The sequence below is a fragment of the Carassius carassius genome, chromosome 5, assembly GCF_963082965.1.
Source record: "Carassius carassius chromosome 5, fCarCar2.1, whole genome shotgun sequence".
Taxonomy (NCBI): Eukaryota; Metazoa; Chordata; class Actinopteri; order Cypriniformes; family Cyprinidae; genus Carassius; species Carassius carassius.
This window is the reverse complement of record NC_081759.1, coordinates 40538509-40594131: the sequence shown is the minus strand read 5'-3', so window position 1 is coordinate 40594131 and position 55623 is coordinate 40538509. Positions and strand designations below refer to the sequence as shown.

The 55623-nt window shown below is 38.2% G+C and overlaps 2 protein-coding genes across 2 annotated transcripts; both read left to right on the top strand.

The window, feature by feature from the left end:
* The first annotated feature begins 6605 nt into the window (after nucleotides 1–6605).
* LOC132140529 (serine/arginine repetitive matrix protein 4-like) lies at nucleotides 6606–35048 on the top strand. The gene is made up of 12 exons (XM_059549299.1): nucleotides 6606–6745; nucleotides 19748–19837; nucleotides 21190–21264; nucleotides 21702–21728; nucleotides 22149–22199; nucleotides 24079–24153; nucleotides 27499–27637; nucleotides 29519–29847; nucleotides 31054–31239; nucleotides 31353–31457; nucleotides 31569–31697; nucleotides 34814–35048. The coding sequence occupies exons 6-12, from the start codon at nucleotides 24143–24145 to the stop codon at nucleotides 35046–35048; spliced, it is 1134 nt and encodes a 377-aa protein (XP_059405282.1). The 5' UTR covers nucleotides 6606–6745; nucleotides 19748–19837; nucleotides 21190–21264; nucleotides 21702–21728; nucleotides 22149–22199; nucleotides 24079–24142.
* Nucleotides 35049–37969: 2921 nt separating this feature from the next.
* LOC132141614 (heat shock protein beta-8-like) lies at nucleotides 37970–46855 on the top strand. The gene is made up of 3 exons (XM_059551297.1): nucleotides 37970–38520; nucleotides 42872–42935; nucleotides 46490–46855. The coding sequence occupies exons 1-3, from the start codon at nucleotides 38151–38153 to the stop codon at nucleotides 46683–46685; spliced, it is 630 nt and encodes a 209-aa protein (XP_059407280.1). The 5' UTR covers nucleotides 37970–38150; the 3' UTR covers nucleotides 46686–46855.
* The last annotated feature ends 8768 nt before the right edge of the window (nucleotides 46856–55623 follow it).

Below are 55623 nucleotides of genomic sequence, written 5' to 3'. Positions count from 1 at the left end.
AGGAAAGCGTGGAGGGCTGCGTGCTAAGCTAAGGCTAAACCCACATCGACCAGCTCTGCCCAGCATCTTCCTTGCCAATGTACGGTCTCTGATGAACAAGATGGACGAACTAAAGATCTGGACCCTCACACAGAAATGGCTTAGGCCTAAAAAAAAAATTTGTTTGGTTCCGGTTTCCGACCGACCCTGTCAATTTATGTGCGACCCAAATTTATTTTATGAGACTGGGGAAGAACGGTCTTTCACACATCGTTAATTAAATTACAGTTTCCTTTAAATGCTGTTTTACACTTAAGTAATCCGTTAAAAACCATTAAGTATTGCATCAAAACCCTTTAACTGTCAATTCCTAAAGTGAGCTATAACTTAAGGTTTGGAAATCGTAACATTAAGAGAAACACGGGGGGGTCAACAATATATCGCGGAACAGAGAGGGCACTGACAACATGCTGACAGACAGGACATTAACATTACCAGCTTACTTTTAATATGAAACAAAGTCTCATTTGGTTATTTCACCTTTCAAATGTGGTCATTTTTTAAAGAAATGTAAACAATAAATACCGTTTTGTGGCTCTTGAATGTGTCGAACAGATCGCTGTAAGTTAGATCATCAGTTAAAACTAACTGATCGTCTCTTGCTTCTAGTTAATTTATAGCATCAAAATCAAATAAACCACATAAATGAACATCATAAAGAATGTTGTTTGACTACAAAAGATGTCTGTACACTCCGTTTTTCAAGTTCAAATCCTCCATGTTAATCTACTATGAGATCGCCTGTCAAACTCCCGCAAAGGCTTTTTGTGTGTGTGTGTGCATTTTGCGTGTCTATGGCAACAACAGACTTTAAACGGGAATACAGAATCACTGTCGTAAAAGTACCGGTACACACATTTAAAATCAGCGCGTGTGTGTGTGTGTGTGTAAAACTGCCACTGGAGAAAAAAATAAATTAATTAAAAAAAAAAAAAAAATCCCTACCGACCAATGACCTCAACTGACAACCAACCGGAACCAAACTTTTTTTTTTTAGGCCTTATGGACTATTATGTTTTTCACTGAAACATGGCTCTGCTACGATGTCCCAAACAGCGTGGTGCATATGGATGGACGCTCTTTCTTCAGGGCTGACAGAGTAGCAGCAACCTCTGGTAAAAACAAAGGTGATGGAGTATGCATTTATGTAAACAAATCATGGTGTAAAGACTCTGTCATTGTTGATACCTACTGCTCTGCTGATCTGGAGTTCCGGATTATCAAGTGCAGGCCATTCTATCTACCACGTGAGTTTACTTGCATTGTTGCTGCTGCAGTTTATGTAGCTCCGGACGCTAATGCTAACGGTGCTATGAAAGAACTTTGTGCTGCTATTAGCAAATTACAAACCCTGCACCCGGATGGAGACTTTATTGTTGCTGGGGACTTCAATCACTGCACTTTAAGATCTGTTCTCCCTCAATTTCATCAAAATGTCTCCTGCACTACAAGGGGACATAAAACACTGGACCACGTTTATACTAAAGTGACTGATGCCTACAAAGCCACACCCCTCCCCCATCTGGGTCAGTCTGACCACCTCTCTTTGTTCCTGCTCCCCAAGTATACCCCAGTCATCAAATGTGTGAAACCTACAATGAGAACTGTTAAAATCTGGCTGGAAGGTGCTGACTCCTAGCCTGGTTCTACCAGACTCTCGTACATTTCATTTGTACAGAGAGTCTGGCCTCGCTCCATTGAGAAACGTTTACTTCCTTGTAGGCGGGTTCTCTGTTAAAGTTCTAAACTATTGGATCTGCCCAGAGTCACTCAGGATCTGCCATAGCCAATCGCTAACGTGTGGTCGTGACGTATGTCATGCGCCGAAACCGGCCGGAAACAACAAGTCCGTTGGATAAGATAAGATGTCTGTCAACGAGAGCTGCAGGTTTTGTGCATTGAATTTAAGAGTTCAAGGAGCAATTAAACATTCTAAATGTATATTTGACAAAAAGGATAGTGGTGTATTCAGTCAATTGTCGAAGCTGGGTGTAATCATTAATAATACGCCGCTGCGGTCGTTTCGGATCTGCAGCAAATGCTGTACAGTCATCACCAGGCTACTGTGCGATACCGAAACATTTCAAAGGTGGAAGAACGAGGAGACGAAGGAGACATGCCAGGGGGGAGATGCCAGTTCCACTGACAAGAGAGACAGAGACCCCACACCCTCTAAAATTATTGAAATAACATCTGTACACTAAGTGTCCCTGTATATAATGATTTTATTTTATAATAGTTTAAATAATTTGCAGTGCATACTCTCTATCTGCAGATGTGTAATAAACAAAAGATTTTCATATTATGTCTTATTTTTCTTAATTACCTTATTTAACTAGGGTATTCAAAGTTTTGTACATATTCATGACATTTAGTTTTTTAAAACAAATTAAATATTTACAACAAGTAAAACTGAAAATGAAACACAAATTAGTCTTCAGAGTATGTGTTTTCACATGTTTATTTATGACATGCAACAGCATCATCATCATCATCGTCAAAGTAGTTACTGTAATAAAGATCTTGATCAGTTAAATACCCCCCTGAATCATCTTGCAGATCCACATCAATATCACCAAAAACATCATTAATGATGATTAAAATCTCTCTCGCATGGTCCAATCTAAACACAGGAAGGTTAGCAGTAATGTATGTCAGGTCAAATATGTGTTGACAATGGTCCAAAATGGTTCCTAAGTTCCTAAGACATGTGTTTTTTCCAAGATCAAGCAGTTGTTTTAATTCTTCATCCATCTTGAAATACCGTCCGGTGTTGTAGATGATGGCATGTGCTAGTTGACCATGTCTTCCTGCCCTGCCGACCTGTTGTAAAATTGCCTCTATGTCCCCTGGAGCCCCATACATTACCACATGTGAAACATTAGGGAAATTCAACCCCATCCCCAAAGCTGTAGTTGCAACAACTACACGGCACTTCCCTTCCCCCCTCAGTGAAGCCAACATTCTCTGCTTGTTTTGGGGTAGGGTTTTGCTGTCGAAAATGCCAATGAGGAGGTTTTCACTTGTACAGGACGGATCACAGTCTTCCCAGGCATGTCCTTGCAGTTCAGCCTTTAGGTATGAGAATACTCTCCCCACTGATTTAAGTGTTTGACAGTAAATTAAAACAGGTTGCATGGTTGAGCCCTTGTTTTTAGCATGTTGAAACTATCCAGTCTAGGCAGGTCATGTTATGGCTGGGCACCTTGCACAATCCAAGACGGATGTTTGTCTTGTTGGGACTAGCAATGATTTGTACGGCATTGTCCATATGGAGTAATCTGATGACTCTGCTTCTGGACTTGATGTCAGCTGAGGCAGTCAGAGCCAAAACAGGTGTACCTGGGAGAATTAAAAATACAAGATAAACACACTTGCACAATTTTATAACGTACCAAACAATTTGGCAGGTGTGTTTGTGTTATAGGCTATGGCAGGGAGGACTTAATGAACATCACTATGAACAGTACTGCATTAAATCCATGTAATCACGCAATCCTTTTTTATTACAGGGAAAGTAATTAATCTGTGCAATTAGAGATTATACATAAACTAACTATTGTAACTACGTTACAATAGCCAACAAATGAGATATTCCACAACAACTTGGGCAGAAGCAACACAGGGGTCAGTGCATTTAACTTACCCTCCTTGATGATAGATCTCAGCTCTCCGAGCTTGGCAAAACTTTCTCTGAATGCCAACTCGCCTTTGGAAGCCTCGCCCCTGAGGTAAACGAAATAGAGAGTGCAACATTTCTCATGAATCTTGTATCATATTCTCAAATTACAACATTGTCTAAGCTATCGATTATGCAAAAAACAGCCCTTATGTTGTTTAAATGTATTTAAGTGTTAACTTACCATTTGTATGTAACGTGGACCTCATCCACAACGATGCCAACGAGGTTGTCCTGGTATATTGTCGAGGCTAGCATTTGACGCCACTTGTTGTTTAGCAGCCAGGACTCGGGGCTTCCGAACACCAGGTTAAAGCGTCCATCCAAAATGTCACGGTCATCGTGCACGCTGAGCTGCCCAGCACTAACTCCTAACTTTTCTGCCTCCTTCACTTGGTCCTCCATTAGTGCAACAAGCGGGGAGACGACAACAACTATCAGCTTTGCATCCCTATCGTTCGTCTTAGCTAACTTAACTCACTCACCACTAGCGGAGTGAGCTGGAAAATCAAACTTTTCCCGAACCCTGTGGGAAGGAGGGCCACAACATCATGGCCACCAATAAAACTTTGCAAACATTGTTCTTGCTCCGGCTTTAACTTCTGTATATTCGGCAGTTTTGCAACAACGGACCAAATAGCATTACTCACGTTTATCTCCGCTGCCATTACTCCAACTCAAACTGACGCACTACATCAACGTCATCGTTCTCAGCCACTCCCTCTGTTCGCTGATTGGTCCTACAAAAAATTTGGTTCTGGAAACCTAAGGATATACTGCAAACCCAGACGGAGTACTGAAGGGAAATGAAATTGAGCGGAAGTACGTAGGAGGGCGGAGCCAGGCTAGCTGACTCCACTCTTCAACATCAATTCCAGCACACAGACTGGAGTGAGTTTGCTGCCCAGGCCACCACAAACTCTCAGATCAACATTGACAATAACACCAACTCTGTCCTGGAGCACATCAACAGATGTGTGAGCAGAGTGACCACACACAAAAAAATATAAATGCTGCCCAGGCAACCACAAACTCTCAGATCAACATTGACAATAACACCAACTCTGTCCTGGAGCACATCAACAGATGTGTGAGCAGAGTGACCACACACAAAAAAATATAAATTTTCCCCAATCAGAAGCCCTGGATGAACAGAGAGGTTCGCCTCCTGCTCAAAGCAAGCGATGCATCCTTCGAGTCTGGAGACCGGGAGGCTTAGAGCTCAGCCAGAGCCAACCTGAGGAAGGGTATCTGCCAGGCCAAACTCAAACATAAACAGAGGATTGAAGAACACACTCCTGTACTCCCTATTCACCCATGACTGTGTTCCTGTTTATGGCTCCAGAACAATGCATTTCATTATTGAGCTACTTATAATTATTTAAGATCATTGCATAACTGCTCAAACTTTACAAAAGGGAAACACAAAAAAGTCATATGTGACCTTGGGCCACAAAATCAGTCATTAGGGTCAATTATTATTATTATTATTATTATTTTTATTATTATTATTATTATTATTATTATTATTATTGAGATTTATAAATCATCTGAAAACTGAAAAAATGTAACTTTCCACTGATGTTTGGATTGTTTTAAGTACAATATCTATCCAAGATACGACTACAGTATTTGAAAATCTGCTAAAATAAAATAAAATGATCTAAATATTGAAAAAATTGGCTTTAACGTTGTCTTAGCTTGAAGTTCTTAGCAATGCATATTATTAAACAATATATATATATATATCAGGGACGTGCGGTCAGGGTAGGCAGTGCCTCACCAAAGGAAATGTTGACATTACATTTATTAATTCCAAGAGCTTTATTAATTCACCACATTATTAATTGCATTAATTTTATTCCAAATATTATTTTTTGTAACAAAAATGTTCAGGAATACACATAATATACTCATTTTGCCATTGTTTGCTCCTAAAAACCGTTGTTTCATGCAGGAAATTCAAAAGCCATGGCCATTGAGGCAGAGGTGAGCGGTGCCTCTTTGGTCCATAGAACGTAGTTTATGTAGATTTGCGCATGCGCAGTCAGTTCTCATGCTGTCTTGAATTATCAACATTGAGGCAGAGACCGATCTTGCTTCGTGTCACGTGATCTACTCGCTCTCACTCAATCCGCGCGCTTCCCGAATACTAGCATCTAGTATACTTGCGTGTCGGTGTGTGCGCCTAGCAGTTTGTAGGAGCGAATAAGCTGTTTTTGTACTTTAAAGCTGTACTGCTGACGCAATGTTTTCTGACTGTAGCCTGGTGCGCCGTCACCAGACCAAAAGTGTGTGTGTGTGTGTGTGTGTGTGTGTGTGCCGTGGCTGTCTGTGCGCGTTTGCGCATTTTGATGGAGTGACTAGGCTGCCGCGCCGCCTCCTTCTCTGTGTCCCGCACAAAACATTTGTTTGTTGTATAAGTCATAAGATAGATGTGTCCATTAATTTGATTATTATATTTGATTGTGCATTAGCCTCACATGACTGACTTTGCTGAATGCAGGCAGCGATCTGATGATGCCTAAAATGAACTTGGTTTGCTAAATTAACTGAATGAATATATGAACATATATTCCACACATTGATAGGTCACAGCCTACCCATGACAAGATTTCACCGCACGTTACTGATATATATATATATATATATATATATATATATATATTTACGGCAGGACATTCACAAAATATCTTCATGAAACATCATCTTTACTTAGTATCCTAATGATTATTGGCATAAAAGAAAAAAATATAATTTTGACCCATACAATGTATTTTTGACTATTGCTACATATATACCCCAGCGACTTAAGACTGCTTTTGTGGTCCTGTCACATATTATTTAACAACCTGTTGACTAATTCATGTCATTCTGTTCTTCCAGATTGGAGACAGCAGTCAGCCTAGCACCTAAAGACGTTGAGGAGAAAGCAAAAACGAAAGATGCAGTTGCAAAAACTCATGAGAAAAGTGGACACGTGAAGCGCAGAGGACGTAAACGCCACAGTCACCGTCGAGCTCGCAGGTCTGTATCTTCTAAAGCTGTGCCTCATACACACATCTTCATCAAAGATGGCTCTGTGCTTAGGAGTGAACACTTCAATGTAAAGAATGCATTTGCCGTTCTAGAAAAGAACCTATTTGTCTCTGAAGGTGAAATAGTTGCTTTCCACTGCTTTTGAAGCACTTGAAAACAGCATGTGCATTTAAAAATGTACAATTCAACCACAGAACCTTTGTATAGATAAATCTATTCAAATGTGAATTTTATTTTTATTTCTGACCCCAGAGAAGATCAAACACATGAAAATATGAAGAACTGAATCCACTTCTAAGCCACATCCGCACTCTGAGCATGAATTAGAAACCCCAAACTTTAAAGCAAGGCAGGCACAACACTCTTATCTCCTCGCCACAGTGTAAACATTCAGGTGTTGCTGGAAATTTTAACACGGGTGTCTTTTATGGGGTCCTCTTTCTTCCCATCCACCAAAATTCTAACTCCAGCTGGTGAATGAAATTGATTCAGCATTTGATTCTTAACACCGTAATTCCACTGATACCTTCAAAGTGTTGGTGATAACGCAGAGCACAAGCAATGCATCAGTATGTAAAACAGGGAGGATGCCAGCTCAAGCGTTATCTTAAACATGCTAATCTCTGGGTGAGTTCATGATGTGTTTTCTGCCAGAGAACGGCAGATGCAAAGGTATTTTTATTTTTATTGAGATTTTATAATCAAGCATACAACAATGCAAGATCAAAGAGCGATTAAGTCAGATCAATCTAAAGCTCCGAAATCCACAAACAGCTTTCTTTCCTTCATCACAACACCTGAAGAATCCTAAATCATGTACATAAACTGTTGTTTTCATATGCAAATAAAAGAAACATCTCAAATGTGGAAAGTCTTATTGTGTAGTGTCAATTTCAGTGTCCTTCTGCGAAGACCCTTCTGTTTAAAGTCTTTTATTACTTCTGACAGTGCTTTGGCATTGCAGGTTTGACATCCTTTGGAGTGTGTCAGTAGTCAAAAGCTCTCTGTGCTGTCTTATGCTTGCACACTTTTCCTTTCACTGCATTGACAACAAGCTCAAGCCTCTGTATTTTGGTTTTGAGAGTCATGGTTGCATTTTTTTGCCAAAGCAGAAAGGTACGTACAGCAGTGCAGGCAATGTAAACAGTGCTGAAACCCTTAGTAAAATGTCAGTTATCAATGTTGACAGCCTTTTAACTCTCTAACCTTGTCTATTCTCCTGAGTGTGTCAGTGTTCGGTCTAACTCACAAAACGACCCTCTCCGCGCTGTTCCTTCTGACAGCTGAAGTGATGGTGGCCATTAGGGGTGTGTTCGTTACCTGTGCGCATTCAAGGTCAACTGAAACTGACGGAAAGACTTTAAAAGCTGGAGAGAAAACCAACAAGCTGAATAAAAAGCATAGCATTAAAAACATTAGTCAATGGATCAAACAGTGTTGCAAAAAAGGTTTTGTGGTCGATTTCGTGATATCATGGCTATCGTGATATCATATTTATGACCAAAAGAATTTACGAAAACGATATTAGCCCCATAACTATAAAAAAAGTAGATCGGTCAAATTTATATTTAACCTGTTAACCAGACCCCCCATTATGACACTCAAAGCTGAAAGTGCCCTACCTAATTTAAAATTGCAACAGTTCCTTACTTAACAGACCAAGATGGCGGCGCGATCACATCGCGAGGCTCAGCGTCTTACCAGATTTCGGAAATTAGTGTTAATCTACCTGGTTATTTCATTCTTGTTCGCGCGATTCAGTTATGCAAACTAAAGCTATACTAAACAGTCACTTTTGGACATCAACAAACGGTGTTCCAACATAGTTTTAGATCATCCTTTCGACTTCAGCGAACTCCCGCCGGAGCTACTGAGATCACCGCAGACAAGCGGATCACTCGTACCGACCGGAAGTGATCGGCGTCGGCATCGAGACCGTAAACCAAGACGAGGAAAGCGTGGAGGGCTGCGTGCTAAGCTAAGGCTAAACCCACATCGACCAGCTCTGCCCAGCATCTTCCTTGCCAATGTACGGTCTCTGATGAACAAGATGGACGAACTAAAGATCTGGACCCTCACACAGAAATGGCTTAGGCCTAAAAAAAAAATTTGTTTGGTTCCGGTTTCCGACCGACCCTGTCAATTTATGTGCGACCCAAATTTATTTTATGAGACTGGGGAAGAACGGTCTTTCACACATCGTTAATTAAATTACAGTTTCCTTTAAATGCTGTTTTACACTTAAGTAATCCGTTAAAAACCATTAAGTATTGCATCAAAACCCTTTAACTGTCAATTCCTAAAGTGAGCTATAACTTAAGGTTTGGAAATCGTAACATTAAGAGAAACACGGGGGGGTCAACAATATATCGCGGAACAGAGAGGGCACTGACAACATGCTGACAGACAGGACATTAACATTACCAGCTTACTTTTAATATGAAACAAAGTCTCATTTGGTTATTTCACCTTTCAAATGTGGTCATTTTTTAAAGAAATGTAAACAATAAATACCGTTTTGTGGCTCTTGAATGTGTCGAACAGATCGCTGTAAGTTAGATCATCAGTTAAAACTAACTGATCGTCTCTTGCTTCTAGTTAATTTATAGCATCAAAATCAAATAAACCACATAAATGAACATCATAAAGAATGTTGTTTGACTACAAAAGATGTCTGTACACTCCGTTTTTCAAGTTCAAATCCTCCATGTTAATCTACTATGAGATCGCCTGTCAAACTCCCGCAAAGGCTTTTTGTGTGTGTGTGTGCATTTTGCGTGTCTATGGCAACAACAGACTTTAAACGGGAATACAGAATCACTGTCGTAAAAGTACCGGTACACACATTTAAAATCAGCGCGTGTGTGTGTGTGTGTGTAAAACTGCCACTGGAGAAAAAAATAAATTAATTAAAAAAAAAAAAAAAATCCCTACCGACCAATGACCTCAACTGACAACCAACCGGAACCAAACTTTTTTTTTTTAGGCCTTATGGACTATTATGTTTTTCACTGAAACATGGCTCTGCTACGATGTCCCAAACAGCGTGGTGCATATGGATGGACGCTCTTTCTTCAGGGCTGACAGAGTAGCAGCAACCTCTGGTAAAAACAAAGGTGATGGAGTATGCATTTATGTAAACAAATCATGGTGTAAAGACTCTGTCATTGTTGATACCTACTGCTCTGCTGATCTGGAGTTCCGGATTATCAAGTGCAGGCCATTCTATCTACCACGTGAGTTTACTTGCATTGTTGCTGCTGCAGTTTATGTAGCTCCGGACGCTAATGCTAACGGTGCTATGAAAGAACTTTGTGCTGCTATTAGCAAATTACAAACCCTGCACCCGGATGGAGACTTTATTGTTGCTGGGGACTTCAATCACTGCACTTTAAGATCTGTTCTCCCTCAATTTCATCAAAATGTCTCCTGCACTACAAGGGGACATAAAACACTGGACCACGTTTATACTAAAGTGACTGATGCCTACAAAGCCACACCCCTCCCCCATCTGGGTCAGTCTGACCACCTCTCTTTGTTCCTGCTCCCCAAGTATACCCCAGTCATCAAATGTGTGAAACCTACAATGAGAACTGTTAAAATCTGGCTGGAAGGTGCTGACTCCTAGCCTGGTTCTACCAGACTCTCGTACATTTCATTTGTACAGAGAGTCTGGCCTCGCTCCATTGAGAAACGTTTACTTCCTTGTAGGCGGGTTCTCTGTTAAAGTTCTAAACTATTGGATCTGCCCAGAGTCACTCAGGATCTGCCATAGCCAATCGCTAACGTGTGGTCGTGACGTATGTCATGCGCCGAAACCGGCCGGAAACAACAAGTCCGTTGGATAAGATAAGATGTCTGTCAACGAGAGCTGCAGGTTTTGTGCATTGAATTTAAGAGTTCAAGGAGCAATTAAACATTCTAAATGTATATTTGACAAAAAGGATAGTGGTGTATTCAGTCAATTGTCGAAGCTGGGTGTAATCATTAATAATACGCCGCTGCGGTCGTTTCGGATCTGCAGCAAATGCTGTACAGTCATCACCAGGCTACTGTGCGATACCGAAACATTTCAAAGGTGGAAGAACGAGGAGACGAAGGAGACATGCCAGGGGGGAGATGCCAGTTCCACTGACAAGAGAGACAGAGACCCCACACCCTCTAAAATTATTGAAATAACATCTGTACACTAAGTGTCCCTGTATATAATGATTTTATTTTATAATAGTTTAAATAATTTGCAGTGCATACTCTCTATCTGCAGATGTGTAATAAACAAAAGATTTTCATATTATGTCTTATTTTTCTTAATTACCTTATTTAACTAGGGTATTCAAAGTTTTGTACATATTCATGACATTTAGTTTTTTAAAACAAATTAAATATTTACAACAAGTAAAACTGAAAATGAAACACAAATTAGTCTTCAGAGTATGTGTTTTCACATGTTTATTTATGACATGCAACAGCATCATCATCATCATCGTCAAAGTAGTTACTGTAATAAAGATCTTGATCAGTTAAATACCCCCCTGAATCATCTTGCAGATCCACATCAATATCACCAAAAACATCATTAATGATGATTAAAATCTCTCTCGCATGGTCCAATCTAAACACAGGAAGGTTAGCAGTAATGTATGTCAGGTCAAATATGTGTTGACAATGGTCCAAAATGGTTCCTAAGTTCCTAAGACATGTGTTTTTTCCAAGATCAAGCAGTTGTTTTAATTCTTCATCCATCTTGAAATACCGTCCGGTGTTGTAGATGATGGCATGTGCTAGTTGACCATGTCTTCCTGCCCTGCCGACCTGTTGTAAAATTGCCTCTATGTCCCCTGGAGCCCCATACATTACCACATGTGAAACATTAGGGAAATTCAACCCCATCCCCAAAGCTGTAGTTGCAACAACTACACGGCACTTCCCTTCCCCCCTCAGTGAAGCCAACATTCTCTGCTTGTTTTGGGGTAGGGTTTTGCTGTCGAAAATGCCAATGAGGAGGTTTTCACTTGTACAGGACGGATCACAGTCTTCCCAGGCATGTCCTTGCAGTTCAGCCTTTAGGTATGAGAATACTCTCCCCACTGATTTAAGTGTTTGACAGTAAATTAAAACAGGTTGCATGGTTGAGCCCTTGTTTTTAGCATGTTGAAACTATCCAGTCTAGGCAGGTCATGTTATGGCTGGGCACCTTGCACAATCCAAGACGGATGTTTGTCTTGTTGGGACTAGCAATGATTTGTACGGCATTGTCCATATGGAGTAATCTGATGACTCTGCTTCTGGACTTGATGTCAGCTGAGGCAGTCAGAGCCAAAACAGGTGTACCTGGGAGAATTAAAAATACAAGATAAACACACTTGCACAATTTTATAACGTACCAAACAATTTGGCAGGTGTGTTTGTGTTATAGGCTATGGCAGGGAGGACTTAATGAACATCACTATGAACAGTACTGCATTAAATCCATGTAATCACGCAATCCTTTTTTATTACAGGGAAAGTAATTAATCTGTGCAATTAGAGATTATACATAAACTAACTATTGTAACTACGTTACAATAGCCAACAAATGAGATATTCCACAACAACTTGGGCAGAAGCAACACAGGGGTCAGTGCATTTAACTTACCCTCCTTGATGATAGATCTCAGCTCTCCGAGCTTGGCAAAACTTTCTCTGAATGCCAACTCGCCTTTGGAAGCCTCGCCCCTGAGGTAAACGAAATAGAGAGTGCAACATTTCTCATGAATCTTGTATCATATTCTCAAATTACAACATTGTCTAAGCTATCGATTATGCAAAAAACAGCCCTTATGTTGTTTAAATGTATTTAAGTGTTAACTTACCATTTGTATGTAACGTGGACCTCATCCACAACGATGCCAACGAGGTTGTCCTGGTATATTGTCGAGGCTAGCATTTGACGCCACTTGTTGTTTAGCAGCCAGGACTCGGGGCTTCCGAACACCAGGTTAAAGCGTCCATCCAAAATGTCACGGTCATCGTGCACGCTGAGCTGCCCAGCACTAACTCCTAACTTTTCTGCCTCCTTCACTTGGTCCTCCATTAGTGCAACAAGCGGGGAGACGACAACAACTATCAGCTTTGCATCCCTATCGTTCGTCTTAGCTAACTTAACTCACTCACCACTAGCGGAGTGAGCTGGAAAATCAAACTTTTCCCGAACCCTGTGGGAAGGAGGGCCACAACATCATGGCCACCAATAAAACTTTGCAAACATTGTTCTTGCTCCGGCTTTAACTTCTGTATATTCGGCAGTTTTGCAACAACGGACCAAATAGCATTACTCACGTTTATCTCCGCTGCCATTACTCCAACTCAAACTGACGCACTACATCAACGTCATCGTTCTCAGCCACTCCCTCTGTTCGCTGATTGGTCCTACAAAAAATTTGGTTCTGGAAACCTAAGGATATACTGCAAACCCAGACGGAGTACTGAAGGGAAATGAAATTGAGCGGAAGTACGTAGGAGGGCGGAGCCAGGCTAGCTGACTCCACTCTTCAACATCAATTCCAGCACACAGACTGGAGTGAGTTTGCTGCCCAGGCCACCACAAACTCTCAGATCAACATTGACAATAACACCAACTCTGTCCTGGAGCACATCAACAGATGTGTGAGCAGAGTGACCACACACAAAAAAATATAAATGCTGCCCAGGCAACCACAAACTCTCAGATCAACATTGACAATAACACCAACTCTGTCCTGGAGCACATCAACAGATGTGTGAGCAGAGTGACCACACACAAAAAAATATAAATTTTCCCCAATCAGAAGCCCTGGATGAACAGAGAGGTTCGCCTCCTGCTCAAAGCAAGCGATGCATCCTTCGAGTCTGGAGACCGGGAGGCTTAGAGCTCAGCCAGAGCCAACCTGAGGAAGGGTATCTGCCAGGCCAAACTCAAACATAAACAGAGGATTGAAGAACACACTCCTGTACTCCCTATTCACCCATGACTGTGTTCCTGTTTATGGCTCCAACACCATAATCAAATTTGCAGATTACACCACGGTGGTAGGTCTGATCAAGGATGACGATGAGTCAGCCTACAGGGATGAGGTGCAGCACCTGGCTGAGTGATGTGCCACCAACAACCTGGAACTAAACACCCAGAAGACAAAGGAGATCACTGTGGACTTCAGGCGGACTAGGAATCATGCACACACACCCATCTACATCAACGGAGCTGCAGTGGAGCGTGTGTCGAGTTTCATGTTCCTTGGCATCCACATCTCAGATGACCTCACCTGGTCCCTAAACACCTCCACCCTGGTCAAAAAAGCACAGCAATGCCTTTACTTCTTACGAAGCCTTAAAAAAGTTCACCTCAGTCCCAGGATCCTTGCTGAATTCTACCGCTGTACCATTGAGAGCATACTCACGAACTGCATCTCAGTATGGTACAGCAATTGCTCTGCATCTGACCGCACTCCAGCGGGTGGTGAAAACTGCTCAATGGATCACCGGCACCCAGTTAACTTCCATTTAGAACATTTATCACAAGCGCTGTCTGGGCAGGGCAAGGAACATCATCAAGGATGCCTCTCACCCTAACCATGGACTTTTCACTCTCCATCCATCCGGCAGGCGTTACAGGAGCCTACGCTCTCAAACTAGTAGGCTCAGGAAGAGCTTCTTCCCCAAGGCTGTGACACTTCTGAACGCCACACCACCAATCTAACCTGCACCTGCTCTTTTACTGCACTGGTCACAGTACTTTACATACTGCAGACTGCACATGGTTAAAGCTATTACACTATAAACTGTCTAAAGTTGTTACTGTACAAGCACAGTAAACTATTTCTACAAAAAATATCATTGCACTACTGTTATTTTGCATGTAATACATTGTTCAACAATACTTTTGCACACTCATCCAACTGTATTTATTACCACTGTTCTCACGTTCCTGCTATTCATACTGTATATATAATCCTTCATTGCTCTGTTCATAATGTATATACAATCCCTACATTGCATTTATATTTATATTCTGTATATACTCTGATCAATATTGTATATAACAACTCCACTGTACATTCTGTATATCATAGCTTTACTTACTCTGCACTTTTATGTATATAAAACACTATATTCTTGCACTTCTGGTTAGATGCTAACTGCATTTCATTAGCTCTGTACTTGTACTCTGCATAATGACAATAGAGTTGAATCTAATCTAATCTAATCTTAAATTTGTTATAATTTTGGTGTCTTTGGAAAGAAGACCCTTTGGGCTTTACATTTTAGCAACCAGTTGATAATGCAGCAGAGTTGATAATGTTGATAAAAGTTGTAGACACTAAAGTGCCTTGAACATTTTTTTTACAACACTAATTTTTCTTTTTTATTTGATATAAAAATACATGAAATCAGTCCTGGAGTAATCTCAAAAAGAAGTGGGCTGAAAGGCACATGTCTCATGATTTTCTATTTCAAATCTGAAGAAGATACCATGAAAAATGAGATTCCTGCAACCATTTTTCAGAGTTATTCCATAACAGACACAAACAATACTGTCCCTGAAGAACTGAAACGTAAACAAAGGAATTATGATCCATATTACAACGTTATTGCTTCATTGGACTAAACGTGCTCAATGAGATTTCATTCAGTGGACCCTTACCTTTCTAACTAAACCGGGATTTACAGCTGTGGATGTGTTTATGACTCCGTATTACGATAAATCTTGTATGTACTGCATTTTTATTCTTCATGTTTTGATGTGTATTGCTTACACAAATTTAGCAAATACAGTCTTTATAAGCTTTCCATTGAAAACAGAGATCTGTTGTTGATGCTTGAGGCTTAGATCTTTATAATTATATATAGTTTGTCAAGATAAATTTTGTCGCGTTTCATTTAATCTATTCGTAAACATTGACATGTGCAAACAAAGAGTGTTCAGTACGCTGGCATCCAGGTGCAGGTTAACAGGTTTTAACAGGTTTTGTGTTTTTTTTTTTTCGTTTTTGACCAATAAATCAGTCAGTGACAAAAACTACTTTTTTCAAGAGTGTCTTGCTTGGTGCTGGATTATTTACGCTGTTATAATATATGTAGTATTTACATAATATCAATGTTTATTTTATTTTTTTTATATCATTGTATTGATATGTTATTATCAGTACTGGTATATTGAGATCCCCTAATTGTAACTGATCTAAAATGCACCGTAAACTGACAGCAGTTCTTAAAAAGAGCTTTTTTGTCATAACTGGTAAATTTTTTTAGGATAGTTTATTTAAAGCTGCAGTCCGTAAATTTTGCCTCTTTGTCGCCATCTCTGTTTGATTACCTGCAATTGCAGCAGAATTATTTTCCTTGTGTAGGTTGTGCGCCGGTGTTGTGCCCATTTTCAACCCCATGCCAAATTATTACCCCTCTGGTTGAAATTTCCAAAATATTTGAAGATTGAAATATCTGATTGCCTTATCCTAACCCCCACCCCCCACCCCCCAAAGATAATAAAAAAGCTACGGACAGTGAAAAAAAGTTAAGTGACATTCAGCCAAGTATGGTGACCCATACTCAGAATTTGTGCTCTGCATTTAACCCATCCGAAATGCACACACACAGAGCAGTGAACACACACACACTGTGAGCACACACCCGGGGAGCAGTTGGGGTTTCGATGCCTTGCTCAAGGGCACCTAAGTCGTGGTATTGAAGGTGGAGAGAGAACTGTACATGCACTCCCCCCACCCACAATTCCTGCCGGCCCGGGACTCGAACCCTTTCGATTGGGAGTCCGACTCTCTAACCATTAGGCCACGACTTCCCACAAAGGCTTCCCACAGCAGCTCTATCTTAATTTAAATCAAATGCAACTGGGACAATAATAAAAACTTTCTATGTTTTTTTTTTAGTTATCATCAAAACTCAAGAAGTTTATAGAAAGGTTAATGTAAATTCATTTCTAATGTAAATTCATTTCTAAATTCATTGAAAGGTTAATGTAAACACCACAACTGGTGAAAACATATATGACTGTTGTAATATATATGATATATATGAATTGTGTATTGCACTTATATATATAAAGTCTGTTTGATATGTGAGTGAGACAAATATTGTTTAAAAAAAATAACTCTATCCATCGTGATTTATTATATTTTGTTATTTGAAATAAAACAAACTTTATTAATAAAATATAATACTAAAATATGTATTCGGTTTTTAATCAGTTTGAACTTTAGCAAACTAAAACCCAAATACAATTTTATAACAACTATATAGACATAAAAAAATTATATTAAGTGGTCATAAGTACTATGTACTTACTTTTTAAATTAATCAAAATGTTTTTACATTGACTACCCATACCACCAAAACTGTTCCTAACCTACCTGTATCCCACCTCAACAGCAGTATATATATATATATATATATATATATATATATATATATATATATATATATATATATATATATATATATATACATATATATAATTAATGTAAAGCAGGACCAAAACAATGACTAAAAAATGAATAGTGTATCTCAATGATGTGATCCACTGTGATTATTATGGTGTAGATTAAGTTACTTCTCTATATTTTGCAACCAACCAAATCTCATTTACTCTGCCAGAAAAAGGGCCAAAATTAACCGTACAAATCCTGAACTATTGTAGTGTTTATGTGTGTTTGTGAGTGAGTGTGTGCCTTTGTGTCGACGGTGTAATGTGAGACAAAGGTTCCTAATTTAGCAGAAATGTCACCTGCTTTTAATGCATTTCAGACTTGCTTATGCAACAATGGCTGGATGAACTCTTCCTATATCAGACCAAACCGCCTTTTCCACCCTCAGAGAGCGAGTAAGCAGCCCGATCCCCCGCGAGCACATCCAGCCTGGCTCTCCGTCTGTGTTTTGATGCATTTAAATGGTTTCCTCTCAGTGCTCATATTGAATCACTGACTGGCTGGGCAAAGCAGTCTGACTGTAATTCATCGACTGTCACGGACAGCACTCCCCTGTGTCTATGAAATATCATTATGTGTCTATGAAATATCTCCCACGCTTTATATTTTCATAGCTGCCTGTCAGATGCATGTCATTGTGATGTTTTGATGTGTATATGTACAGTATAAAGAGCTATTTAGTGTACACATACCTCCATAGAGGAAAAAGCATTACATTTTCAGTGTTCAATCCCTCCTACCTCCACACTGCTAATTCTAACGAGACAAGCTCTTTCGGTCACAGAGCATTTTAAGCTTAATATAGCGAGCTAAAATGAGTCTCTTTGATATAAATAGGGTCAGTATCAGAAAATCTGCCTTTGAAAATATTATAGAGGTCAGCATTTCCGTTTCATGGGCTTTATCAGTGTTTGAATGGTACAGATTGGGGATTTTGTAGCTTCTAATGGATTTTTTTTTTTTGGGGTGGGGGGTTTTCAAAGGATTAAAAGAAGTGGAAGGACATACAGTAGTTGATGTGGCTAAATAAGATAAGATAAGGGCAGCGTGAATATCGTTTGCTCATTCCAGAATTCTGGTCTTTTTATTTGATAAATCCCCTTTGTTTCGAGAGTCGGAAATGTAACCTTTGCAATTAGCTTGAAAAATGTGTGTAACTCATTCAGCTTGGGTTTGAATCTGCATTATTGGTGGTTTGGGTAAAGCGTTTCACGCCCACCTTTGATTGAATCTTCTGCCGTTCCTGATGGAATGAGAGTGGTGTGCCATCGCTGCAATCAAAATAATAACAGTTGCGCCCCGTGCTTTAGTAAACATTGCAAACGTGTGATATAAATGTCTGCTGTCTCTCTGTTGATGATTGCACTTGAATTGCTTTCCCGAGGAATCGAGACTCTCAGTAGTAGATGCAGTGTGGCATCTCTCTGTTAAGCTTCAAATCCTTCCTTGCACTCGATGTTATTGCCTTTGAAAGATGCTTTTGAGGTGACACCTCGGTGCTTTTGAAACGGCACACATGTCCCGCTCAATCAGGACATGCTGTCCATTCTCTCTTATCTTCTGCTTTGTTGTTGCAGAAGTGTTGCTGCTTAAAGTAATTTGATTTTAAAAGCTACCTGTCCGGGCATGCAGCTTTCTATTTGTATCTCTCCTCTCTTCTGTCTTTGATGCGTCCTTCCTATTAAACCTCTATTTTAACAAGAGCCTTTTCTGGTCTTAAGAATTTAGATGTTTTGGGTAATGAATATAGGTTGATTGAAAGAAATGTTCCTCTACCTACATTTTTGTAAAACTCCCATAACTATGTATTTAATTCACTGCAGTTAGATGCTGAAATGAACACTAGTGGCAATAAAACACTAATTATGGATTAATAAAGATGCAATTCCTTGCACTGCAATATGTTATGACAGTAGAACACTTTTTTCCAATAGTGCATGATTTGTAAACGAATGCATTTTGAGGTTTGCATTTGCTTAGTTAACATCTGTATCACTTAGGTTTGGCATATGGCATATTTATGTAGTACATTATTTTCAAACATTACAGAACACAGGATGTTAGATTCACGAACAGCCATGAAGCAGCTAACGTAATAAAATATTGCTAGATTCAAATTCATCAGTTTCGGGTTAAAGACAACACACTGTAAGTGCCACTCATTGGACATTTCACTTTGAAGGTGTAGAGAAAAGTGTGTAAGAAGCAATGTTTTTTTTTTTTCCTCAATAAGCTTGTGTTGCTAAAACAGTGGATCCAGTACATACAAGAACATTAGTTTGGTGCCTCAAGAAATAATTTTATGAACTGTCAGCAGTCTATTTCTTCCATTTCAGAAATGTTCTGTCTTTTTTATGGTTAGAAATGAATCAGCTTTTGATTTACTTAACCCTGACCTTTTCTTAGAGTGGTTAACTGGTCATTCATCAAGCTCCGACTATTGAATAATTGTCTTTGCATGACCTACTGTACAGAATGAAATAGCAGAAACAGATTGTGAAAAATGTGTTCTCTCTTGTGTTTGCTTTCCCAGTGTCTCTTTTGATTCTGATCTTTCACCTCGGCCGGTGCCTAAAGCAAAGAAAAAGAAGAAGAAGTCACAGAGAAAGAGGAGGAGACACAGGTCAGCCAAAAAAAGAAAGAATGAAATCATATGACAACAATAATCATTTATACAGCACTCAACAAAACTGAGCTTTTAATTTTCACACAGTTCACAAAGTACAACAATAAATAGTGTGTTTGTGTCATAAAGTATCCAAGCACATGATGAACGTAATCACAATAATTCTCAATCTTTTTTCAGCTTGTTATGCTTTTAAAAAAGGCTTTTACATTTCTTTACATTTTAGACATTGTTTTCTTGCTGCTTTTGGGTTTTGTGTGCGAGCAGATTCTCATTAATTGAATCTCATTCACTTTTAAAGTCTCTCCAATCGGCAAAACATACTGTATGTCTTCAATGCATATGTCTTCAATTCCTTATTATTTACTTCCTTATCACACGCTACTGTAACTGTATCATATATCATATCATTACTGTTAAGAAGTTTAGGTCTATTATTTTAACCCTTTAACTGTCACCATGTTCCGTATACGGGACACCTACATTTACTTCACTATGTTACAATCAAATCTAATCTAATCTTGACAAACTATATATCGTTGGAAAGGTCTAAGACTCCCAAATATATATTTTACCATTGTTTTTTGTTAAAAATTACGAAGGAAAAGTAATAGATTAATTTATGACAAGATTGCACCCTCAAAAATCTACATTATTACAGGAGTTTTGACCTTTGTTTAAAAAAAGACTTCTTCGTAGCCTTTTTCACATTTTAGAAATCATCAGAAATTATATATCAACTGAAAACTTAACATCTCAAAATTCATCAAAAATCAGACATTGCATTACAATGTAAATGGTACATCAATATGATGTTACAAAATGTTTTCATTCATGAATTATAAAAAATGAAGTTTGAATCGTGCTCTATAAAGTCTGTGTTCAAAAATGTGAGTGACAGTTAAGAGGATTTATCCAAAGCTTATTTAATTGATCAAAAATACAGTGAAATAATATTGTTAAATATTCTAACAGTCTGAAATAGCTTTCTATTTTAATGCATATTGAAATTTAATTTATATTCCTATGGTGGCAAAGCTGACATTCTGGCAGCCTTATCCACTTGGTCCTTCAGGATTTATTTCTTTTTTATAAATGATGAAAACAGTTGTAATGCGTTAAAGTTGTGTACATTGTTTCTATTTGAAAATAATTTATTTGAAACAACAACAAAAAAAATGTTTTTATTAATCTTTTGAACTATATTTAAAATTATTTGAAAGTATACTCAATTATATAAAAGCCTTTGGAACACATTTTCATATATGGGCTAAATATTCCCTTCCCTTTCCTATTACACATAATGCTGTATGTGTTTTCGCTACATGTGACCATATTTGATCTTCCAGATCTCCCTCCTGCAGTCCATCACCTGTGAGGAAGAAGAAGAAAAAGAAGAGCTCAAAGAAAAGGAAGCGACATAGGTAGAGATTGATTTTCAGATCAGATCATGTTTAGAGGTTTGCTTTCAGTACACTTTGCTGGTGTGTGTGTGTGTGCTTTTGTTTTTGTGACATACCAGGACACAACTCTGTATAATGACATGGGTATGACACAGGTATTACAAGGAGAGGGTGACTTATGAGGACATAACCCATGTCCCCATTTTTCAAAACGCTTATAAATTATACAGAATGAGTTTTTTTGAGAAAGTAAAAATGCACAAAGTTTCCTGTGAGGGTTAGGGTTAGGTGTAGGGTTGGTGTAGGGCCATAGAATATACAGTTTGTACAGAATAAAAACCATTACACCTATGGGATGAACACACTTTTCACAAAAGAAAATGTGTGTGTGTGTGTGTGTGTGTGTGTGTCTGTTTTTGTCACGACTGCCTTTAAAGTCAGCTCCTCTCTGCCTCCAGGTCTGCCTCAAGGAAGGGACGTCACAGGTACATTTTATATTTATTTAATGTTTGTTTTTAGTGTTCTTTCCTAGAATAAAGGGCACAGTGATTTTACAGAGTACAGATAATACCTGATGATTATTGTGATTATTGTGCCCTTAAGTAGTTTATGGCTCCCCGGAGGAAGATTTTATTGCTCAGAGTTCCTCTTTCACAGCTCAGGAGATTGAAATTATGTATCATTTAAGTATTCACTTTGTCCCAGATGTTTCTCCTAAATTTCTTTAAGAGATAAAAAAGGTGCAATTACTCACATACTGTAAGACTATGGGGATCTGTACATACAGAATCCATTTAATTTTAATGTTTTCTAGCAGAAACAGCAGAGAGATCTCATTTGTTCGCTTTCTCTCCTGTGGGATCTTTAATGTAAACCTAATCAATAGTTTTTCTCCCATTTTACAGTGGCTCAAGTCCCAGACGTAAAAGAAAGGAGGACAAAAAGCATAAAAAGAGGTTGGTGAATTTAAAATTAATAATTTAAAATCCATTAGCTCACACTTCAGTTGAAAGTATTCAAGCACTTTTAGTTTATTGAGTTATATTCAAGTTCCTCTGTGGTTTATCATTTAGTGTCAAAAGCTTAATGCATTCCAGAGTATAAGGCACCTGCATGACCTCTTATGCACGAGAATCACATACTCTAGATTAGATTACGATGTATTGCCCGCCGCAGTGTAGTGCACCTCAGCTCCTCTCAGAGACTGCTGTTACTGGCTCTCAAACTGAAGGAGGCCAGTGCAGTCTGAGAGCAAGCAGTCAGAGAGACAGAAACATGAACCCAATTTCACAGCGCTAGTCTGTTGCACACACAGCAAGAGAAGAAGTACCTCGCTGGGCTTCTGATCCTCAAAACGAGTGAGTTTTGTGAGTGAGTTAAATCAGTGGATCTCAAGTGGTTTTGCTTTACGACCCAGGACTCTAAATTATTTGTCCTTTGCAACTGAATTGCACATGTACTGAAACGTTTTACGTGGGCTTTAATTCATTTCTGTGTTTTCTTGATTTATATGACATTTTATGATATACTGATGCTGAGGATGATTTAGGAAGTAGTCAGGACATGAGAATCTTTTCTGCACAAATCGATTTATTCCATCTGATATTCATATTCCACCCCAGAAAATAATTTATGTTTATTAATGTTTTTCTCATAAAGTATTCTTATACACAAAGAAATCAGGGCTCGCAAAATTTCTGAATCTCTGGTAGCCCTTCGTCCAGGCACTCTTCAGATTTTGATAGCCGGAAATTGATTTAACTTGCCTGAACATAAATTGCTGATGGGCTTACTGACAATGCAAATCACCGATCTGTATAATTATCAATAATGCACGTTCATTCTCTGCCAGCAGGTGGCACTTTTGGAATGAAAGAAATATAGTGGTTTCCACAGTAAAAAAAATAAATGCCAGCACACAAAGCAGTTTTATGCTCATAAATGCTGCTTTATCAGCCATTATAAGAAAGATTAAATAAATGCCGGAAATAAACGCCATCAAAACTCTTCAGAGATTCATAAATATAAAATGAATTTAATTGCACTAAATTTAAGACTTTTTAAGGCCTGGTTGGAACATTGTAATTAAGATATAGGGTGGTGATATATTTGGTAGCCCGACTGGAAGAAACAATAGCCCTTTGACTTTAAAGTAAAAAAAAAAAAAAAAACGAGATAACCCAGAAAGTTGTGAAAACTGCATATTAAGATCCTTATCTCTGTCCTCAAAACATAGAATAAGTAATGGCATTAATTCATGCAGATAATATAAATATAAATTAAAAAAACAGTACTCAAAAACAACACCTTAATGTTTATCTCTTAATCGAATATATTAGCTGTAAAAGCTGCTTTTTAATGTGTAATCATTTTACATCAATCTATTTAACATGTTCTGCTCTTTCATAATGTAAAGTTTGTTGAGCAGCTGAATTCAATTTTAAACTTTAATTGAAATCACTCAGCAATCTCGTGTCATTCTGCACTCAACTACTGAATGTGCAACTAAACTGTCTCAATTTCAGACTCAATTAACACTGATTTACGTGAGCTACATTAAATTATAACACTTCAGAGACATTCACAAAAAAAGCTCTGACTCTTGCTAGGGTGTTGTGTCATGTTTTTTTTATTGTCTTATGGCATTGTAATTAATCTTACACTCACTGAGTGCTCTCTCTTTCTCTCTCTATCACTGCAATAATAAGATAAGAGGTGTAATGGGAATGTAATGTAAATTTGAGTCTTGATGTTGCTCTCTCAGCACAACATAGTAGAATATGCGGGTAAGATAGTTAATTCCCTGCATGCATGTCTCTGTTGGTTACCCTTCAGGGCAAGGAGCCACTCTCATCGCAGACACCGGCGCCGGAAAGCTGAAATTAGGAGTTCTTCCTGCATGGAAAACAGGTACAATGGTGACCTTCCGACAGTTTAAAACAAAAGCAGCTGCTACATTGTCCTGTCTATCAGTGACATTATAATATCACATTTAATGATTTAAAACAAATTCAAGTTAGAATAGACTAGACTAGACTAGACTAGAATAGAATAGAATAGAATAGAATAGAATAGAATAGAATAGAGCGTCTAAAACTGAAGGCAGCTGCTATGTTGTCCAGTCTATCGGTGGCATTATAACATCACATTTAATGGTGTAAAACAAATTCTAGTTAGAATAGAATAGAATATAATGGAGCAAAATAGAGCAGAATAGAATAGAGAGTGTAAAACTGAAGTTAGCTGGTATGTTGTCGAGTCTATCAGTGGCATTATAACATCACATTTAATGATTTAAAACAAATTCAAGTAAGAATAGAATAGAGTAGAATAGAATAGAGAGTCTAAATCTGAGGACATCTGCTGTGTTGTCCAGTCTATCAGTGGCATTATAACATCAAATTTAACGATCTAAAACAAATTCAAGTAAGAATAGAATAGAATAGAATAGAATAGAATACAATAGAATAGAGAGTCTAAAACTGAAGTTAGCTGGTATGTTGTCCAGTCTATCAGTGGCATTATAACATCACATTTAACGATCTAAAACAAATTCAAGTAAGAATAGAATAGAATAGAATAGAGAAGAATAGAATAGAGTCTAAAACTGAGGACAACTGCTATGTTGTCCTGTCTATCAGTGACATTTAATATCACATATAATGATCTAAAACAAATTTAAGTAAGAGTAAAATAGAATAGAGTAGAATCGAATAGAGAGTCTAAAACTGAGGACAACTGCTGTGTTGCCCTGTCTATCAGTGACATAATAATATCACATTTAATGATCTAAAACAAGTTCAAGTAAGAATAGAATAGAATAGAATAGAATAGAATAGAATAGAATAGAGAGTCTAAAACTGAAGTTAGCTACTATGTTGTCCAGTCTATCAGTGGCATTATAACATCACATTTAATTTTGTAAAATATTCTGGTAAGAGTAGTATAGAATATAATAGAGAGCAGAATAGAATAGAGAGTCTAAAACTGAAGTTAGCTGCTATGTTGTCCAGTCTATCAGTGGCATTATAACATCACATTTAATGATTTAAAACAAATTAAAGTAAGAATAGAATAGAATAGAATAGAATAGAGAGTCTAAAACTGAGGACAACTGCTATGTTGTCCTGTCTATCAGTGACATTATATCACATTTAATAATCTAAAACAAATTCAGGTAAGAATATAATAGAATAGAGTATAATATAATATAATAGAGCAGAATAGTATAGAGAGTCTAAAACTGAAGTTCACTGAAATCCACAGCTATGTTGTCCAGTCTATCAGTGGCATTATAACATCACATTTAATGATTTAAAACAAATTTAAGTAAGAATAGAATAGAATAGAATAGAATAGAATAGAATAGAATAGAATAGAGAGTCTAAAACTGAGGACAACTGCTATGTTGTCCTATCTATCAGTGGCATTATATCATCACATTTAATGATTTAAAGCACATTTAAGTAAGAATAGAATAGAATAGAATAGATCCGAATATAATAGATTCTAAAACCGATGTTAGCTGCTTTGTTTTCCAGTCTATAAGTTGTATTATAATATCACATTTATTGATCTAAGTCAAATTCAAGTAAGAATAGAATAGAATAGAATAGAATATAATAGAATAGAATATAATAGAATAGAACAGAATAGAATGGAATAGAAGTTTCTAAGCACACTCATTCACCTGCACATTCCCACATTCATACAGATTAGAACGTTCATATTCAGAACATTTTAAATGAACGTTCCAAACATTTTAAAACTTTTTCAGGGTTTTTTGGACGGCCAGAGATATTTATGGCTTAACGCTGGCCAGTCAGGTTTTTATCTTATCAGTGAGCATCCAGTGGCACTGTGGCGATGACTGATAAAGGTAGAGGTGACACAGAGGAAACTCTTTTATCTGCCTCTCACAGCTGATGTCCAACATTTGGCGTGTAGATCAATCGAAATGGGAAAGGGAATGAAATTTGAGATCTCGCCCCCGTGGAGGGTTGCACCTCTTTGGAGTGGGTTGTGGGGTGATGGGGTTCAGGAACTGTAGAGATGAAGCACTACAGGGAATAGTGTTGAAATAAAGTTTCAAGTTTAAATCTGTTTCCTTTGATAGAAGGTGTCAGTGAAGATTCCCTGTAAAGCATATAAATGTCAATCTCTATCATTGCCCATGTACAGAGATTATGTTAAATCCACAAACAAGTTAGGATGTTGAAGTACATGCTTCATCATTGCACAAACTAGTGTAGTTTATGAGATGTAAAATAAGACCCTTCTGTACTGGGTCAAAGGTGTATTTTTTAAATACTTTTTTAATTAGATGAATGCATCAGAGTAATCACAGACACAGTTTTTCATGCATTAAATTGGCTTCAAACGCTCTCCCAGGTGTCACTGCTCTGATTACTTCATCAGTCCTTCATACAAAAGCTGCTTTCATTCATTTATCACAGAATTTCTGCCATTTTCAAGACCAGAGAAAAACGCACTCAGGTTTCAGAATTGAAATAATCTTGAGCTGGAGATGATTGCTTCTAAATCCCTAACTGATCTCTCCATTATTTTGAATTTCGTAGGGATATTCAAAAGACGAAATCATTATAGAGAGCGACCACAGTGAAGCTTTACATGGTTTCAGGAGTTGAAAAGGCACAGAGAGCACACTCAAGCCACACAACAGGAACAATGGCCGTCAGTTCCCATTCCGGTGAATCCTCATTCACTTCACAAAGACCTATTACAGATAATCTATGTCCTGAGCTGGTATAATTGGCACGTCCTTTCATAGGAAACCATTTTATTCCACCTTAAGCGCGTGCAGATCAGAGGAACTAGCCGATCATGGAAGACAATGAAATAGAAGTCTGCATGTCTTGCATTGTTTTAGTAAATGGACATTAGCTGGATCTCTCTTCAATTGCTATTTCAGCAGAAATATAATATCAGTTTGCTTAATGGATTCCTTTGACAAAAGTGCTTCCTTTTTTATACTTTTTGCCATTTTCTTTGATGCTTCTCCCTGCAATGACATTTTCCATATGTTAACCTGTGGAGGATTCACCTTTCCATCTCTCTGCCCAGATACTGTAGAAACTGATGAATGACTGTTTTACCTTCGCTGTCCCACATTATGAAATGGTGAAATGGTTCTACTTACAGTATTATGTATATTTACTGTGAATATAAATATTTTAATTTCTCCTTGACCTGAAGGGGCCATTAACAATGATTTCAATTGCATTGTGTATGTAGATATGAAGATTGTGGAAAATCTGGTTTGCAAGACGGTGGCCATTCATCAGCTGTCCGTGGAGGCAACTCATGCAGGTCGGCAATCAAGCTGACCAGTAAAATCTCCTCTAAGTGCTGCTGCCACTTTTCTGAAAGCACCGTAAGTGTTTCTGATGGCTACCTGATTCGCTTTCAGCGACAAACTCTTGCTCAGTTTAAGGCACTTGTGAATCCATTGATTCTTTTTGCTTAATAGGTGTCAAGGTGTCAATGGAAAAGTATTTTATTTTTTGTGTTTTTTGCATGTTTTTTTAGTTCTTTTACAATAACAGTGGGTAAGATTTGAATTGAAGCTAGCCATAGTTAAGCATAAAGGTATAGCATTTTTAATTCTCACAGATGAAGTTTTTCTACAGTCCTTTTTGTTTTGAAAATTAGCAAATATTGCATTGCCATTTCCTTTTTTAATGGGAACAATAATCACCATTGTAGCAATGCCTTTGAGTGAGGATATTTTTGTGGGTGTAATTTTTACCAACATGAGATTTGCATATTGCACACATGCTTGACACACAATTTAAACTTCAGTTAATTAACTTTTGAATGAGAGTGCTTTTCGAGTGTTTTCCGACTTAACATAAACCTGTATAGTGCATTGTGGGTTGTCTAACATTACTTTCATTAAGGTTTAGATAAGCTTTTGTATCATAGCTTTGCAGCCCTTGGTGATGGTCAGTATGCACAGAAGATAAATCACTTTTCCTGACATGATCATTATAGTTACACTAAATGCATTCTATAATCTTTTAATCACTGCTAATATTTTTGTCTTGATGCATTTTATTGCACTGTTGGTTAGCAGTGGCCTATTTCTGTTTGTATAAAGCATGCTTTGCTCTGGTGCGGTTTGTTTCATATATTGAAGCTTGTAAAAAGCTGATGATCTATACATAACCTGCACATAATTGTTTCAGTCTCACTTCACAGCTAAATCCTTACAAACAACCACAGGGCTCTGTCAGAGTCGTGCAAATTCTACCACAAACCAGAGTTTGACTGTTTTTTGCGTCATTGTAGCAAACTAGAACTTGTTTGAAGTTTAGCAGCTTCTTTCCAATTTCCACGAAGGATGTTTGAATTTGTTCCATCAGTCCCACAACAGAAAATGAGAACTCATGTAACACAAAAAAAAACAGGTGCACAACAAAAGTAAAGAAAAGGCTCATGCCCCGGTATGTGGCAGAGCGGAGTTGGATTTAAAGAAGAGAGGGTTATTGTCTTTTTCTTGCACTTTATCACTCTAATGATGCACTTATGTCACCCGCTCTTCCCTTTTTCTTACACCTTACCTACTTAAGGAGGAAGTCTTGATTGGTAAGTCGATGCTATCCGCAGATTTAGGGACTTATTGTAGGCCGCTGGTGGACTGTAAAATCTCTTCCGACAGGGGACTAAAGCAGAACCATGTTCTTTTGTTTTTCTCAAGGATTTTACCTAGTTAGAGTGATGGAGATATTTCTTTTGTCTGCAACCCTTTTAATATGATTACATATATTATTCTTTTTACTTAAGCCCATTCTGTGATGTCTGTTCAGTGTTCTTTAAAGGAAAAGTGCTTTCAAATTGGGGATTTCTGTTTTTCTTTTTTTTCCTTTAACTCTCTCTTTCTTCTAACATAAAAGTAGCCAGAAGTTTATTCATGTAGGTTCTTTTCTCTTTTTTCTGATCTGTCTCTCTCATTAGCATCAGTTCATTGTTTATTTTCTCTCTTCAGTCTCTATTTCATTAGTTTCTTTTGTAAGAGTTCTTGCTTTGTTCTTCTCCTTTCTTTTCAAATTTCTCGCATGTGACAGATCTGCATGGCATTTTTAATCTTTTAGTTTCTGTCCCCCCCCCAAAAAAAACTTGATTCATCCTCTCTGTGCTCTGTAGGGACGTATGTAGGGACGTACTCAAACTACATCATGCAGGTTGCAGATTATTAACGCTGCCTTGATTTTCTTTGGAAAAATAACAACAACTTTGCTTTGTCTGCTCGCAGGTCTCGCCATCACGTCCTGGGGTTGAGGGTTTAAACCAAATGGTGATCGTCCAGGACTCGATGTCCAATAAGGGAAAAGGACATGCAGATTATGATTCAGGAAATGACACGTCCTCTCCATTGTCAAGTAAAACAGGTATCCCAAAGTCAAAGGTGTCCGTTAACGGAAAGTTCAGATGTCAGGGTCTGGCATCTCCTGAGAAGCTTAGGCTGAACGACGGGGACAATGCTTCAGATTCAGGCAACTCTCTAACCAGCTATGACTCTTTGGGTAAACCAGTGCTCAAAGAAAACACACTTCACAGCTCTGTCTTCAACAAGTTCAAAGGGTGAGGCTGCTTCAAATGCATTTTACATCAGCTTTACATCTTTCTGAATTCATTATATTACAGTTACAGTAATAGTAAGTAAACAGAATATATGTGTCCCTGGACATAAGGGTCAATTTATCAATAGATCTGAATAAACAAGATTTCCATTGATGTATGGTTTGTTAGGTCGACAATATTTGGCCGAGACACAACTATTTGAAAATTTAGATTGCAAAAAAAAATCTTAATATTGAGTAAATCACCTTTAAAGCTGTCCAAATTAAGTTCTTAGCAATGCATATTACTAATCAAAAATTAGGTTTTTATATATTTACAGTAGACAATTGACTAAATATATTCATGGAACATGATCTTTTCCTGATGTCCTAATAATTTGGGGGATAAAAGAAAAATCAATCATTTTAACCCATACAATGTGTTGTTGGCTGTTTCTACAAATATACCCCAGAGACTTAAAACTGCTTGTGTGCTCCAGGGACATATATGTATCACTAGCTGCGTTTATATTGACACTTCTAATCCGATCAAATAAAAATGTCACATGTAAACACGTCAATCGGATTGAATTGGCTCGATCAGACTAAAATTTTGATCGGATTGTAAGGGGTGTTTTATCCCTTTTGTTATCCGAGCGAGAAGACATGTAAACATGATCGGATTGAAAACCGAAACTGGAAACTACTGCGCATGCGCTGTGACGTAGAAATAGCGTAATGACGTATGACGCGCGGAACGAGCTGTTCTTCCTGGTGAATAAAGCGTCATAAATAAGTGTCCTGTCGTTATAAATCTCCCCTTTCACTCAGTGTATGTGAAGTGGAACACGATCACGTCCCACCACAGTCCTTGTTTAAGATTCTCATCAACAGACGACTAGTTTTGAGTGTGAGAAGAGGCACTTTTACAATTTTTTTTTTTTTTTTTTTTTGCTAAAGTAAAGTTAAGCAACACAACAGTTCATGTGCTGGTCGTCGCCTAATTAGGACCCGAAGTAGATAAATATAATGTGTGCTTTTTAAAACGGCAGCAGAAACTATATTCATGCAGTGTGCGCATGTCAAAAGAGTAAATCAGATCAGAAACTTGTGACATGTAAAAAGTGTCCATGTAAATGCACCTACTGTCTAAAATACCATTAAAATATGACATAAACATTAACAATATCTTTTCAGTGTAATTAATAATTCCCTCTTATAATTGCAGTGAAGAAGCGGGCCGGTGCTCTGATTTGGAGAAGACACAGCCCCTGGGTGTCGTCACTGATAGGAATCGGAGTCCGTCTTATGATAGATATCAGGATCGAGCGAGGGCCCACAGCAGAAGCATATCATCCCAAAGCAGATACTCAGGGCGCTATTCCAGAAGCCGGTCCCTGTCCCTCGGGAGGAGGTGGGTCACACAGCTGCTATTCACTATAGAAAACACAACTCTTTGATTTGACGCTTTCGATTTAGTTGCAAACTGACAATCTGACAATATCCTCTCCCTCGGCTCATTTACAGATCATATTCCCGTTCATCCAGTTATTCCCTGGATTCTAGGAAAGACAGTCTGTCTAGTGCGAGCAGTCTGCGCAGTTTAAATCACTCACGGTGCACGCTAGACAGGTGAATTTCAGCTAAAAGAATAAGTGTTTTATCTAAAATAATGGTTTGGCGATCACCGTGACATTAATTAACACATATATGTATATATCTCTTTCATGTGTGGATGAAAAGGTTTCGAGAGCGGAAAAGAGACTGCAGTTCCTGCAAGAGTAGAAAGCACAGCAGAAGAAGACCTTGCTCTCCAATGAGGAAGAGAAGAAGAGATTCCCCCAGTCACCTGGAAGCCCGGCGAATTACAAGGTCTGTTCTTACAGAGCTACTGGTGTTACAATACAAGCTAACAACCTACTGTATGAATCACAAATGGAAACTGCTCTGCTGATCTTTCTTTGGAGATGGGTTTACTGATTGAGCGGGAAAACTGTAGAATGGATTTAAATGTTTAAACTGAGCTAATAATATACTGGTAGAATTCGGAAGGCAATTCTGGAAGCTGAAGGCATCTTCAAACTAGCAAAAATATTTAACAAATTAAAATGCAAGTTGCAGGAATGTCAGCATTCCAGGAATGTCAGCATCATATATATATATACAGGTCCTTCTCAAAAAATTAGCATATTGTGATAAAGTTAATAATTTTCCATAATGTAATGATAAAAATTTTACTTTCATATATTTTAGATTCATTGCACACCAACTGAAATATTTCAGGTCTTTTATTGTTTTAATACTGATGATTTTGGCATACAGCTCATGAAAACCCAAAATTCCTATCTCAAAAAATTAGCATATCATGAAAAGGTTATCTAAACAAGCTATTAACCTAATCATCTAAATCAACTAATTAACTCTAAACCTGCAACACCTGCAAAAGATTCCTGAGGCTTTTAAAAACTCCCAGCCTGGTTCATTACTCAAAACCGCAATCATGGGTAAGACTGCTGACCAGAAGGCCATCATTGACACCCTCAAGCGAGAGGGTAAGACACAGAAAGAAATTTCTGAACGAACAGGCTGTTCCCAGAGTGCTGTATCAAGGCACCTCAGTGGGAAGTCTGTGGGAAGGAAAAAGTGTGGCAAAAAAACGCTGCACAACGAGAAGAGGTGACTGGACCCTGAGGAAGATTGTGGAGAAGGACCGATTCCAGACCTTGGGGGACCTACGGAAGCAGTGGACTGAGTCTGGAGTAGAAACATCCAGAGCCACCATGCACCATGCACCATGCACAGGTGCCGCATTCCCCAGGTCAAGCCACTTTTGAACCAGAAACAGCGGCAGAAGCGCCTGACCTGGGCTACAGAGAAGCAGCACTGGTCTTTTGGACAAATTTTGCATGTCATTCGGAAATCAAGGTGCCAGAATCTGGAGGTAGACTGGGGAGAAGGAAATGCCAAAATACCTGAAGTCCAGTGTCAAGTACCCACAGTAAGTGATGGTCTGGGGTGCCATGTCAGCTGCTGGTGTTGGTCCACTGTGTTTTATCAAGGGCAGGGTCAATGCAGCTAACTATCAGGAGATTTTGGAGCACTTCATGCTTCCATCTGCTGAAAAGCTTTATGGCGATGAAGATTTCATTTTTCAACACGACCTGGCACCTGCTCACAGTGCCAAAACCACTGGTAAATGGTTTACTGACCATGGTATTACTGTGCTCAATTGGCCTGCCAACTCTCCTGACCTGAACCCCATAGAGAATCTGTGGGATATTGTGAAGAGAAAGTTGAGAGACGCAAGACCCAACACTCTGGATGAGCTTAAGGCCGCTATTGAAGTATCCTGGGCCTCCATAACACCTCAGCAGTGCCCCAGGCTGATTGCCTCCATGCCACGCCGCATTGAAGCAGTCATTTCTGCAAAAGGATTCCCGACCAAGTATTGAGTGCATAACTGAACATAATTATTTGAAGGTTGACTTTTTTTGTATTAAAAACACTTTTCTTTTATTTCGTTTATTCGGATGAAATATGCTAATTTTTTGAGACAGGCATTTTGGGTTTTCATGAGCTGTATGCCAAAATCATCAGTATTAAAACATTAAAAGACCTAAAATATTTCAGTTGGTGTGCAATGAATCTAAAATATATGAAAGTTTAATTTTTATCATTACATTATGGAAAATAATGAACTTTATCACATTATGCTAATTTTTTGAGAAGGACCTGTATATATATAGATATAGTTTCATCAGTCATTGCTCCAGTCTTCAGTGTCACATGATCCTTCAGAAATCATTCTAATGTGCTGATTTGCTGCTCAAGAAATATTTCTCTTTTTAGTGGTAAACATTTTGCCAAAAAAACATTAGCATGCATTGGAAAGGAATAAAAAACATTACAAAGTATAAAGATAAACAACTATACAACAAAGTCGCAAAGAAAGAGGGAAAATGTCATTACAATAGTAAAATGGAGTGATATTTCTTAATATTATTACAAATAATAGATATAGAAATCTTTTTATAGAATTTTTTATCTTTCATAAAATAGTCCTTTCTTTCACTTTTGATAAATTTTATGCAACTTTTTTTTAACATAAGTATTCATTCCTTCAAAAAAATCTAACATCTAATATCTAATTATTATTTTGATTTTATATCCCTTAATCTATGTAACTTCTGTAGTATTATTATTATTATTATTATTATTATTATTAATTGTGTGCACTCAAAAAAAAAGAAAAAAAAAGGAATAGTCAGGTGTGTAAACAAAAGAGAAGTTCAGTCTGAAGTTGAGAATCACACTGATCAAATAAGGAATATTAAAAATATACAGTATATATACATTTTCCAAATGCAAAAGTGAAAATGCGACAAAAGTGCAAAGTGTCTCAAAAACAGCCCATGCTTTCTTCAGTGCTCATGAAATATGTGACCCTGGAGCACAGTCTTACTATAAGTCTCTTGGAGTATATTTGTGGCAATAGCCAAAAAAAAAAAAAACACTTTGCATGTGTCAAAATTTTTTATGCAAAACATTATTAGGATTTATAAGTAAATATCATGTCCCATGAAGATATTTTTTAAATTTCCTAACATAAATATTTTAAAACTTAATTTTTGAAAACTTTAAAGGCTTTAAACTCTTAACATTTAGAATTTTTGCACCCGATTCCAGATTTTTTTTAAATAGTCGTATCTCAGCCAAATATTGTCCTCCTAACAAACCAGACATCAATGAAATGTTTATTTATTCGGTTTTCAGATGATGAATTAATCTCACTTATGACTGGTTTTTATTGACTAAAATACTTTGCACTTTTGCACATGGAAAATAAAATATATTTTCGATAGTCCTTTGTTGGTCTGATTATATGTTCTCAATGTGTGGACCCAATGTGTTCAGCTTCTTTGTGACTTTTATTCCCCATTCAGAATGATGTATGAACATGTCATTGTTTGTATCTCTTTCCTGCACAGTGCCAGAAAGAGGCCGATCCCATATTACCGTCCCAGTCCCTCCGTCAGCAGCCGATCCTCCAGCATCTTGTCCTGGCGTCTGTTTTCTCTCAGTCGCAGCCGTTCACGCAGTCGCAGTCACACTTACTCGTCGTACAGGAGTTACAGTCGCAGCTCGTCGTGGAACTCTATGTACAGCAGACGCAGTCGCAGTCGGAGCAGAAGCTATGAGTCATCTCACTGTAACTGGAAGTGAAATGGAGCGGCGCTGAGAACCTGCTGTGCTTAGATGTGGAACACCAGGCAGTGACAGGATCATCTGTTCAGTGTCAGATAAGACTGAAGCTTTCCATATTGTTGTGTACTAAACTGTGTGCTTTCATCCATCCCGCTCAAAGGAAAACTTGTCTATCAATCACAAAGCCTGCTGTTGTAGAAAAGACCGGACCGGGAAATTCAATCTGTGAGTTCTGCCATACCTTGTTTTGCTCATAGGTGTGAGAATACTGTTAGTCGTTTATCAAAGGAAGTGCAGGGTCACTCACCAGACGCTCGACCGTAAAAGCCCATGTATGAATCTAATGTATTTGTTTCATAGGAGATGTCAGAAGCACTTGAGGAGACAGATTTATTGCTTCCATAACAGCTGCTTCTGTGTTGCCCACACCTTCGCTTTGAAATATGTGCCATCCGAATCGGCCCCATTGGCAAACGCACGCCCCATCAGCACAAATGCCAGCTTTATTTATCTTCTGTTGAACTGGAAAACAGTTCAAATGTCATTGGCTGTGATGGAGATGCTGGACAATCAAAATGCAGCGGATGTGCTCCACTGGCGGGAAACATTTTCCGGGTTTTTACCAAATGCATAAACATACATATTAATCTCACAGACCTATTTTTATCCGTAGTATCCGAGGCTGCGTTTGAATGGTACATGTTCTATGTCCTGTTGTTTATGAGGTACAAAGCACTGCTATAATTAATTATTAGGATTATTATTATGTAAATTTCGAGATGCACAACACTTGAGCCGTGTTAAATTGTATATTATTTTCAAATAATATTATTCTTTTTTAATCTGTGATAATTTCTTAGTGCCGTTCGGATATTTATTATTTAGATCGCTTGAATTATTTATAAGGTGAGACCTTTGATATTCACATAGAAAAAGTTTTTTGCTCGTATCATTTATCGTATCGTATCATTCATTTCTGACTTGTTTCCGTTTGTTTTCCTCAGTTTAAAGATCCAGTCCTGCATTAATTAAATCACACACAATGATGTTTATAAATATGAATGATTTATAAAGCATATTTATTGGTTGCACATTGGTTGAAACTATTACAGACCTGGAGAAATGAAGATGGCTGTCATAAGAAATCAGTCAGAGTGACTAGACCAAGGACTTTTCTCAAAGGATCAAAGATATATATATATATATATATTTGCTGTGCCATAACGCTTGATGAAGCGGCGTGTAAAAATCATCACCTTCATCATGACAGATAGATGATGGCAGCTTCTTTGTTTCTGTGTCATAAAGTCTAACGAAGGCATGGTGATCTCTATGCACTGTACATTATTAGATGTCTGACTGTTGTGAATTCTGACTTTTGTACAGATAATAAGTCGTAGAAGAAAGATGAAAAACGTGAAAGTGTATCGCAAATGTTTTATGTTCCTGAATTCATCTTGTTCTCAAACCGTAAATGAGATTAGTAAATGATTATGTAAATCCGTTGTGTAAATATGCCAACGTTTAGTGCGGCAATATTAGGCATGGGCTTTATTTATTGAGATGGAGTAGTAATGCTGACTGTTGACAAGGCTGGCTTTGTAATTTACATAATTTGCATTCCCTCAAAAAAAAAAAAACACACATGCTGAAATGTTGCCATGAATCCAACCGATTTCACCAAATCTGGCTTCTGTGATTGCAAAAAATATTGCAAACACCTGTAATATGAGTAATTTATGTATTTTTGAACAGAATAAAATAAACGAGCAAGTCTGTGTTTTAGCGCAAAGTTAAAATTCTCAATGCAGGACGCCAGGCTTGAAGATTGTGTCAAGAACATTCCCCAATTTCACTTATTCCCCAATGTATATACACTGTTGTCTATGTGCACAAGAATATCAGTGTCTCCCTTGCTAAAGTAAATTAATGACTAGTTCTCTGTGGTCTGATTATGTAATGATATTCAAAGATTTCTAAATAAATTATTCATCTAATAATTTCACGCAGTGTCTTGCTTCTTTATTCACATTGAAGTTGTATTCGTGATTGGTTTAGTGAAAAAAAGGTGATTGGGGTAAGATGAGTCAGCCAGAGTGGATAAAATAATTGTGCTATTTAAGATTTGAGATTCTGAGCATTTATTATCAAGTGAGGAAAAACTAGTTTCGTTGTACAATTAAATTATTTATTTCCTGTCCACAGTGAATGAAGAGACAACTGCAAACTATGTAAAAAGTAAGAACACACAAAGATAATAAAAGTACAGCTATGTTGCAGAAACAAATATATAGACTATGCACATCTGTATGTCCAAGTGCAATATTGACTCATGTGCAACTACTTAATAATAATAATAGCAGTAAGAGTAACAATGTGCAAATTGAGATGGTAGAGGTAACATTAACAAATGTGTATGTTGAAATTATTTTTTTTTTTGACAGAAAAGTGCTGTTCGATAAAATAATTATCAGTTGGTTTTATATCTGAAATCACATTTAAAGTGAGCTTTTTGGGCCAGTGCATACCTCATACATCATGAAATAGCTATATCTTGTTGCATTTTTTCTTGCTCATCTTTCAGCTTTACTCTTCATGACATATGCAATGACTCATCTGAAGAAGGAGAAGCAGATACCGCATGCCTCTGTTGCATTTCGTCACATCTCATGTTTAGAACATTATTAGCGTTCTTCATACGAGTGTGTGATTGCTCTCCGGCCTTGAGGAGTGAGTAGTTTTCTATTATGAAGTGAATGAGTCACCTGGGGGAGGGTGAGATTGGACCAGTCTCTGTCCGGTGGAGCCAGTCACAGCCTGTGGTCTAAACTTGGAAAGGGAGGGTCTTCGATCAGCTGTCGTGTGCCGCCGAGCACTTTCTGGACTTTGTTGACTGGTAAATCACATATAAACCAGTGGAAAGAGCTTACATCGTCAGTAAACTTCTCGTAAACTCGTACGTGAGCGCAGTTTTACGCGTTAACTTGGCTGCGTAATACGCGCCTGGAGACTTTTTCCAAACTACGCTCTTTTTGATAATTGATTGATCTCGGACTCACAGGAACGCGTTTTTTTTTAACAAGAAAAGTTCTTTAAAGTCACTTTTTTTTTAGTTTCACCATGGCAGAAGGGGATTACTACACTATGGGGAATCGACAGAGGATTCCAAGGGATCCGTTTGGTGAACAGTCGCTCGCATCTCGATTTATGGACGATGACTTTGGACTGCCACCGTTTCACGACGAGTTATCTATGGATTGGCCCGGCTGGGCACGACCTCGATTGAGCACGCGCCTCGACGCGCCGTGGACGGGCCCGGTGAGCTCGAGCTTCCCGCGGGGTTTCAGCACCAGATACAGCGAGGGTCCACGCCGATCCAGCGCTCCTCTGACCGACCCTGACCAGCCGTGGAAAGTGTGCGTGAACGTGCACAGCTTCAGACCCGAGGAGCTTAATGTCAAAACTAAAGACGGTTTTGTAGAGGTGTCAGGTGAGAAAACACAATGATGGGGACTTGATAATAAATGTGACCCTGGAGCACAAAAGCAGTCATTGGTACCATGGGTTTATTGGTTGCATTAGCCAACAATACATTGTATGGGTCAAATTTATTAAGTTTTCTTTAATGCTAAATTTCCTACTGTAAAAATATAAAAAGTTTGTTTTTATTTTTTATTTTTATTAGTAGCATGCATGGCTAAGAACTTAATTTGGACAACTTTAAAGGCAATTCTTTCAATATTTTAAATGTTTTATTTATTTATTGCACCTTCAGATTTTCAAATAGCTGTATCTCGGCCAAATATTGTCCTCCTAACAAACCACACATCAATGGAAAGCCATTTAATGGAAATGGAAAGGATAAGATGTCTCAGTTTGACCCTTGTGACTGGTTTTGTGGTGCAGGGTCACATATTTTACAGCCTATTTTAATAAATCATGGAATAACATGTAATGTTATATACAATACAACCAAAAAAGCTGATTATGAGATGATATGAAACATTTATTGCCACAAATATTATCTATATACCTCTTTTCACAAAACAAAACAAATAAATACATTTTGGCAAGTATTTATTTATTTATTTGCATAAAGCATAACACTCCTTTAGTATGTTTTTTATTTATTTTTCTATGTTCTCTTCGTTTTTTGTTTGTTTATTTATTTATTTGCAAAGCATACAACTCGTTTAGTATGAGTTTTATTTTCGTAATTTAGAAAAGTATTCATTTATTTCCTCATTTGTTTGTTTGCACAGAGCACACAACTCCTTTAGTATGAGTTTTACTTTTCTGATTTGTTTTTCTAATTTAATACAAATTGTCACTTTAAATAATTTCATCAACACAACAATTAAATATAAAAATAAAATGACATTTTATTTGACTTAATTTTTATATGCAACTTTTCTTTTGCTTTAAAAAGAAAATCCCACCAGGTTTTCAGAAATGCCCTTTTGGGCTCCATATGCTTATTCTGTACATCACGGTTTGAGAATGGAAGGACTTTGGCATACTTTGTATTTCTCTTTGGAGAAATACTATATATTTGTTGACTGTGATGGCAGGACAGAAGTTCAGAGTTCAGGAGAGAGCTGGATTTTTATAAACACTGTTCTGGTATGCCAGCTGGGTCTCTCAGTCACAGTGTGAGGAGGACTCGACGTCACACAACCTCAATCTAAAAGTGTCACACACAGATATCAAAGTGAACTAACATATGCTCTGTTTTGCCTAACACCTTTTCACAGACCTCAGATTCTCATGATCAACTTTGTCCTGAAGGAAAGCATTGTCAAACAAATGCCACAGACATGTTGAAACATAGTTTACATCTTGCAAATCTGATTTTGTTTCTTCCAGAATCTTCTTACACAACTGTTAGATGTCAACAGAATTAGGAGGGGGAAAAATTGCGACAACTTGCAATTACGAGTTTATAACTTGCAGTTCTAAAATATAAACTCACTCGGAATTATGAAATAAACTCTAAAATCCAGAGAAAGATGCCGGAATTGTAAGATGTAAGATAGAATTCCAAGAAGAAATCCACAATTGTGAGAAAAAAAAAGTCAGAACTGCGAGATGAAAACTCTGAGTTTTGTAAAAGGTTTAAAAACTGTTAAATGTAAACTCAGAATTATGAGGGAAAAAGTCTGAATTGTGACTTGTGATAACTTGCAATTCTAAGATATAAACTCGCAATTATGAGAATTTAGAAATGTGGCAGAAATAAAATTCCATATATATATATATATATATATATATATATTTACATTGAGAAATGTAGCTTTTCAGACATATACATGTTAAACTGTTAGGTAAAATGATGTTAGCTACAGAGCATGAGCACATTGACAGGAGGATAATCAATCAAATGTGTTTGTGCTCATAGTGTTCTCTAAAGAGCCAGTTATTGTAGATATGTAGGCCACGGCGAGACACAGTGTGGCATTACTGGCATTTAGTGACCAACAGCTGCAGAGAATGAGGCCAAGAGGCTTTTAAAGGAGTCATACCCTCGTATTACCTTGGATACCTACTGCTGTATTATAGTCTTTCAGGCCCTTCTAAAAAAGAAAAGTGGAAAAAAAATAAACACAGAGCTCCTCAGACCCTTATCTCTGTAGGCATTATTGTCTCGCGAGATCTGATGCCATATTTTGGCTGTCGTGGACGGTCATTATAATAATGCAAATGAGGGGCACGTTGATTGGTTGCAGGAAGGAGGGGGGTTGACACCTCAGGTAACGCTTTAGCATATCATTACAAACTGACATCATGGCGCAAGTTGTGAATGAACGCGACCGGTGTTCTGTCGATTTGTGCTGCCTTGTCGAAAAATGCTACCTCCTATTAAAACCAATGGTAGCATAATTCGATAGCGAAAAGTGTTACCTATCAGATTTTGCTTCATGCATGATATTAATAAGGTGTGAGGCTTTATTAACATGTACACCTACCCCAACCCTAAACCTACCCTTACAGTATGATAAATACAGTGTTGGTAGCATAATCTGATAGGTAGCATTATTTGTCAGAACACCGGCTTCCCGGCCAGTGTGTAAGTATGAGGCGCCGTTTAGGGCTTAAATCAAACTTCATTCACGCACAGATATGAAACACGCTTGCATATATACTAAGTACTAGTCACACATACATGTATATGAACTATCTACGCACATAAAGTTACTCATATGAGACGTGAGCACAGCACACACACACAAATATAAGACGTGAGCACACACACACACAAACTAGACGGGGCCTCATGTAAGCGTTAGGCAATAAACAATAACCGAATTCATGATGATCTCAGTCATTTGTTTTTTGCAAAGTACGTTAGCAGCCATTCCCCATACCTCGAAGCTAATACTCCTGCCAGTGTTGTGCCTGAACGCGTTCATTGAACGATAATTCATGAACTCGTTTATGTTTTGGACTGAACTGAACGTAATTATTACTTAGTATTATTATTGCATTACTGCCTGATGAACGTTACTGTGAAGTCGTTCATTCTGGTGTCTGTGAACGCCACGCTCTCTCAGTTTAACTTTGTTCAGTAGGATGCCAGATTTCTATAAAGCCTTCCAGGCAAAAACCCACCGTAAACCGGCCTTAATATGTAGCGGAAAAAACACCCAATCTGGCAACGCCAGACTCTCTTGTTCAAACTCGCTCATCAAAATAAACAAATCTTTTTTCGAGTCATTTCGTTCATTTAAGGGGCTTTAAATGTTACTATTAACTGGCAAATTCCCCGAACACATCAACCTACGCAATCTTGATCATATTCTGAATTAAGAAATCATTATAATGCAGTCAAAAGTCCGTTTTTGCAGTCCGTTTACAGGGAACATAAATAATTACTTCACCTCCAGTCTTTCGTTTATTTGTCTAGTGACAGACGCAATAGCATACAATAGCCGCATTAGCAGTTATGCTGTTTGTTACACACAGTAGAGCAATAAAAACACAGTCTTACCGTTTCAAATTGCAGGCAATTTTGTTGGAATGGCGCTTTTCCCGAGCTTCGATGCCAACTTCGCCTGATATTGCCCCAAATTTGTGAAGGATTTCGGCGTACAATGTTTAGCACAAACACGTAACGATAAACCAGTGGAAGGGTTGAAGGAACCGCGTCATTAAAAATTAATTTAATCCACTGGTCTCTGATAGCTAGGTCCGTTCTTGGTAGAGAAAACACATTTACATGTTGATTCTGGCAGTCAACCACAGAGCAACTCACGTGTGCACTAGTTCCAGCGTCTTTCTCGACTGAACATGAGGGGGAGAGGGGAAGGGCGAGCTTCCTGCTGCGGTGTCCATATATGGTATATCCTGCCCCGTCTTGACGTCAAGACGGGGAAGAAATCAAAATCTCGTATTTGAGTGCGCGTGCACGTGGGCTATTTTACAAACCTTGAGGTAAACAAACGCTTCACTTTTAAATATCGGCTTCCCGGCCAGTGTATAATCGTTAGGCAATCATAACATACATTAATTCTCGTGGAAAAGTGAAAATTGTGGGTCATGACTCCTTTAAACAGACCGTCTCGATTAGAAGTAGCACAAAATATAGTGTTGCTTTCACAATGACTGTAAAACGGGAAGGGACTTCAACAACAACACAAAACATCCTCATATGGACAGAAACCTGTCCGAGTCTAATTTAATGTCAGTGTGGTAAAGGTTACACTTCTGTACACTTGATGTTGTAGTTAAATTAAAAGCAGTTCTCTACACCTCTTATTTAAAAGCTGATAACTGCAGAATGTCATAAGTGTCATATCGATCCTCTCGCTGCTTTAACACCTGCCTTTATGTCTTTTCACCAGGGAAGCATGAGGAAAAGCAAGACGAGGGCGGAATTGTTACCAAAAACTTCACAAAGAAAATTCAGTAAGTTTCATGACTGTATCAAAAGTTTCCGGAGGCTTCTGATTTGGAACCTTCTAGAACGATGAAGCAGCTTTCCGAGGAACGTCACTCGGAGTTATTAAAGCAACACAAAGCATTCCCACTCCACCAGCCAAATCAACCTCTCTGCTTTCTTCTCGCTCTTCAGAGTCGAATTGGATGGTAGAGACAGAGGAAAAGAATCCACGTTAGGAGATAAAATAGAAAAGGGAAAACTCTTGTTAGACTCAGACAACATATCATATGGCTCTGATGTCTGCGGTAATTAAGCGACACAGCGATTTGACGTTTTTTCTTTTTTGTCACCATGCTGTTTCTCTGTCAGAGACCAAGAAAGAGACTCTAAGAAAGAAAAAGAATTAAAATAATGAACAAATGCAGCACTATTTTAGTATTCTAACACACTATCATTCAAAAGTTTGGGGAACAGAAAGTTTGTTTTATTCACTTCTTCAAGTTTGACATGGATGCATTAAATTTATCAAAAGTGACAGTAAAGATATTTTTAATGCTTTGAAAGATTTCTGTTTCAGAAAATGTTCATCTCCGTATTTCTGTTGACCAAGAATCTTAAATATATCACAGCTACACAAAAATATAAAAATAAGAAATGGAGCAGCATAATATAATATGATTAGAATATCATAAGAATCTCGAGCATGTGATCATGTGATACTGAAGACTGGAGTAATGATGCAGAAAATTCTGCTTTGCATCACAGGAATAAATTAAATTTTAAAACATATTCAAATTTAAAAACAGTTATTTTACATTGTAATAATATTTCACAATATAACTGTTTTTACTGTATTTTTTATCAAATAAATGCTAAGTCTAAATGCAGTCTAAACTGCTTGTTTTATCTGATGTTGACAGACCATGTTAGTGATGCGAAATGTTAGAAACAGTGTTTTAACATTAGCATTCTGCTGAGCTAAGAACACAAGACTCTGATAGAAGATACAGTTATGCATAAGTATTGGGTAGAATAATAAAGAGTTTTTACTGATAGCTTTCAGTATTGAATGAAATCTCAGTCTTTGTTGGAGTCACAGCGCAGGATGGCTGTAGCATTGCTGTGCTAATTGAACAGCGTCAGGTCACTGAAGGCAGCTTCATGATAAGGTTTATATAAACTCCACAGAAGCTTGGCAACAAGCATGGAACCTTCCAGCCTTATTTGGCCATGATGACAGACACAGCTCAGAGTCTCTCTGTCTCTCTCGCTTTGTCTCTGTATCTCTGTAACTCTCTTTCTAAAGGCAGAGATTAAAAAACAACAATGAAACATGACAGTAGCTCTGTTCTAAACCTTAGTGAGCTCTAACTAAAGGCACCATAGGTGTAAAATGCTGATCCAAACCGGACCAAAGACCAAAATTAAGTAGTATTAAATATTGTTTTGTATGATGTACCATTCAAAATGATTTGGGATTAATATTTTATTCAGTAAGAATACACACAGTTCATCAAAAGATTTCATTTTCAAATAAATGCTGTTTTTCTAAGTTTATCAAATAAATTCAGAGGAAAAAATTTATTGTGGTTTGCTCAGAAATATTAAGCAGTGATTTATTTTTTTATTTATTAATTTTTGTTTGTAAGCTAATAAGCCTATTACAATGAAGGAATCTTGAGACATTGACAACTGGAGTAATGATTGTGAAATTACATATATTTATTTATAAAAAATATTTTATATTTTCTTGGTGCAAATAAATCTTTGGTGCACATAAAACACTTTTCACTAACATTAAAATTCTTACAGACTCCAAACCTTTGAACAACGGTATTCAGTGAAAACCAAATTTTTTGATAATGATAATATATTGAAAAGTATATGTTGAAAAAGTAAATCTACTTAAAAATGGTCCGGTTTTGTGTGCTTTGTATATTTTTATGCTTGTTAGAGTATTGCATCTCATCATTAGTTTTGAAGCTTCATTTTTTTCAAACTCTATAACTAATCGCGAGTGCTTCACATGAAGGTTTCTTATTTTATCACTATGTGTGGAGTTTCTGCCTATGCAAAGCATTACAAGAAAGGTTTGGATGTTAACTTTTGCAGTGCATTTAGTTATGTATTGCTGACCGTGGAAATGCATTTATTTCCATACACTGCATTAAGTACAATTATTTTATCTAGCATTACCCAAACACTGAATCCGCCTTTCAAATCTCTAAAGCGGCCCTAAAAGTTCACCACCTCTGTACTTTTGCAGCAAAAGACCAGCAGGAAGTGACTTTGTATGATATCACCATCCATTCATGTTCAAAACAAGTTCCACCCTTTCTCTGTAGAGCAGATATGAATTTATGGCAATCCAGGCTTATAGGCATCACAATTCAAACAGACAGTAAGAACTCCTCTCATTAAAACCGCTGCAGTCAGTCTGCCTGCCGGATAATAAGACAAGTGTGGAGATGGAAATTTCTGGTGATAAACTTTGCATCAGGAGGCGATTTGTAATAATTGGCAACAGACTCTATTTCTGAGCCCAGCTCCTGGAGGGAGCAGGACTCGCTCACTTTCTCTCTTTTTCACTCATTGCAAGTGATGGCAGGCAGAACATTTAAATGAAAACCACGAAATGCACTGGGAATTATCTTCTAGCCACAAGCTGCCACACAGAAAATGAAGTTTGTTGGAAATTAAACCAAAATGAGAATATACTGAGTACACATTGGGGATAGTTTGAGCAACTTGCTCAATTCTGGGTTAAAATCAACATTAGACTCGAGTTAAAACTCAAATAGTCTTGGTTTGTTAGGTTCAGGCAATACTGTGTAGTTGTTCATATTTAACCTATCTTTGTCAGATTGTAATATTTGATTTAAAGCTTTAGTGCAACTGCAGAGTGCAAAACAAAAGTGCTTTTTAATGTGAAAAATTATGGTATGCATTTACAGTAGATATAAGACCATGGATCACAAAACCAATCATAAGGGTCAGATTTTTTTAAACTAATCAAAAAGCTGAATAAATATATATTTATATTTGGCTTAGATACAACTATTTGAAAATCTGGAATCTGAGGGTGCAAAAAAAACGCCTTTAAAGTTGTCCAAATTAAGTTCTCAGCAATGCATATTACTAATCAAAAATTACGTTTAATATTTTACGGGAGTAAATTTACAAAATATCTTCATGGAACATGTTCTTTACTTAATAACCTAATGATTTTTTTGCATAAAATAAAAATTATTTTGACCCAAACAATGTATTTGTTTCCTATTGCTTTTGTGGGCATATTAGCTTTCAGTCCAATGAAAATGTATAATGGCCTCTGGTTCAGTCTGTATCAAAGAGGTGTATCTTCATTGGCATTGATGGTTATGTGTAGAAACTTTAACATCCATTGATACATTTAATTCCACAAAAGTTCTTTAGATTATTTAAAGGTTCTTCACCCTAAGATAAAGGGTTCTTTTAAGAACTGCTTACTGAAAGATCTCTGAGGAACCCACAGTGGTCCTTTAATGGCATTGATGTGAAAACCCCTTTTGTAATCGTTCTACTCTTTCTTCTTTCACAGAATCCCATCCGATGTGGACCCAATCACTGTGTTCGCCTCTCTGTCTCCAGAAGGGGTTCTCATCATTGAAGCGCGGCAGACCCCTCCGTACTACCTCTACAGCAACGAAATGCCCACAGAACCCATGGAAGAACACGAGGCCAGACCTCAGGAACCCAGCATGGCTTCAGCCGAAGTCTATGCATCCAGGGAGTGAATGCAAGCTGACATGCCCTTGGTATTTGTTCCAAGCCAGTGCCAAAATCTAGTTGTATCAGTTTCATAAATGAACTTAAATCAAAGGTCCTTAATCTGCTAGTGAGTAGTCCATAAATCAAATGTTACTCTACATAAACTACTTTGAGATGCAAAATTGGGGTGGTGTTGGTGCAGTGGATAAGACACATGCCATTGGTGTGAGAGACCCGGGTTCAAATCCACTGTGTGACACCAATGTGTCCCTGAGCAAGACACTTAACCCCTAGTTGCTCCAGAGGCGTGCGACCTCTGACATATATAGCAATTGTAAGTTGCTTTGGATAAAAGCGTAAGATAAATGTAAAAGCAAGCTTGCGCAGCTACAGTTTGTGCAGAGTATGTTTTGGACTTTCTGTCCATGTCATGTAAACCTAAACTTTTTTGGTCCTGAGTTCAAATGGAAGTGCTCTTTTAATCATCTGAGTATTTGTCATTGTTATTTATACGGTCTTCTCTGAGAACTGGGCGTGAGTGCTGGAGCTCTTTCTCAAAGGCTGTTTATTGTCTCTTCTTCTTTTCTTATATATGTGTGTGTGTGTGTGTGTGTGTGTGTGTGTGTGTGTGTGTGTGTGTGTGTGTGTGTGTTGTTTTTATCTTTTTGTGTAGGGATGTATGCTATGCATTTTTATAATAAATGACATTTACGAAAGCAAGCCTTTTATTTATTACTCCTCTCTGCAAATCTGTAAAGTTAATAAATGAGCTGCATTACGGATGTTATTTCTCCTACAGCTTTACACCTGTTTGCTTATCCCACCTATATAACCTCCTTATGCTATCGAGTAATAAATCAAGCATCACGCTTTCCTTCTCTGCGTTTCTCTCTGTCTCACAATCCTCTATCACATCTGGGTGTTCGCTTGGCAGATTGTGTTCAAGGGAGTGACTCCATGGGAGTTGTCTTTGCACGGTGGCTGTAATTGGGTGACAGATTAGTGTGGAGATTATTCCGAACGCTTTGGCTCGCTTTCAATCTCCTCGACAAGAGAAAATATTGAAGAAAACGGTACTCCACTGCTGATTAACTGACGTCTCTGCCCATTGGATTTTTCTCCCTCAAATCGATCTGCTTTCTCGCTCTGTATAATTTTCAGGGTTTGAGGTTAATGAATCACAAATATAACCATGCTCATGAGGCGCATCATAGCCATCCGAGTTAGATGAGAATTACACAATATTTACTAGAACTCGAGGGATGTAATGTGCAACCATATTCACTGCATAAAAAAATTCATATAAATTTCTGTACAAGCTCATGAAGTCAACTTGGTGCCACAATGACAGTCTGTAACATTCAGTTACAGAAACTTTTCTCAGCTTTTACTGATTAATTACTCGTGCCATTGTAAAGCACAACAAGAAGCTTCACACATTCTTGCTCAGGTCTTTATTAGTGCAAAGAAGATGCATGTTACAGTAAATTCGAAGGCTAAGGAAAGAGTTGGGATGTTGATGTAGCCTACATTTAGTCTATATCCATTTTCTTTTGGAGCACCTGCTGAGGGGTGAACACCTCTTGGGTTTGCCCGAAGGTTGATTGCTTATCTTCTGTCACAGCAGGGTCTGTATATCCCTCTTCACCCTCCAGTTTTAGATGCGGCTTGACCTCTGCCTGCTCTCTTTGTTTGGAGGTGATGGTGTCTGGAGTCTCTGGAGCCTGAGGCTTGTCTGCAGACTCCTCTCGGTCTTGCTCGGTGCTCTCAGTTGCCTCTTGAAAAGCAGCTTATTTGTCCTCCTCTCTGGGATCACCGACCCGCTTTCTTCCGAACTCAATGGTAACCATCGCAGCTTCTGAGTTGGACTGGGTTTGTGGGTCTCTAGATGGATCTACATCAGATACAGCCTGCTGGTCTGGTTCGGTGAGCTGTACACTTTCAGGATGCTCAGTTGGGACAGAAGGTTCAAGAGTTTCTACTTCAAATGATTCTGGTTTGGCCTTGGCTTTAATGCTGGTTTGAGGCTCAACTTCTTGTTTTCCTCCAATGGTTTCCTCCACCTGTGCCAAACGCAAAACAGTCTTTAAATGAAGTCAAGTGCTTAAATGCCACATCAAGACCCTAAAATACCAGGGTCGGTGTATACAAAAATGATTAATTTTCTTGGTTGTGAAGAAAGGCCATATGTCCCCTGCGAGAAAATAAGCTTGCATTTAATCTCTTTGTTGGTTATTAGAACAGTGATGAGCCAGGTAATTGGAATTGCTGGGTAATTAATTTATGAACTCACTTTAAATTTGGCATTTGACGTTTATGGGGCATTGTAGAATCGTATACCTCTAATTATTTCTTAAATCCTTTTGGCTACAATGCAAAAAAAAAAACATTTTGTTTTGAATGCCTTAATAAATTGGCTGAAAAAAACATGCAATGGATAAACAATATCTGCCATTTCTAAAGCAAGAGAATTTCATTTGAGTGGCCACATCCTATGTAATAATATAACAACAAAATAATTGAAATAATAGGTTTTGAGAAGTCATTTTCTTCCACGCCTGTATTACACTATAGTTTCTCCTGAAAACTTAAATTGCTGTCAGCTTTTTGCCAATTAACTGGCTAATATTTCAGCTTCTGGGAGACAGTTACTTACCTGCGATGTCTAGCTTTTATACAAATCCAATTAGGCACCAGTGGATGGATGGGTAGTGTTTTTCCCCTTGGATTTACCAAGAAAAGTTTAAAGTAATGATAATAATGGAGCCATTTCACCGTGAATGACAGAAAGCACCACTGGTGAAATATTATAAACAAGTGCAATGCATGCCACCCAGAACACTCAGTGCCTGATTTTGAGCTTCAATAAATGAAAATGTTCAGATTGTATGATTACAGATTAAACAGCTGTCAGAACTAATCAATACCTGGATGGGGATATTGACATCAGCGGACTCTCAGCTACAACACCACCTGGAAGTCTTAGGTAAAAATACAAAAAAACTAAAATCTGTTAATTTTTTTTCATGATCAACAGCTTTGTGAAAAGTTTACACACACTGTGCTAAAACAGAAGCCATTTAGTCTACCATTCAAAGGATTTTTAAAACATAAATTACTTTTATTTAACAAGAACATACTTGTGAAACATCTAGCAATGAAGCCATGTTCATCTCGTCTTTCGTCATGTTTACCTATAGATCAAAAATTGAGCGATTAATAACTTTAGCTCAAAGAAGAGCATTTTATATTTTTGAGATTTTTAAAATTATCAACAATGGAACTTTAAATAAATAAATAGTGTCATTTGGTAGCTGATATTAAATACAAAATTATATATGAAGAGTTCAGATGCAAAAGCCTCTAAGGGCCATTTGAAATTTTCTTCTAAAATGAGCATTTTGGTCAGGCTCCTATAATTTGTCACGGTTGGTAAACCGTGATCTCTGGGTTTTGCACTTTGTGGGTGAAGTCTGTGTGTTACGCGTCAGCACTGATTAGTTTGTGGGCGTCTCCATTAATTGTCATCAGCAACAGCTGTCACTCATTACTCATCCCTATATATATTGGCTTGTCTAGCGTCTTGTGTTCGTGAGAGCATTGTTTCATGTTTGTAACCTATGCCTTGCTTTCTTGTGTGTTTCTGCGTTGAATGACCCTGTCTCCCCGGAACCCCGTCCACTCTACGCAACCCACCACCAAGCAACACCACTTACCTTTGGCTCGCATCGTGAACACCGGACGCGCGATCCAAGCGCTGGTGACACAGGTGTCCGAGCTCACCCAGCAGATTAATCAACTCACCTCTCCCACTGCGCCCACCGCACCGCCTGCGCCGCCCGTCCCCCGGGAGACCTCCCAGGACCACTTCCGGCCAGAGCCGTGACTTCCGGCACCAGAGAGTTACTCCGGTGAGCCAAACTTTTGCAAGACTTTCCTTAACAAATGTTCCATGCATTTTGCATTGCAGCCCTGCACCTTCGAGACAGAGGAGTCCAAGGTTGCGTTTGCTCTTACCCTACTCTCTGGCAGGGCCGCCTTATGGGGGACGGCGATGTGGGAGAATCAACATCCGTCCCTCTCCGGGTTCCAAAAATGTCAAACCCGATTCTTTGTCACGTCTTTTTGATCCCTCCGCCCGCCCGGTAACTCCCGAGTGTATTTTACCTGAGAAAATAGTCGTCTCAGCACTCGTATGGGAGGTCGAATCGAAGGTCAAGACGGCCTTAGAAGGGGTAACGCCTCCGCCCGGTTTCCCACCGAATCGTTTATTTGTGCCGGAAGAGTTACGGTCCGAAGTTATTCAGTGGGGTCACTGCTCTAACGTTGCTTGTCATCCAGGGATAAGCCGAACCAAGGGGTTAGTTAAACAATGATTCTGGTGGCCACTTATGGCTCGTGACGTCCACGATTTTGTTTTGGCTTGCTCAGTTTGCACCAGTGGTAAGCCATCTAACCTGCCTCCTGATGGGCTTCTTCAACCGCTGTCTGTCCCTTCGAGACCCTAGTCACATATCACAGTAGATTTTGTTACCGCCCTTCCGCCCTCTAATGGCATGATGGTCGTTTTGACCGTAGTGGACCGGTTCTAGAAGGCGGCACATTTCATTCCCTTGCCCAAATTACCGACAGCCAAGGAGACAGCGGTCACTGTCCTAGATCACGTCTTTCGGTTACATGGCCTCCCGGTAGACGTGGTTTCTGACAGGTGATCCCAATTCATATCCAAATTTTGGAAAGAAATTTGTAAGTTGCTAGGAGCGACGGTTAGCCTGTCTTCGGGTTTTCATCCCCAGAGTAACGGGCAGTCTGAGCGAGCCAACCAAGATTTAGAGAGAGCGTTGCGATGTTTGGTCTCCAAGAATCCTTCTTCCTGGAGCCAACAACTCTCTATGGTGGAGTACGCTCACAATTCGTTACCAGTGTCAGCCACGGGCCTCTCTCCGTTTCAGTGCATTTTAGGTTACCAGCCACCAGCTTTTCCTAGTCTGGAATCTGAAGTCGCGGTCCCCTCCGCTCACGCATTTGTCCAGAGGTGCCACCGCACCTGGACCAGAGCCCGCGAGACTCTGCTCCGGATGAGGGAGCGCACTAAGGCCAAGGCCGATCGCCACCGGTCAAAGCCTCCCGTTTACGTCGTGGGTCAAAAGGTGTGGCTTTCTACGAACAATATTCCTCTCCGTTCCGTTTCTAACAAATTAGCTCCCAAATTCATTGGCCCGTTTACTATCACCAAGATCATTAGTCTGGTGACAGTCCTCCTCAAACTACCTCCAGCGTACAGGAGGATACATCCGGCCTTCCATGTGTCCAAAATTAAACCCGTGTTTTATTCACATAGTAATCTGCCTACCCCGGTTCCCCCGCTGCCGCGTCTCGTAGATGGGGAACCGACCTATTCGGTTAATCGAATTCTGGACTCGAGACGGAGGATGATTGATTACAATCAGCAGGTAGACCCTTCTAGGAACTCCAGGAGGCGTTCTTAGAGAGGGGGTACTGTCACGGTTGGTAAACCGTGATCTCTGGGTTTTGCACTTTGTGGGTGAAGTCTGTGTGTTACGCGTCAGCACTGATTAGTTTTTGGGCGTCTCCGTTAATTTTCATCAGGCACAGCTGTCACTCATTACTCTATATATTGGCTATCCCTATATATATTGGCTTGTCTAGTGTCTTGTGTTCGTGAGAGTGTTGTTTAATGTTTGTAACCTATGCCTTGCTTTCCTATGTGTTTCTGCGTTGGATGTCCGTGTCTCCCCGGAACCCCGTCCACTCTACACAACCCACCACCAAGCAACACCACTTACCTTCGGCTCGCTTCCCCGCAGTTCCTGTGTCACCCTCTCCTGCTGCCAACTCACCTCCGCCTTCTGGATTTGTCATTCCTCACCACCATTTTGGACTGTGCATTCCTTCCAGTGTTAGTTGTGTCTCAGTTTTGTATTGTCTTCATTAAATCTCATTAATCTCGCACTTGCTTCCTGCCACTCCTTTACCCAGTCATTACATAATTATGTTCAGTTCTTTCACTTTAATTACATAGAAATGAACCTATGAGTAAAATCACTGAAACTAAACATAGGAACCTGATAAAAAGTGATCAATTTAGATCAATTTATATATGTTCCTGGAGCACAAAAACAAGCACAGGTATATTTTTTATCAATAGCAAAAAAAAAAAAAAAAAAACATTGCATGGGTCAAAATTATCGATTTTTCTTTTTTGTGCCAAAAATAATTAAGATATTAAGTAAAGATCCATAAAGATATTTTGTAAATTTCCTACCATAAATGTATAAAAACTTAATTTTAGTAATTATGTAAAATGCATTGCTAAGAACTTCATTTGGACAACTTTAAAGGTGATTTTATAAATATTTAGAGTTTTTGCACCCTCAGATTCCAGATTTTCAAATAGTTGCATCTCAGAAAAATATTGTCCTCCTAATAAACAAAACATCAATGGAAAAATCATCTTTAGTATTTATCACCCATACCTGCAACTACTAAAAGTCAGTCCTGTATTTTGACAGTAATCTCAGAGGGAGTGAAGTGATTGACATCCAAGCTAATTTTCAACTTGCACATCTCACCAACCATTTCTGACACCCCTCCACTCATCTCCCTCCACAGCTTAGACATGCGCTGTCCTGGAGCCTGAGCAAAGGGAGTGAACACGGGTGTGCGCAAGTAGCCAAACCAAGACGACATCCCCAGTCTTCTGAAGATGCCTTCCATCTAGCTGAGGTCTTGAGAGTCCAATAACGGAGTAAGGCCATGATGTTGGTTAAAGATTACACTGGGCCATCTGTAGCTCAGGGGATTCCAAGATACATAATGACAATATTGAGGCCTGGATTGCAACTTTATAGCGTCCGCCATAGTGAGAAAATCTAAGTGTGAAAGGAAGAAAAAGATTTAAAAGAAGCACTAACTGTACCAAACGACCACTGCACAATAAAAGCAGCTCCAAATGTGAGCCACTGTTTATATAGCGTCCTTGTGTTTTAACACTTACTAAGCACTAACCATGATGTTTCCAGAGGAGAATGTAGGAACGAAGTGATGGCTAGGTTCAGTCTGCTGCTGGAAGGGTGGAGGGGCTCTATGGGAGATGCTAATTAAGGATATTTATAGATCTAAAAGGGAAGCAACAAATAGCTATTTGATGAGAACGAACAGCCTGAGTGAAATCCTGCTTAGCCTTTGACAGGATTTGTATTGAACTGATCGTTAATGGTCATGTAGAAACTATTAAAGTGTTGAGGTGTCTATATAGAGGTTGTGAAGTGCTTGTTAACTTTATTTCCTGGAATAAGAAATGAAAGAGTTCAGAGGGGAGTTTCTTTAATGGGCCTAGTGCAGCCAACTCAACATTATTAATCTCAGCTGCTGCACTATTGTGTTTGCTCAACACTTTATTGTTGTGTTCAAGTTCTATTTAATATGCTCTATTTCTGGAGTCTGTACCTGGTGTGCAGTATGATTAAAAATGTATATCATTGAATATTATTTCACTTAGTGTTACTATAAAGATGCTTGTTATTTTAAACGTATAATATCTGATGCACTAATGTGCTAATAATCCATCCAGCATGGCTTCAAAAACCCTGGGCTGGACAGGTTCAGACTGTTTTTTAATCATCTTGTTACGACCAGAGAGAACAAGCGGCTAACATTAGGCTGAGTTTGCACTGTGAGACTGCTGCTGCTTTTATATGCCTGAATATATCTGAACTGCTGTTAAAAGGTTTGAGGTTGGTAAGATTTTATTAATATTTGTGAAGCACACAAAGGCTATTCGATTAAATACAGTAAAAACTGTTATCTTGTGAAATATTATAAAAATAACAGTTTTATATTTTAAAATGTAATTTATTCTTGTGATGACGAAGCTGAACTTTCAGCATCATTACTGTCTTCAATGTCACATGATCCGAAAACAGATAATCAGAAACATTACCTTTAATATCATCAGTGATGGAAACATTGCACTGATGCATTTTTGCTTTGATAAATAGAATGTTTAAAAGCCTTAATAGCATTTTAATTATTAAAACATTAATAGCATTAATTTGAAATAAATTATTTATTTATTTGTAAAATGACGGATGTCTTTACTGTCACTTAAGATAAATGTAATGCACTTTAATTTATTTTTTATTTTTTATTTTTCAAAATCATACTAACCTTTTGAATGGTAGTGTGCAGTATATATATATATTTTTTTATTTTTTATATAATATTTGCGCTCATATAGGTTTTCTTCAGTGGTCCAAACTAAGCAAAAATATGCACTTTGAAATTCAGATTTTTTTTTAATCTAAATCCATAAGATCTTTATTGCAGAATAGCAGACTAATTACAGAAAAAGCATATAAATATCAGTTGTTACTCTATATACAATATTTAATATTTAAATGCTTAGTTTTATGATGAGATATCTGTAGTACTTGTGTTGTGTGTGGGGAAAAACATATAATGAAATGTAAAAAAAGTGTTGATTAAAAAATCAAAAGCCTGATGCATAATTTTAACATGATTGTTCTAAATTCTGAATGTTCAAAATATAAATTTTTGTAACATTTTTTTTAATTGCGTATGTGAAAATTGGATTTGCATTTTATCATTTAGAGAATATTATGGGAATGTTTTATGAAGGTAACGTCCAACAAAAACATAGAAATTATGTATAAATTAAGTCTTTGAGCTAACATTCTGAGAACAGAATGAATGTTCTACTAACATTACTAAAAGAAAGTGTTTATAAGTTCAGAGAACATTCCCTGTTAGCTAGGAGCCTTTGTTTAAACTTAACTACTGTACTGTCCTTTTTGACTCTGATGTAATTAGTGTGGACTTTGTCTCCCAACATCTCTTCACCTCCGCAGGCCATACACATCAGTCTTGATCCTTGAAATAAAGTATCAATCTTAATGGACATTGCCACAGAGCAAATTAATG

Bases quoted from the DNA above. Each gene is read 5' to 3' on its own strand.
- LOC132140529 (XM_059549299.1), top strand. The intron at 27,638-29,518 runs GTAAGTGTTTCT...GTCTGCTCGCAG, and splicing joins GCCACTTTTCTGAAAGCACC to GTCTCGCCATCACGTCCTGG. The intron at 31,458-31,568 runs GTGAATTTCAGC...GTGGATGAAAAG, and splicing joins TCACGGTGCACGCTAGACAG to GTTTCGAGAGCGGAAAAGAG.
- LOC132141614 (XM_059551297.1), top strand. From the start codon at position 38,151: ATGGCAGAAGGGGATTACTACACTATGGGGAATCGACAGAGGATTCCA. The intron at 38,521-42,871 runs GTGAGAAAACAC...TCTTTTCACCAG, and splicing joins CGGTTTTGTAGAGGTGTCAG to GGAAGCATGAGGAAAAGCAA. The intron at 42,936-46,489 runs GTAAGTTTCATG...CTTCTTTCACAG, and splicing joins AACTTCACAAAGAAAATTCA to AATCCCATCCGATGTGGACC.